The sequence below is a fragment of the Cardiocondyla obscurior genome, linkage group LG28, assembly GCF_019399895.1.
Source record: "Cardiocondyla obscurior isolate alpha-2009 linkage group LG28, Cobs3.1, whole genome shotgun sequence".
NCBI lineage: Eukaryota > Metazoa > Arthropoda > Insecta > Hymenoptera > Formicidae > Cardiocondyla > Cardiocondyla obscurior.
Genome location: NC_091891.1, coordinates 1 through 72089, shown reverse-complemented (window position 1 = coordinate 72089; position 72089 = coordinate 1). Strand labels below are relative to the sequence as shown.

Sequence of the window (72089 nt, the reverse complement as noted above, 5' to 3'; positions counted from 1 at the left end):
TGCCACATTTCGTGCTGAAAATTAAGGTTACCACTCTCGTTAATCTTTGATCTGTTTTGTGATGTTATTAGAGTAGTATATGATCGATACCCGTTTCATTTGATGACGAATTAACAGTTGCTTGTTAAAAAGTGTTCTATGTATATTATCTGGCACTGTAAACTTTAACTGGTTCCAAATGTTATTTCATGTTTATGTCAGCACCTGCGTGATTTTGTTATGTGCTCTTAATATATTTAATTCTAAAATCAAAAATTTCTGCGGAATACTTATTTCTTTGCTACCAGTTTTTTGTCGGTAGCAAGTTCATCGTCTAGCCGCTGCTTGTTCGAGGGCGTGCTCGCGGCTACTAACTGAAACGCGTACATCGTCGCGTAGTCATATTTAGTACGAAATCGGGATTGCCACATAAAAGTACGTCATGCATACATCGCAATTGAGAAGTAGAAATTTCCTATACAAATGGACGACACATCAGTCAGAGTAAGGTAGGAAAGAATCTTAAAACAATCGATGTAATAAATCGCATATATTTCGCAGTAAGTAGTAAGTCAAAATTTCTAGGTTATACATCGGTAGGCTACCTTCTTTCGAGAAAGGTTTTTCTACATATGCTGAAATATCACGATGCTAACAATTACTCGAGAGACTTTGCGTTGACGGTGACTGTCCCGGTGTGTTAAAAAGTTAACGTATATTAAAGACTATTTCAATGAAGCTCGTCTCAGATAATTTATGTCTTGAAAAAAAATTATATACGATTCAATTCGGAATAATGTGATAAATATTACTGAGAGTAATTGCAAAATGACGACAAAGAAAGTTCAAAGCGTAGAGTTAATAGTGAAAAGTATTAAATTTACATTAATGTAACCTGAGCATTGTAAGTTAATATTCAAGCCACAAAAGTTTGGCTGTAGATTAAAACTTCTATGAAAAGTTTTTTTTTTGTATGAAGTTGCTAATCTACACTTAAAATTGCAGAGCAGATTTGCACAGCAACATCGTTGATAACAACAATGTTAAAATCCATTTTATTAAGCAATAAACCCACATCGGCAACAGAAAACACAGATTTAAAATAAAAAATAAAGTTGCCTGAATTAAAAAAAAAAAAATTATTAATTTGACACTTAGATAACATAAATCATTTCAATATATATTTAAAAGTAGATAAAGAAATAGTGAAGAACGGGTCGATTAACGCAAAATTTAAATTGAAAAAAAATACATCTTACTGTAAAATCTGAGATTTAGCAACTGGCTGTACATTAAAAATAGACAAAAATCTTTCTGCAAATACTTTTATGATTTAAAAGATGCTAATACATCCTCCAAATTGATTTACAAAATTGTAATCATGTAACGAAATTAATGTCGAAGTTAAATCAAAATAACTAACAATTTAAATCACATCGGCACAAGTAAACTTTAATTTATCATGAAACATAAGGTAGCCAAAATTGAAAAGTACAATTATTAATTTGATACTAATATAATAAAATCTTGTAGAATTGCTTAAAAGAGGAAGAAGATGTAGTGAGTGAACGGGTCAAATAACGCTAAATTGAAATTTGGAAAAAGTACATCGTACAGTAAAATCTGAGATTAACATATATCTGAAAACTGAAACTAAGATGAAAATGTTAATGCAAATTATTTTTTAGTTTAAAAATTGCTAATTCACTCTCCGAATTGTTTTACAAAATTGAGGACAGGTAACGTAACTAACATCCAAGCTAAAATAAATTTCACAAATAATTTGAGTCACATTGACACCAAAAAACTTTGATACAACATAAAATATAAAATTGCTTCAAGTTAAAAAAAAAAAAATTATTTATCTGAAACTTGTATGTAGAAAATTTTGTAGATTTATATGTAAAAACTAAAGAAATACTGATAGAACTGGTCGAATAACGCAAAACTGAAATTTTGAAAATCCACATCTTAATGTAAAATCTCAGATTTAGCAAATATCAGTATATCGTGAATTGATGAAAAGTTTGCTGCAAAATTCTTTTAAAGTTAAAAAGTTGCTAAGTCACCCTCCAAATTGTTTTACAAAATTGTGGGCACAGGTAACGTAACTTATATCCAAGCTAAAATCATTTTCACAAATAATTTAAGTCACATTGACACCAGGAAACTTTGATGCAGCATGAAATATAAAATTGCTCCAAATTGAAAAAAAAAAAAAACAATTATTAATCTGATACTTGTATGTAAAATATATTGTAGATATATATGTAAAAAAGTTAAGAAATAGTGATAGAACGGGTCAAATAACGCAATACTAAAATTAGAAATAAGTACATCTTACTGTAACATTTGAGATGTACCAAATATTTCAATACATCGAAACCCGATGGAAATCTTATTGCAAATTTTTTTCAAGTTTGAAAGAGTCAAATTTACCCTCTAAATTGATGTACAAAATTGTAGACGGGTTACGTTATTAATATCAAAGCTAGCGTCAATTTTGCAAATATTTCAAGCCGTATTTGTAACAAAATGCCACATTTCGTGCTGAAAATTAAGGTTACCACTCTCGTTAATCTTTGATCTGTTTTGTGATGTTATTAGAGTAGTATATGATCGATACCCGTTTCATTTGATGACGAATTAACAGTTGCTTGTTAAAAAGTGTTCTATGTATATTATTTGGCACTGTAAACTTTAACTGGTTCCAAATGTTATTTCATGTTTATGTCAGCACCTGCGTGATTTTGTTATGTGCTCTTAATATATTTAATTCTAAAATCAAAAATTTCTGCGGAATACTTATTTCTTTGCTACCAGTTTTTTGTCGGTAGCAAGTTCATCGTCTAGCCGCTGCTTGTTCGAGGGCGTGCTCGCGGCTACTAACTGAAACGCGTACATCGTCGCGTAGTCATATTTAGTACGAAATCGGGATTGCCACATAAAAGTACGTCATGCATACATCGCAATTGAGAAGTAGAAATTTCCTATACAAATGGACGACACATCAGTCAGAGTAAGGAAGGAAAGAATCTTAAAACAATCGATGTAATAAATCGCATATATTTCGCAGTAAGTAGTAAGTCAAAATTTCTAGGTTATACATCGGTAGGCTACCTTCTTTCGAGAAAGGTTTTTCTACATATGCTGAAATATCACGATGCTAACAATTACTCGAGAGACTTTGCGTTGACGGTGACTGTCCCGGTGTGTTAAAAAGTTAACGTATATTAAAGACTATTTCAATGAAGCTCGTCTCAGATAATTTATGTCTTGAAAAAAAATTATATACGATTCAATTCGGAATAATGTGATAAATATTACTGAGAGTAATTGCAAAATGACGACAAAGAAAGTTCAAAGCACAGAGTTAATAGTGAAAAGTATTAAATTTACATTAATGTAACCTGAGCATTGTAAGTTAATATTCAAGCCACAAAAGTTTGGCTGTAGATTAAAACTTCTATGAAAAGTTTTTTTTTTGTATGAAGTTGCTAATCTACACTTAAAATTGCAGAGCAGATTTGCACAGCAACATCGTTGATAACAACAATGTTAAAATCAATTTTATTAAGCAATAAACCCACATCGGCAACAGAAAACACAGATTTAAAATAAAAAATAAAGTTGCCTGAATTAAAAAAAAAAAATTATTAATTTGACACTTAGATAACATAAATCATTTCAATATATATTTAAAAGTAGATAAAGAAATAGTGAAGAACGGGTCGATTAACGCAAAATTTAAATTGAAAAAAAATACATCTTACTGTAAAATCTGAGATTTAGCAACTGGCTGTACATTAAAAATAGACAAAAATCTTCCTGCAAATACTTTTATGATTTAAAAGATGCTAATACATCCTCCAAATTGATTTACAAAATTGTAATCATGTAACGAAATTAATGTCGAAGTTAAATCAAAATAACTAACAATTTAAATCACATCGGCACAAGTAAACTTTAATTTATCATGAAACATAAGGTAGCCAAAATTGAAAAGTACAATTATTAATTTGATACTGATATAATAAAATCTTGTAGAATTGCTTAAAAGAAGAAGAAGATGTAGTGAGTGAACGGGTCAAATAACGCTAAATTGAAATTTGGAAAAAGTACATCGTACAGTAAAATCTGAGATTAACATATATCTGAAAACTGAAACTAAGATGAAAATGTTAATGCAAATTATTTTTTAGTTTAAAAATTGCTAATTCACTCTCCGAATTGTTTTACAAAATTGAGGACAGGTAACGTAACTAACATCCAAGCTAAAATAAATTTCACAAATAATTTGAGTCACATTGACACCAAAAACTTTGATACAACATAAAATATAAAATTGCTTCAAGTTAAAAAAAAAATTATTTATCTGAAACTTGTATGTAGAAAATTTTGTAGATTTATATGTAAAAACTAAAGAAATACTGATAGAACTGGTCGAATAACGCAAAACTGAAATTTTGAAAATCCACATCTTAATGTAAAATCTCAGATTTAGCAAATATCAGTATATCGTGAATTGATGAAAAGTTTGCTGCAAAATTCTTTTAAAGTTAAAAAGTTGCTAAGTCACCCTCCAAATTGTTTTACAAAATTGTGGGCACAGGTAACGTAACTTATATCCAAGCTAAAATCATTTTCACAAATAATTTAAGTCACATTGACACCAGGAAACTTTGATGCAGCATGGAATATAAAATTGCTCCAAGTTGAAAAAAAAAAAAACAATTATTAATCTGATACTTGTATGTAAAATATATTGTAGATATATATGTAAAAAAGTTAAGAAATAGTGATAGAACGGGTCAAATAACGCAATACTAAAATTAGAAAAAAGTACATCTTACTGTAACATTTGAGATGTACCAAATATTTCAATACATCGAAACCCGATGGAAATCTTATTGCAAATTTTTTTCAAGTTTGAAAGAGTCTAATTTACCCTCTAAATTGATGTACAAAATTGTAGACGGGTTACGTTATTAATATCAAAGCTAGCGTCAATTTTGCAAATATTTCAAGCCGTATTTGTAACAAAATGCCACATTTCGTGCTGAAAATTAAGGTTACCACTCTCGTTAATCTTTGATCTGTTTTGTGATGTTATTAGAGTAGTATATGATCGATACCCGTTTCATTTGATGACGAATTAACAGTTGCTTGTTAAAAAGTGTTCTATGTATATTATTTGGCACTGTAAACTTTAACTGGTTCCAAATGTTATTTCATGTTTATGTCAGCACCTGCGTGAGTTTGTTATGCGCTCTTAATATATTTAATTCTAAAATCAAAAATTTCTGCGGAATACTTATTTCTTTGCTACCAGTTTTTTGTCGGTAGCAAGTTCATCGTCTAGCCGCTGCTTGTTCGAGGGCGTGCTCGCGGCTACTAACTGAAACGCGTACATCGTCGCGTAGTCATATTTAGTACGAAATCGGGATTGCCACATAAAAGTACGTCATGCATACATCGCAATTGAGAAGTAGAAATTTCCTATACAAATGGACGACACATCAGTCAGAGTAAGGAAGGAAAGAATCTTAAAACAATCGATGTAATAAATCGCATATATTTCGCAGTAAGTAGTAAGTCAAAATTTCTAGGTTATACATCGGTAGGCTACCTTCTTTCGAGAAAGGTTTTTCTACATATGCTGAAATATCACGATGCTAACAATTACTCGAGAGACTTTGCGTTGACGGTGACTGTCTCGGTGTGTTAAAAAGTTAACGTATATTAAAGACTATTTCAATGAAGCTCGTCTCAGATAATTTATGTCTTGAAAAAAAATTATATACGATTCAATTCGGAATAATGTGATAAATATTACTGAGAGTAATTGCAAAATGACGACAAAGAAAGTTCAAAGCACAGAGTTAATAGTGAAAAGTATTAAATTTACATTAATGTAACCTGAGCATTGTAAGTTAATATTCAAGCCACAAAAGTTTGGCTGTAGATTAAAACTTCTATGAAAAGTTTTTTTTTGTATGAAGTTGCTAATCTACACTTAAAATTGCAGAGCAGATTTGCACAGCAACATCGTTGATAACAACAATGTTAAAATCAATTTTATTAAGCAATAAACCCACATCGGCAACAGAAAACACAGATTTAAAATAAAAAATAAAGTTGCCTGAATTAAAAAAAAAAAATTATTAATTTGACACTTAGATAACATAAATCATTTCAATATATATTTAAAAGTAGATAAAGAAATAGTGAAGAACGGGTCGATTAACGCAAAATTTAAATTGAAAAAAAATACATCTTACTGTAAAATCTGAGATTTAGCAACTGGCTGTACATTAAAAATAGACAAAAATCTTCCTGCAAATACTTTTATGATTTAAAAGATGCTAATACATTCTCCAAATTGATTTACAAAATTGTAATCATGTAACGAAATTAATGTCGAAGTTAAATCAAAATAACTAACAATTTAAATCACATCGGCACAAGTAAACTTTAATTTATCATGAAACATAAGGTAGCCAAAATTGAAAAGTACAATTATTAATTTGATACTGATATAATAAAATCTTGTAGAATTGCTTAAAAGAAGAAGAAGATGTAGTGAGTGAACGGGTCAAATAACGCTAAATTGAAATTTGGAAAAAGTACATCGTACAGTAAAATCTGAGATTAACATATATCTGAAAACTGAAACTAAGATGAAAATGTTAATGCAAATTATTTTTTAGTTTAAAAATTGCTAATTCACTCTCCGAATTGTTTTACAAAATTGAGGACAGGTAACGTAACTAACATCCAAGCTAAAATAAATTTCACAAATAATTTGAGTCACATTGACACCAAAAAACTTTGATACAACATAAAATATAAAATTGCTTCAAGTTAAAAAAAAAAAAATTATTTATCTGAAACTTGTATGTAGAAAATTTTGTAGATTTATATGTAAAAACTAAAGAAATACTGATAGAACTGGTCGAATAACGCAAAACTGAAATTTTGAAAATCCACATCTTAATGTAAAATCTCAGATTTAGCAAATATCAGTATATCGTGAATTGATGAAAAGTTTGCTGCAAAATTCTTTTAAAGTTAAAAAGTTGCTAAGTCACCCTCCAAATTGTTTTACAAAATTGTGGGCACAGGTAACGTAACTTATATCCAAGCTAAACTCATTTTCACAAATAATTTAAGTCACATTGACACCAGGAAACTTTGATGCAGCATGGAATATAAAATTGCTCCAAGTTGAAAAAAAAAAAAACAATTATTAATCTGATACTTGTATGTAAAATATATTGTAGATATATATGTAAAAAAGTTAAGAAATAGTGATAGAACGGGTCAAATAACGCAATACTAAAATTAGAAAAAAGTACATCTTACTGTAACATTTGAGATGTACCAAATATTTCAATACATCGAAACCCGATGGAAATCTTATTGCAAATTTTTTTCAAGTTTGAAAGAGTCTAATTTACCCTCTAAATTGATGTACAAAATTGTAGACGGGTTACGTTATTAATATCAAAGCTAGCGTCAATTTTGCAAATATTTCAAGCCGTATTTGTAACAAAATGCCACATTTCGTGCTGAAAATTAAGGTTACCACTCTCGTTAATCTTTGATCTGTTTTGTGATGTTATTAGAGTAGTATATGATCGATACCCGTTTCATTTGATGACGAATTAACAGTTGCTTGTTAAAAAGTGTTCTATGTATATTATTTGGCACTGTAAACTTTAACTGGTTCCAAATGTTATTTCATGTTTATGTCAGCACCTGCGTGAGTTTGTTATGTGCTCTTAATATATTTAATTCTAAAATCAAAAATTTCTGCGGAATACTTATTTCTTTGCTACCAGTTTTTTGTCGGTAGCAAGTTCATCGTCTAGCCGCTGCTTGTTCGAGGGCGTGCTCGCGGCTACTAACTGAAACGCGTACATCGTCGCGTAGTCATATTTAGTACGAAATCGGGATTGCCACATAAAACTACGTCATGCATACTTCGCAATTGAGAAGTAGAAATTTCCTATACAAATGGACGACACATCAGTCAGAGTAAGGAAGGAAAGAATCTTAAAACAATCGATGTAATAAATCGCATATATTTCGCAGTAAGTAGTAAGTCAAAATTTCTAGGTTATACATCGGTAGGCTACCTTCTTTCGAGAAAGGTTTTTCTACATATGCTGAAATATCACGATGCTAACAATTACTCGAGAGACTTTGCGTTGACGGTGACTGTCTCGGTGTGTTAAAAAGTTAACGTATATTAAAGACTATTTCAATGAAGCTCGTCTCAGATAATTTATGTCTTGAAAAAAAATTATATACGATTCAATTCGGAATAATGTGATAAATATTACTGAGAGTAATTGCAAAATGACGACAAAGAAGGTTCAAAGCACAGAGTTAATAGTGAAAAGTATTAACTTTACATTAATGTAACCTGAGCATTATAAGTTAATATTCAAGCCACAAAAGTTTGGCTGTAGATTAAAACTTCTATGAAAAGTTTTTTTTTGTATGAAGTTGCTAATCTACACTTAAAATTGCAGAGCAGATTTGCACAGCAACATCGTTGATAACAACAATGTTAAAATCAATTTTATTAAGCAATAAACCCACATCGGCAACAGAAAACACAGATTTAAAATAAAAAATAAAGTTGCCTGAATTAAAAAAAAATAATTATTAATTTAACACTTAGATAACATAAATCATTTCAATATACATTTAAAAGTAGATAAAGAAATAGTGAAGAACGGGTCGATTAACGCAAAATTTAAATTAAAAAAAAAATACATCTTACTGTAAAATCTGAGATTTAGCAACTGGCTGTACATTAAAAATAGACAAAAATCTTCCTGCAAATACTTTTATGATTTAAAAGATGCTAATACATTCTCCAAATTGATTTACAAAATTGTAATCATGTAACGAAATTAATGTCGAAGTTAAATCAAAATAACTAACAATTTAAATCACATCGGCACAAGTAAACTTTAATTTATCATGAAACATAAGGTAGCCAAAATTGAAAAGTACAATTATTAATTTGATACTGATATAATAAAATCTTGTAGAATTGCTTAAAAGAAGAAGAAGATGTAGTGAGTGAACGGGTCAAATAACGCTAAATTGAAATTTGGAAAAAGTACATCGTACAGTAAAATCTGAGATTAACATATATCTGAAAACTGAAACTAAGATGAAAATGTTAATGCAAATTATTTTTTAGTTTAAAAATTGCTAATTCACTCTCCGAATTGTTTTACAAAATTGAGGACAGGTAACGTAACTAACATCCAAGCTAAAATAAATTTCACAAATAATTTGAGTCACATTGACACCAAAAGACTTTGATACAACATAAAATATAAAACTGCTTCAAGTTAAAAAAAAAAAAATTATTTATCTGAAACTTGTATGTAGAAAATTTTGTAGATTTATATGTAAAAACTAAAGAAATACTGATAGAACTGGTCGAATAACGCAAAACTGAAATTTTGAAAATCCACATCTTAATGTAAAATCTCAGATTTAGCAAATATCAGTATATCGTGAATTGATGAAAAGTTTGCTGCAAAATTCTTTTAAAGTTAAAAAGTTGCTAAGTCACCCTCCAAATTGTTTTACAAAATTGTGGGCACAGGTAACGTAACTTATATCCAAGCTAAACTCATTTTCACAAATAATTTAAGTCACATTGACACCAGGAAACTTTGATGCAGCATGGAATATAAAATTGCTCCAAGTTGAAAAAAAAAAAAACAATTATTAATCTGATACTTGTATGTAAAATATATTGTAGATATATATGTAAAAAAGTTAAGAAATAGTGATAGAACGGGTCAAATAACGCAATACTAAAATTAGAAAAAAGTACATCTTACTGTAACATTTGAGATGTACCAAATATTTCAATACATCGAAACCCGATGGAAATCTTATTGCAAATTTTTTTCAAGTTTGAAAGAGTCTAATTTACCCTCTAAATTGATGTACAAAATTGTAGACGGGTTACGTTATTAATATCAAAGCTAGCGTCAATTTTGCAAATATTTCAAGCCGTATTTGTAACAAAATGCCACATTTCGTGCTGAAAATTAAGGTTACCACTCTCGTTAATCTTTGATCTGTTTTGTGATGTTATTAGAGTAGTATATGATCGATACCCGTTTCATTTGATGACGAATTAACAGTTGCTTGTTAAAAAGTGTTCTATGTATATTATTTGGCACTGTAAACTTTAACTGGTTCCAAATGTTATTTCATGTTTATGTCAGCACCTGCGTGAGTTTGTTATGCGCTCTTAATATATTTAATTCTAAAATCAAAAATTTCTGCGGAATACTTATTTCTTTGCTACCAGTTTTTTGTCGGTAGCAAGTTCATCGTCTAGCCGCTGCTTGTTCGAGGGCGTGCTCGCGGCTACTAACTGAAACGCGTACATCGTCGCGTAGTCATATTTAGTACGAAATCGGGATTGCCACATAAAACTACGTCATGCATACTTCGCAATTGAGAAGTAGAAATTTCCTATACAAATGGACGACACATCAGTCAGAGTAAGGAAGGAAAGAATCTTAAAACAATCGATGTAATAAATCGCATATATTTCGCAGTAAGTAGTAAGTCAAAATTTCTAGGTTATACATCGGTAGGCTACCTTCTTTCGAGAAAGGTTTTTCTACATATGCTGAAATATCACGATGCTAACAATTACTCGAGAGACTTTGCGTTGACGGTGACTGTCTCGGTGTGTTAAAAAGTTAACGTATATTAAAGACTATTTCAATGAAGCTCGTCTCAGATAATTTATGTCTTGAAAAAAAATTATATACGATTCAATTCGGAATAATGTGATAAATATTACTGAGAGTAATTGCAAAATGACGACAAAGAAGGTTCAAAGCACAGAGTTAATAGTGAAAAGTATTAACTTTACATTAATGTAACCTGAGCATTATAAGTTAATATTCAAGCCACAAAAGTTTGGCTGTAGATTAAAACTTCTATGAAAAGTTTTTTTTTGTATGAAGTTGCTAATCTACACTTAAAATTGCAGAGCAGATTTGCACAGCAACATCGTTGATAACAACAATGTTAAAATCAATTTTATTAAGCAATAAACCCACATCGGCAACAGAAAACACAGATTTAAAATAAAAAATAAAGTTGCCTGAATTAAAAAAAAATAATTATTAATTTAACACTTAGATAACATAAATCATTTCAATATACATTTAAAAGTAGATAAAGAAATAGTGAAGAACGGGTCGATTAACGCAAAATTTAAATTAAAAAAAAATACATCTTACTGTAAAATCTGAGATTTAGCAACTGGCTGTACATTAAAAATAGACAAAAATCTTCCTGCAAATACTTTTATGATTTAAAAGATGCTAATACATTCTCCAAATTGATTTACAAAATTGTAATCATGTAACGAAATTAATGTCGAAGTTAAATCAAAATAACTAACAATTTAAATCACATCGGCACAAGTAAACTTTAATTTATCATGAAACATAAGGTAGCCAAAATTGAAAAGTACAATTATTAATTTGATACTGATATAATAAAATCTTGTAGAATTGCTTAAAAGAAGAAGAAGATGTAGTGAGTGAACGGGTCAAATAACGCTAAATTGAAATTTGGAAAAAGTACATCGTACAGTAAAATCTGAGATTAACATATATCTGAAAACTGAAACTAAGATGAAAATGTTAATGCAAATTATTTTTTAGTTTAAAAATTGCTAATTCACTCTCCGAATTGTTTTACAAAATTGAGGACAGGTAACGTAACTAACATCCAAGCTAAAATAAATTTCACAAATAATTTGAGTCACATTGACACCAAAAGACTTTGATACAACATAAAATATAAAACTGCTTCAAGTTAAAAAAAAAAAAAATTATTTTTCTGAAACTTGTATGTAGAAAATTTTGTAGATTTATATGTAAAAACTAAAGAAATACTGATAGAACTGGTCGAATAACGCAAAACTGAAATTTTGAAAATCCACATCTTAATGTAAAATCTCAGATTTAGCAAATATCAGTATATCGTGAATTGATGAAAAGTTTGCTGCAAAATTCTTTTAAAGTTAAAAAGTTGCTAAGTCACCCTCCAAATTGTTTTACAAAATTGTGGGCACAGGTAACGTAACTTATATCCAAGCTAAACTCATTTTCACAAATAATTTAAGTCACATTGACACCAGGAAACTTTGATGCAGCATGGAATATAAAATTGCTCCAAGTTGAAAAAAAAAAAAAACAATTATTAATCTGATACTTGTATGTAAAATATATTGTAGATATATATGTAAAAAAGTTAAGAAATAGTGATAGAACGGGTCAAATAACGCAATACTAAAATTAGAAAAAAGTACATCTTACTGTAACATTTGAGATGTACCAAATATTTCAATACATCGAAACCCGATGGAAATCTTATTGCAAATTTTTTTCAAGTTTGAAAGAGTCTAATTTACCCTCTAAATTGATGTACAAAATTGTAGACGGGTTACGTTATTAATATCAAAGCTAGCGTCAATTTTGCAAATATTTCAAGCCGTATTTGTAACAAAATGCCACATTTCGTGCTGAAAATTAAGGTTACCACTCTCGTTAATCTTTGATCTGTTTTGTGATGTTATTAGAGTAGTATATGATCGATACCCGTTTCATTTGATGACGAATTAACAGTTGCTTGTTAAAAAGTGTTCTATGTATATTATTTGGCACTGTAAACTTTAACTGGTTCCAAATGTTATTTCATGTTTATGTCAGCACCTGCGTGAGTTTGTTATGCGCTCTTAATATATTTAATTCTAAAATCAAAAATTTCTGCGGAATACTTATTTCTTTGCTACCAGTTTTTTGTCGGTAGCAAGTTCATCGTCTAGCCGCTGCTTGTTCGAGGGCGTGCTCGCGGCTACTAACTGAAACGCGTACATCGTCGCGTAGTCATATTTAGTACGAAATCGGGATTGCCACATAAAACTACGTCATGCATACTTCGCAATTGAGAAGTAGAAATTTCCTATACAAATGGACGACACATCAGTCAGAGTAAGGAAGGAAAGAATCTTAAAACAATCGATGTAATAAATCGCATATATTTCGCAGTAAGTAGTAAGTCAAAATTTCTAGGTTATACATCGGTAGGCTACCTTCTTTCGAGAAAGGTTTTTCTACATATGCTGAAATATCACGATGCTAACAATTACTCGAGAGACTTTGCGTTGACGGTGACTGTCTCGGTGTGTTAAAAAGTTAACGTATATTAAAGACTATTTCAATGAAGCTCGTCTCAGATAATTTATGTCTTGAAAAAAAATTATATACGATTCAATTCGGAATAATGTGATAAATATTACTGAGAGTAATTGCAAAATGACGACAAAGAAGGTTCAAAGCACAGAGTTAATAGTGAAAAGTATTAACTTTACATTAATGTAACCTGAGCATTATAAGTTAATATTCAAGCCACAAAAGTTTGGCTGTAGATTAAAACTTCTATGAAAAGTTTTTTTTTGTATGAAGTTGCTAATCTACACTTAAAATTGCAGAGCAGATTTGCACAGCAACATCGTTGATAACAACAATGTTAAAATCAATTTTATTAAGCAATAAACCCACATCGGCAACAGAAAACACAGATTTAAAATAAAAAATAAAGTTGCCTGAATTAAAAAAAAATAATTATTAATTTAACACTTAGATAACATAAATCATTTCAATATACATTTAAAAGTAGATAAAGAAATAGTGAAGAACGGGTCGATTAACGCAAAATTTAAATTAAAAAAAAATACATCTTACTGTAAAATCTGAGATTTAGCAACTGGCTGTACATTAAAAATAGACAAAAATCTTCCTGCAAATACTTTTATGATTTAAAAGATGCTAATACATTCTCCAAATTGATTTACAAAATTGTAATCATGTAACGAAATTAATGTCGAAGTTAAATCAAAATAACTAACAATTTAAATCACATCGGCACAAGTAAACTTTAATTTATCATGAAACATAAGGTAGCCAAAATTGAAAAGTACAATTATTAATTTGATACTGATATAATAAAATCTTGTAGAATTGCTTAAAAGAAGAAGAAGATGTAGTGAGTGAACGGGTCAAATAACGCTAAATTGAAATTTGGAAAAAGTACATCGTACAGTAAAATCTGAGATTAACATATATCTGAAAACTGAAACTAAGATGAAAATGTTAATGCAAATTATTTTTTAGTTTAAAAATTGCTAATTCACTCTCCGAATTGTTTTACAAAATTGAGGACAGGTAACGTAACTAACATCCAAGCTAAAATAAATTTCACAAATAATTTGAGTCACATTGACACCAAAAGACTTTGATACAACATAAAATATAAAACTGCTTCAAGTTAAAAAAAAAAAAAATATTTTTCTGAAACTTGTATGTAGAAAATTTTGTAGATTTATATGTAAAAACTAAAGAAATACTGATAGAACTGGTCGAATAACGCAAAACTGAAATTTTGAAAATCCACATCTTAATGTAAAATCTCAGATTTAGCAAATATCAGTATATCGTGAATTGATGAAAAGTTTGCTGCAAAATTCTTTTAAAGTTAAAAAGTTGCTAAGTCACCCTCCAAATTGTTTTACAAAATTGTGGGCACAGGTAACGTAACTTATATCCAAGCTAAACTCATTTTCACAAATAATTTAAGTCACATTGACACCAGGAAACTTTGATGCAGCATGGAATATAAAATTGCTCCAAGTTGAAAAAAAAAAAAACAATTATTAATCTGATACTTGTATGTAAAATATATTGTAGATATATATGTAAAAAAGTTAAGAAATAGTGATAGAACGGGTCAAATAACGCAATACTAAAATTAGAAAAAAGTACATCTTACTGTAACATTTGAGATGTACCAAATATTTCAATACATCGAAACCCGATGGAAATCTTATTGCAAATTTTTTTCAAGTTTGAAAGAGTCTAATTTACCCTCTAAATTGATGTACAAAATTGTAGACGGGTTACGTTATTAATATCAAAGCTAGCGTCAATTTTGCAAATATTTCAAGCCGTATTTGTAACAAAATGCCACATTTCGTGCTGAAAATTAAGGTTACCACTCTCGTTAATCTTTGATCTGTTTTGTGATGTTATTAGAGTAGTATATGATCGATACCCGTTTCATTTGATGACGAATTAACAGTTGCTTGTTAAAAAGTGTTCTATGTATATTATTTGGCACTGTAAACTTTAACTGGTTCCAAATGTTATTTCATGTTTATGTCAGCACCTGCGTGAGTTTGTTATGCGCTCTTAATATATTTAATTCTAAAATCAAAAATTTCTGCGGAATACTTATTTCTTTGCTACCAGTTTTTTGTCGGTAGCAAGTTCATCGTCTAGCCGCTGCTTGTTCGAGGGCGTGCTCGCGGCTACTAACTGAAACGCGTACATCGTCGCGTAGTCATATTTAGTACGAAATCGGGATTGCCACATAAAACTACGTCATGCATACTTCGCAATTGAGAAGTAGAAATTTCCTATACAAATGGACGACACATCAGTCAGAGTAAGGAAGGAAAGAATCTTAAAACAATCGATGTAATAAATCGCATATATTTCGCAGTAAGTAGTAAGTCAAAATTTCTAGGTTATACATCGGTAGGCTACCTTCTTTCGAGAAAGGTTTTTCTACATATGCTGAAATATCACGATGCTAACAATTACTCGAGAGACTTTGCGTTGACGGTGACTGTCTCGGTGTGTTAAAAAGTTAACGTATATTAAAGACTATTTCAATGAAGCTCGTCTCAGATAATTTATGTCTTGAAAAAAAATTATATACGATTCAATTCGGAATAATGTGATAAATATTACTGAGAGTAATTGCAAAATGACGACAAAGAAGGTTCAAAGCACAGAGTTAATAGTGAAAAGTATTAACTTTACATTAATGTAACCTGAGCATTATAAGTTAATATTCAAGCCACAAAAGTTTGGCTGTAGATTAAAACTTCTATGAAAAGTTTTTTTTTGTATGAAGTTGCTAATCTACACTTAAAATTGCAGAGCAGATTTGCACAGCAACATCGTTGATAACAACAATGTTAAAATCAATTTTATTAAGCAATAAACCCACATCGGCAACAGAAAACACAGATTTAAAATAAAAAATAAAGTTGCCTGAATTAAAAAAAAATAATTATTAATTTAACACTTAGATAACATAAATCATTTCAATATACATTTAAAAGTAGATAAAGAAATAGTGAAGAACGGGTCGATTAACGCAAAATTTAAATTTAAAAAAAAATACATCTTACTGTAAAATCTGAGATTTAGCAACTGGCTGTACATTAAAAATAGACAAAAATCTTCCTGCAAATACTTTTATGATTTAAAAGATGCTAATACATTCTCCAAATTGATTTACAAAATTGTAATCATGTAACGAAATTAATGTCGAAGTTAAATCAAAATAACTAACAATTTAAATCACATCGGCACAAGTAAACTTTAATTTATCATGAAACATAAGGTAGCCAAAATTGAAAAGTACAATTATTAATTTGATACTGATATAATAAAATCTTGTAGAATTGCTTAAAAGAAGAAGAAGATGTAGTGAGTGAACGGGTCAAATAACGCTAAATTGAAATTTGGAAAAAGTACATCGTACAGTAAAATCTGAGATTAACATATATCTGAAAACTGAAACTAAGATGAAAATGTTAATGCAAATTATTTTTTAGTTTAAAAATTGCTAATTCACTCTCCGAATTGTTTTACAAAATTGAGGACAGGTAACGTAACTAACATCCAAGCTAAAATAAATTTCACAAATAATTTGAGTCACATTGACACCAAAAGACTTTGATACAACATAAAATATAAAACTGCTTCAAGTTAAAAAAAAAAAAATTATTTTCTGAAACTTGTATGTAGAAAATTTTGTAGATTTATATGTAAAAACTAAAGAAATACTGATAGAACTGGTCGAATAACGCAAAACTGAAATTTTGAAAATCCACATCTTAATGTAAAATCTCAGATTTAGCAAATATCAGTATATCGTGAATTGATGAAAAGTTTGCTGCAAAATTCTTTTAAAGTTAAAAAGTTGCTAAGTCACCCTCCAAATTGTTTTACAAAATTGTGGGCACAGGTAACGTAACTTATATCCAAGCTAAACTCATTTTCACAAATAATTTAAGTCACATTGACACCAGGAAACTTTGATGCAGCATGGAATATAAAATTGCTCCAAGTTGAAAAAAAAAAAAAACAATTATTAATCTGATACTTGTATGTAAAATATATTGTAGATATATATGTAAAAAAGTTAAGAAATAGTGATAGAACGGGTCAAATAACGCAATACTAAAATTAGAAAAAAGTACATCTTACTGTAACATTTGAGATGTACCAAATATTTCAATACATCGAAACCCGATGGAAATCTTATTGCAAATTTTTTTCAAGTTTGAAAGAGTCTAATTTACCCTCTAAATTGATGTACAAAATTGTAGACGGGTTACGTTATTAATATCAAAGCTAGCGTCAATTTTGCAAATATTTCAAGCCGTATTTGTAACAAAATGCCACATTTCGTGCTGAAAATTAAGGTTACCACTCTCGTTAATCTTTGATCTGTTTTGTGATGTTATTAGAGTAGTATATGATCGATACCCGTTTCATTTGATGACGAATTAACAGTTGCTTGTTAAAAAGTGTTCTATGTATATTATTTGGCACTGTAAACTTTAACTGGTTCCAAATGTTATTTCATGTTTATGTCAGCACCTGCGTGAGTTTGTTATGCGCTCTTAATATATTTAATTCTAAAATCAAAAATTTCTGCGGAATACTTATTTCTTTGCTACCAGTTTTTTGTCGGTAGCAAGTTCATCGTCTAGCCGCTGCTTGTTCGAGGGCGTGCTCGCGGCTACTAACTGAAACGCGTACATCGTCGCGTAGTCATATTTAGTACGAAATCGGGATTGCCACATAAAACTACGTCATGCATACTTCGCAATTGAGAAGTAGAAATTTCCTATACAAATGGACGACACATCAGTCAGAGTAAGGAAGGAAAGAATCTTAAAACAATCGATGTAATAAATCGCATATATTTCGCAGTAAGTAGTAAGTCAAAATTTCTAGGTTATACATCGGTAGGCTACCTTCTTTCGAGAAAGGTTTTTCTACATATGCTGAAATATCACGATGCTAACAATTACTCGAGAGACTTTGCGTTGACGGTGACTGTCTCGGTGTGTTAAAAAGTTAACGTATATTAAAGACTATTTCAATGAAGCTCGTCTCAGATAATTTATGTCTTGAAAAAAAATTATATACGATTCAATTCGGAATAATGTGATAAATATTACTGAGAGTAATTGCAAAATGACGACAAAGAAGGTTCAAAGCACAGAGTTAATAGTGAAAAGTATTAACTTTACATTAATGTAACCTGAGCATTATAAGTTAATATTCAAGCCACAAAAGTTTGGCTGTAGATTAAAACTTCTATGAAAAGTTTTTTTTTGTATGAAGTTGCTAATCTACACTTAAAATTGCAGAGCAGATTTGCACAGCAACATCGTTGATAACAACAATGTTAAAATCAATTTTATTAAGCAATAAACCCACATCGGCAACAGAAAACACAGATTTAAAATAAAAATAAAGTTGCCTGAATTAAAAAAAAAAATTATTAATTTGACACTTAGATAACATAAATCATTTCAATATACATTTAAAAGTAGATAAAGAAATAGTGAAGAACGGGTCGATTAACGCAAAATTTAAATTTAAAAAAAAATACATCTTACTGTAAAATCTGAGATTTAGCAACTGGCTGTACATTAAAAATAGACAAAAATCTTCCTGCAAATACTTTTATGATTTAAAAGATGCTAATACATTCTCCAAATTGATTTACAAAATTGTAATCATGTAACGAAATTAATGTCGAAGTTAAATCAAAATAACTAACAATTTAAATCACATCGGCACAAGTAAACTTTAATTTATCATGAAACATAAGGTAGCCAAAATTGAAAAGTACAATTATTAATTTGATACTGATATAATAAAATCTTGTAGAATTGCTTAAAAGAAGAAGAAGATGTAGTGAGTGAACGGGTCAAATAACGCTAAATTGAAATTTGGAAAAAGTACATCGTACAGTAAAATCTGAGATTAACATATATCTGAAAACTGAAACTAAGATGAAAATGTTAATGCAAATTATTTTTTAGTTTAAAAATTGCTAATTCACTCTCCGAATTGTTTTACAAAATTGAGGACAGGTAACGTAACTAACATCCAAGCTAAAATAAATTTCACAAATAATTTGAGTCACATTGACACCAAAAGACTTTGATACAACATAAAATATAAAACTGCTTCAAGTTAAAAAAAAAAAAATTATTTATCTGAAACTTGTATGTAGAAAATTTTGTAGATTTATATGTAAAAACTAAAGAAATACTGATAGAACTGGTCGAATAACGCAAAACTGAAATTTTGAAAATCCACATCTTAATGTAAAATCTCAGATTTAGCAAATATCAGTATATCGTGAATTGATGAAAAGTTTGCTGCAAAATTCTTTTAAAGTTAAAAAGTTGCTAAGTCACCCTCCAAATTGTTTTACAAAATTGTGGGCACAGGTAACGTAACTTATATCCAAGCTAAACTCATTTTCACAAATAATTTAAGTCACATTGACACCAGGAAACTTTGATGCAGCATGGAATATAAAATTGCTCCAAGTTGAAAAAAAAAAAAACAATTATTAATCTGATACTTGTATGTAAAATATATTGTAGATATATATGTAAAAAAGTTAAGAAATAGTGATAGAACGGGTCAAATAACGCAATACTAAAATTAAAAAAAAGTACATCTTACTGTAACATTTGAGATGTACCAAATATTTCAATACATCGAAACCCGATGGAAATCTTATTGCAAATTTTTTTCAAGTTTGAAAGAGTCTAATTTACCCTCTAAATTGATGTACAAAATTGTAGACGGGTTACGTTATTAATATCAAAGCTAGCGTCAATTTTGCAAATATTTCAAGCCGTATTTGTAACAAAATGCCACATTTCGTGCTGAAAATTAAGGTTACCACTCTCGTTAATCTTTGATCTGTTTTGTGATGTTATTAGAGTAGTATATGATCGATACCCGTTTCATTTGATGACGAATTAACAGTTGCTTGTTAAAAAGTGTTCTATGTATATTATTTGGCACTGTAAACTTTAACTGGTTCCAAATGTTATTTCATGTTTATGTCAGCACCTGCGTGATTTTGTTATGTGCTCTTAATATATTTAATTCTAAAATCAAAAATTTCTGCGGAATACTTATTTCTTTGCTACCAGTTTTTTGTCGGTAGCAAGTTCATCGTCTAGCCGCTGCTTGTTCGAGGGCGTGCTCGCGGCTACTAACTGAAACGCGTACATCGTCGCGTAGTCATATTTAGTACGAAATCGGGATTGCCACATAAAACTACGTCATGCATACTTCGCAATTGAGAAGTAGAAATTTCCTATACAAATGGACGACACATCAGTCAGAGTAAGGAAGGAAAGAATCTTAAAACAATCGATGTAATAAATCGCATATATTTCGCAGTAAGTAGTAAGTCAAAATTTCTAGGTTATACATCGGTAGGCTACCTTCTTTCGAGAAAGGTTTTTCTACATATGCTGAAATATCACGATGCTAACAATTACTCGAGAGACTTTGCGTTGACGGTGACTGTCTCGGTGTGTTAAAAAGTTAACGTATATTAAAGACTATTTCAATGAAGCTCGTCTCAGATAATTTATGTCTTGAAAAAAAATTATATACGATTCAATTCGGAATAATGTGATAAATATTACTGAGAGTAATTGCAAAATGACGACAAAGAAGGTTCAAAGCACAGAGTTAATAGTGAAAAGTATTAACTTTACATTAATGTAACCTGAGCATTATAAGTTAATATTCAAGCCACAAAAGTTTGGCTGTAGATTAAAACTTCTATGAAAAGTTTTTTTTTGTATGAAGTTGCTAATCTACACTTAAAATTGCAGAGCAGATTTGCACAGCAACATCGTTGATAACAACAATGTTAAAATCAATTTTATTAAGCAATAAACCCACATCGGCAACAGAAAACACAGATTTAAAATAAAAATAAAGTTGCCTGAATTAAAAAAAAATTATTAATTTGACACTTAGATAACATAAATCATTTCAATATACATTTAAAAGTAGATAAAGAAATAGTGAAGAACGGGTCGATTAACGCAAAATTTAAATTAAAAAAAAAATACATCTTACTGTAAAATCTGAGATTTAGCAACTGGCTGTACATTAAAAATAGACAAAAATCTTCCTGCAAATACTTTTATGATTTAAAAGATGCTAATACATTCTCCAAATTGATTTACAAAATTGTAATCATGTAACGAAATTAATGTCGAAGTTAAATCAAAATAACTAACAATTTAAATCACATCGGCACAAGTAAACTTTAATTTATCATGAAACATAAGGTAGCCAAAATTGAAAAGTACAATTATTAATTTGATACTGATATAATAAAATCTTGTAGAATTGCTTAAAAGAGGAAGAAGATGTAGTGAGTGAACGGGTCAAATAACGCTAAATTGAAATTTGGAAAAAGTACATCGTACAGTAAAATCTGAGATTAACATATATCTGAAAACTGAAACTAAGATGAAAATGTTAATGCAAATTATTTTTTAGTTTAAAAATTGCTAATTCACTCTCCGAATTGTTTTACAAAATTGAGGACAGGTAACGTAACTAACATCCAAGCTAAAATAAATTTCACAAATAATTTGAGTCACATTGACACCAAAAGACTTTGATACAACATAAAATATAAAACTGCTTCAAGTTAAAAAAAAAAAAATATTTTTCTGAAACTTGTATGTAGAAAATTTTGTAGATTTATATGTAAAAACTAAAGAAATACTGATAGAACTGGTCGAATAACGCAAAACTGAAATTTTGAAAATCCACATCTTAATGTAAAATCTCAGATTTAGCAAATATCAGTATATCGTGAATTGATGAAAAGTTTGCTGCAAAATTCTTTTAAAGTTAAAAAGTTGCTAAGTCACCCTCCAAATTGTTTTACAAAATTGTGGGCACAGGTAACGTAACTTATATCCAAGCTAAACTCATTTTCACAAATAATTTAAGTCACATTGACACCAGGAAACTTTGATGCAGCATGGAATATAAAATTGCTCCAAGTTGAAAAAAAAAAAAAACAATTATTAATCTGATACTTGTATGTAAAATATATTGTAGATATATATGTAAAAAAGTTAAGAAATAGTGATAGAACGGGTCAAATAACGCAATACTAAAATTAGAAAAAAGTACATCTTACTGTAACATTTGAGATGTACCAAATATTTCAATACATCGAAACCCGATGGAAATCTTATTGCAAATTTTTTTCAAGTTTGAAAGAGTCTAATTTACCCTCTAAATTGATGTACAAAATTGTAGACGGGTTACGTTATTAATATCAAAGCTAGCGTCAATTTTGCAAATATTTCAAGCCGTATTTGTAACAAAATGCCACATTTCGTGCTGAAAATTAAGGTTACCACTCTCGTTAATCTTTGATCTGTTTTGTGATGTTATTAGAGTAGTATATGATCGATACCCGTTTCATTTGATGACGAATTAACAGTTGCTTGTTAAAAAGTGTTCTATGTATATTATTTGGCACTGTAAACTTTAACTGGTTCCAAATGTTATTTCATGTTTATGTCAGCACCTGCGTGAGTTTGTTATGCGCTCTTAATATATTTAATTCTAAAATCAAAAATTTCTGCGGAATACTTATTTCTTTGCTACCAGTTTTTTGTCGGTAGCAAGTTCATCGTCTAGCCGCTGCTTGTTCGAGGGCGTGCTCGCGGCTACTAACTGAAACGCGTACATCGTCGCGTAGTCATATTTAGTACGAAATCGGGATTGCCACATAAAACTACGTCATGCATACTTCGCAATTGAGAAGTAGAAATTTCCTATACAAATGGACGACACATCAGTCAGAGTAAGGAAGGAAAGAATCTTAAAACAATCGATGTAATAAATCGCATATATTTCGCAGTAAGTAGTAAGTCAAAATTTCTAGGTTATACATCGGTAGGCTACCTTCTTTCGAGAAGGTTTTTCACATATGCTGACACGATGCTAACAATTACTCGAGAGACTTTGCGTTGACGGTGACTGTCCCGGTGTGTTAAAAAGTTAACGTATATTAAAGACTATTTCAATGAAGCTCGTCTCAGATAATTTATGTCTTGAAAAAAAATTATATACGATTCAATTCGGAATAATGTGATAAATATTACTGAGAGTAATTGCAAAATGACGACAAAGAAAGTTCAAAGCGTAGAGTTAATAGTGAAAAGTATTAAATTTACATTAATGTAACCTGAGCATTGTAAGTTAATATTCAAGCCACAAAAGTTTGGCTGTAGATTAAAACTTCTATGAAAAGTTTTTTTTTTGTATGAAGTTGCTAATCTACACTTAAAATTGCAGAGCAGATTTGCACAGCAACATCGTTGATAACAACAATGTTAAAATCAATTTTATTAAGCAATAAACCCACATCGGCAACAGAAAACACAGATTTAAAATAAAAAATAAAGTTGCCTGAATTAAAAAAAAAAAATTATTAATTTGACACTTAGATAACATAAATCATTTCAATATATATTTAAAAGTAGATAAAGAAATAGTGAAGAACGGGTCGATTAACGCAAAATTTAAATTGAAAAAAAATACATCTTACTGTAAAATCTGAGATTTAGCAACTGGCTGTACATTAAAAATAGACAAAAATCTTCCTGCAAATACTTTTATGATTTAAAAGATGCTAATACATCCTCCAAATTGATTTACAAAATTGTAATCATGTAACGAAATTAATGTCGAAGTTAAATCAAAATAACTAACAATTTAAATCACATCGGCACAAGTAAACTTTAATTTATCATGAAACATAAGGTAGCCAAAATTGAAAAGTACAATTATTAATTTGATACTAATATAATAAAATCTTGTAGAATTGCTTAAAAGAGGAAGAAGATGTAGTGAGTGAACGGGTCAAATAACGCTAAATTGAAATTTGGAAAAAAATTACATCGTACAGTAAAAAGATTAACATATATCTGAAAACTGAAACTAAGATGAAAATGTTAATGCAAATTATTTTTTAGTTTAAAAATTGCTAATTCACTCTCCGAATTGTTTTACAAAATTGAGGACAGGTAACGTAACTAACATCCAAGCTAAAATAATTTCACAAATAATTTGAGTCACATTGACACCAAAAACTTTGATACAACATAAAATATAAAATTGCTTCAAAGTTAAAAAAATTATTATCTCAAACTTGTATGTAGAAAATTTTGTAGATTTATATGTAAAAACTAAAGAAATACTGATAGAACTGGTCGAATAACGCAAAACTGAAATTTTGAAAATCCACATCTTAATGTAAAATCTCAGATTTAGCAAATATCAGTATATCGTGAATTGATGAAAAGTTTGCTGCAAAATTCTTTTAAAGTTAAAAAGTTGCTAAGTCACCCTCCAAATTGTTTTACAAAATTGTGGGCACAGGTAACGTAACTTATATCCAAGCTAAAATCATTTTCACAAATAATTTAAGTCACATTGACACCAGGAAACTTTGATGCAGCATGAAATATAAAATTGCTCCAAATTGAAAAAAAAAAAAAAAAAACAATTATTAATCTCATACTTGTATGTAAAATATATTGTAGATATATATGTAAAAAAGTTAAGAAATAGTGATAGAACGGGTCAAATAACGCAATACTAAAATTAGAAATAAGTACATCTTACTGTAACATTTGAGATGTACCAAATATTTCAATACATCGAAACCCGATGGAAATCTTATTGCAAATTTTTTTCAAGTTTGAAAGGGTCAAATTTACCCTCTAAATTGATGTACAAAATTGTAGACGGGTTACGTTATTAATATCAAAGCTAGCGTCAATTTTGCAAATATTTCAAGCCGTATTTGTAACAAAATGCCACATTTCGTGCTGAAAATTAAGGTTACCACTCTCGTTAATCTTTGATCTGTTTTGTGATGTTATTAGAGTAGTATATGATCGATACCCGTTTCATTTGATGACGAATTAACAGTTGCTTGTTAAAATGTTCTATGTATATTATTTGACCGTTGATGTTAGAGATGAAGGAGAAAGGATATGAGGCAGGTCTGGGTAACTTGACCTTATAATCTCGAGATACACAACCGAAAGCTGCGATAAGAGTCAATGTTTAGAGAGACAATATGACATCTTATTTAAGCTGCGTGACCGGTGGCCGCTTATTTTGATAAGGTGATAGAAAAATCATCTGTTATCAGGGATGGGGCCGGTGCGACTTAAGGTAAAAATAATTAGAAAAGTCAGATTTATAAAAAAAACAAAAACAAGTATATTTCCGTAAGATTACAATAGAAAAATGTATAAGTGAAATTAATAACAAATTTGACTAATAGTATAATATTATAATTATAATCCACAGATGCTAAGAAACTGGAGGAAGATAGAAATTTCACAGTTGTGATTCCGGAAGAATGAAAGAAATAGAATGATCAGGATGATAAACGTAAATGACAGGATCGTTATCGGATAATTCAGATTTGACGGTTGGAAGAGGGAAGGATTGAGGTTCCTGAGGTTCTTGAGGCGGGTGAGGATATTTGGTTGCTACTTGATCAAGGAAATGTCGGTATCGATGATTAGGCAAAGGAGAGAAAAGAGAAGAGAAAGAATGTGAAAAATTTGGGAGAGGAACCGGTGGGGGAGTAAGAGAGGCAAACGAAGCAAGGCGGTGTGGTGATGCGATCGGAGTTGGAGAATACGATGGGCCTTGGGCCTCGCAATAATCCGCGTAAAGTCGGTGTTCGGGGTAGCACACTTTACAATCGTAACTTCCGCCGCATGGCATAGGAAGTTTTCTTTTAAGTTCAACAAGTAAGTAATCGTAGTCAGACGTATGGTTATTAGACTCAGCGGAAGAGCGTGGTTGCGTTCAGCTCACTATAAATGAGCGATTTTCAATTTAGAAATAGAAGACTGTATTTCGAAAAATGAGAGTTCGACTTACTACTAAAGCGGTTTTAACAAAGGCTGATCGAGCGTTGAAATTGGCTTTGGCTCTAATCGTCCTTCTGGCGGATCAGCAAATTCGTGAGACTACGTTGGATTAGTGCGTCCGGAGGATCGGCGGATTTGAGCGGCTAGCGGATCGGTTGGTTTGAGCGGCTAGCGGATCGGCTGGTTCGTCCTTCGGTTCGGAACACTCGGGTAGTCACACGAATCGCGGGTAAAATAATGCCAGGTGCCAAGAGACTTTTTAAAAAAATAATTATTAATTTAACACTTAGATAACATAAATCATTTCAATATACATTTAAAAGTAGATAAAGAAATAGTGAAGAACGGGTCGATTAACGCAAAATTTAAATTTAAAAAAAAATACATCTTACTGTAAAATCTGAGATTTAGCAACTGGCTGTACATTAAAAATAGACAAAAATCTTCCTGCAAATACTTTTATGATTTAAAAGATGCTAATACATTCTCCAAATTGATTTACAAAATTGTAATCATGTAACGAAATTAATGTCGAAGTTAAATCAAAATAACTAACAATTTAAATCACATCGGCACAAGTAAACTTTAATTTATCATGAAACATAAGGTAGCCAAAATTGAAAAGTACAATTATTAATTTGATACTGATATAATAAAATCTTGTAGAATTGCTTAAAAGAAGAAGAAGATGTAGTGAGTGAACGGGTCAAATAACGCTAAATTGAAATTTGGAAAAAGTACATCGTACAGTAAAATCTGAGATTAACATATATCTGAAAACTGAAACTAAGATGAAAATGTTAATGCAAATTATTTTTTAGTTTAAAAATTGCTAATTCACTCTCCGAATTGTTTTACAAAATTGAGGACAGGTAACGTAACTAACATCCAAGCTAAAATAAATTTCACAAATAATTTGAGTCACATTGACACCAAAAGACTTTGATACAACATAAAATATAAAACTGCTTCAAGTTAAAAAAAAAAAAAATTATTTTTCTGAAACTTGTATGTAGAAAATTTTGTAGATTTATATGTAAAAACTAAAGAAATACTGATAGAACTGGTCGAATAACGCAAAACTGAAATTTTGAAAATCCACATCTTAATGTAAAATCTCAGATTTAGCAAATATCAGTATATCGTGAATTGATGAAAAGTTTGCTGCAAAATTCTTTTAAAGTTAAAAAGTTGCTAAGTCACCCTCCAAATTGTTTTACAAAATTGTGGGCACAGGTAACGTAACTTATATCCAAGCTAAACTCATTTTCACAAATAATTTAAGTCACATTGACACCAGGAAACTTTGATGCAGCATGGAATATAAAATTGCTCCAAGTTGAAAAAAAAAAAAAACAATTATTAATCTGATACTTGTATGTAAAATATATTGTAGATATATATGTAAAAAAGTTAAGAAATAGTGATAGAACGGGTCAAATAACGCAATACTAAAATTAGAAAAAAGTACATCTTACTGTAACATTTGAGATGTACCAAATATTTCAATACATCGAAACCCGATGGAAATCTTATTGCAAATTTTTTTCAAGTTTGAAAGAGTCTAATTTACCCTCTAAATTGATGTACAAAATTGTAGACGGGTTACGTTATTAATATCAAAGCTAGCGTCAATTTTGCAAATATTTCAAGCCGTATTTGTAACAAAATGCCACATTTCGTGCTGAAAATTAAGGTTACCACTCTCGTTAATCTTTGATCTGTTTTGTGATGTTATTAGAGTAGTATATGATCGATACCCGTTTCATTTGATGACGAATTAACAGTTGCTTGTTAAAAAGTGTTCTATGTATATTATTTGGCACTGTAAACTTTAACTGGTTCCAAATGTTATTTCATGTTTATGTCAGCACCTGCGTGAGTTTGTTATGCGCTCTTAATATATTTAATTCTAAAATCAAAAATTTCTGCGGAATACTTATTTCTTTGCTACCAGTTTTTTGTCGGTAGCAAGTTCATCGTCTAGCCGCTGCTTGTTCGAGGGCGTGCTCGCGGCTACTAACTGAAACGCGTACATCGTCGCGTAGTCATATTTAGTACGAAATCGGGATTGCCACATAAAACTACGTCATGCATACTTCGCAATTGAGAAGTAGAAATTTCCTATACAAATGGACGACACATCAGTCAGAGTAAGGAAGGAAAGAATCTTAAAACAATCGATGTAATAAATCGCATATATTTCGCAGTAAGTAGTAAGTCAAAATTTCTAGGTTATACATCGGTAGGCTACCTTCTTTCGAGAAAGGTTTTTCTACATATGCTGAAATATCACGATGCTAACAATTACTCGAGAGACTTTGCGTTGACGGTGACTGTCTCGGTGTGTTAAAAAGTTAACGTATATTAAAGACTATTTCAATGAAGCTCGTCTCAGATAATTTATGTCTTGAAAAAAAATTATATACGATTCAATTCGGAATAATGTGATAAATATTACTGAGAGTAATTGCAAAATGACGACAAAGAAGGTTCAAAGCACAGAGTTAATAGTGAAAAGTATTAACTTTACATTAATGTAACCTGAGCATTATAAGTTAATATTCAAGCCACAAAAGTTTGGCTGTAGATTAAAACTTCTATGAAAAGTTTTTTTTTGTATGAAGTTGCTAATCTACACTTAAAATACAGAGCAGATTTGCACAGCAACATCGTTGATAACAACAATGTTAAAATCAATTTTATTAAGCAATAAACCCACATCGGCAACAGAAAACACAGATTTAAAATAAAAAATAAAGTTGCCTGAATTAAAAAAAAATAATTATTAATTTAACACTTAGATAACATAAATCATTTCAATATACATTTAAAAGTAGATAAAGAAATAGTGAAGAACGGGTCGATTAACGCAAAATTTAAATTTAAAAAAAAATACATCTTACTGTAAAATCTGAGATTTAGCAACTGGCTGTACATTAAAAATAGACAAAAATCTTCCTGCAAATACTTTTATGATTTAAAAGATGCTAATACATTCTCCAAATTGATTTACAAAATTGTAATCATGTAACGAAATTAATGTCGAAGTTAAATCAAAATAACTAACAATTTAAATCACATCGGCACAAGTAAACTTTAATTTATCATGAAACATAAGGTAGCCAAAATTGAAAAGTACAATTATTAATTTGATACTGATATAATAAAATCTTGTAGAATTGCTTAAAAGAAGAAGAAGATGTAGTGAGTGAACGGGTCAAATAACGCTAAATTGAAATTTGGAAAAAGTACATCGTACAGTAAAATCTGAGATTAACATATATCTGAAAACTGAAACTAAGATGAAAATGTTAATGCAAATTATTTTTTAGTTTAAAAATTGCTAATTCACTCTCCGAATTGTTTTACAAAATTGAGGACAGGTAACGTAACTAACATCCAAGCTAAAATAAATTTCACAAATAATTTGAGTCACATTGACACCAAAAGACTTTGATACAACATAAAATATAAAACTGCTTCAAGTTAAAAAAAAAAAAATATTTTTCTGAAACTTGTATGTAGAAAATTTTGTAGATTTATATGTAAAAACTAAAGAAATACTGATAGAACTGGTCGAATAACGCAAAACTGAAATTTTGAAAATCCACATCTTAATGTAAAATCTCAGATTTAGCAAATATCAGTATATCGTGAATTGATGAAAAGTTTGCTGCAAAATTCTTTTAAAGTTAAAAAGTTGCTAAGTCACCCTCCAAATTGTTTTACAAAATTGTGGGCACAGGTAACGTAACTTATATCCAAGCTAAACTCATTTTCACAAATAATTTAAGTCACATTGACACCAGGAAACTTTGATGCAGCATGGAATATAAAATTGCTCCAAGTTGAAAAAAAAAAAAACAATTATTAATCTGATACTTGTATGTAAAATATATTGTAGATATATATGTAAAAAAGTTAAGAAATAGTGATAGAACGGGTCAAATAACGCAATACTAAAATTAGAAAAAAGTACATCTTACTGTAACATTTGAGATGTACCAAATATTTCAATACATCGAAACCCGATGGAAATCTTATTGCAAATTTTTTTCAAGTTTGAAAGAGTCTAATTTACCCTCTAAATTGATGTACAAAATTGTAGACGGGTTACGTTATTAATATCAAAGCTAGCGTCAATTTTGCAAATATTTCAAGCCGTATTTGTAACAAAATGCCACATTTCGTGCTGAAAATTAAGGTTACCACTCTCGTTAATCTTTGATCTGTTTTGTGATGTTATTAGAGTAGTATATGATCGATACCCGTTTCATTTGATGACGAATTAACAGTTGCTTGTTAAAAAGTGTTCTATGTATATTATTTGGCACTGTAAACTTTAACTGGTTCCAAATGTTATTTCATGTTTATGTCAGCACCTGCGTGAGTTTGTTATGTGCTCTTAATATATTTAATTCTAAAATCAAAAATTTCTGCGGAATACTTATTTCTTTGCTACCAGTTTTTTGTCGGTAGCAAGTTCATCGTCTAGCCGCTGCTTGTTCGAGGGCGTGCTCGCGGCTACTAACTGAAACGCGTACATCGTCGCGTAGTCATATTTAGTACGAAATCGGGATTGCCACATAAAACTACGTCATGCATACTTCGCAATTGAGAAGTAGAAATTTCCTATACAAATGGACGACACATCAGTCAGAGTAAGGAAGGAAAGAATCTTAAAACAATCGATGTAATAAATCGCATATATTTCGCAGTAAGTAGTAAGTCAAAATTTCTAGGTTATACATCGGTAGGCTACCTTCTTTCGAGAAAGGTTTTTCTACATATGCTGAAATATCACGATGCTAACAATTACTCGAGAGACTTTGCGTTGACGGTGACTGTCTCGGTGTGTTAAAAAGTTAACGTATATTAAAGACTATTTCAATGAAGCTCGTCTCAGATAATTTATGTCTTGAAAAAAAATTATATACGATTCAATTCGGAATAATGTGATAAATATTACTGAGAGTAATTGCAAAATGACGACAAAGAAGGTTCAAAGCACAGAGTTAATAGTGAAAAGTATTAACTTTACATTAATGTAACCTGAGCATTATAAGTTAATATTCAAGCCACAAAAGTTTGGCTGTAGATTAAAACTTCTATGAAAAGTTTTTTCTTTGTATGAAGTTGCTAATCTACACTTAAAATTGCAGAGCAGATTTGCACAGCAACATCGTTGATAACAACAATGTTAAAATCAATTTTATTAAGCAATAAACCCACATCGGCAACAGAAAACACAGATTTAAAATAAAAAATAAAGTTGCCTGAATTAAAAAAAAATAATTATTAATTTAACACTTAGATAACATAAATCATTTCAATGTACATTTAAAAGTAGATAAAGAAATAGTGAAGAACGGGTCGATTAACGCAAAATTTAAATTTAAAAAAAAATACATCTTACTGTAAAATCTGAGATTTAGCAACTGGCTGTACATTAAAAATAGACAAAAATCTTCCTGCAAATACTTTTATGATTTAAAAGATGCTAATACATTCTCCAAATTGATTTACAAAATTGTAATCATGTAACGAAATTAATGTCGAAGTTAAATCAAAATAACTAACAATTTAAATCACATCGGCACAAGTAAACTTTAATTTATCATGAAACATAAGGTAGCCAAAATTGAAAAGTACAATTATTAATTTGATACTGATATAATAAAATCTTGTAGAATTGCTTAAAAAGAAGATGTAGTGAGTGAACGGGTCAAATAACGCTAAATTGAAAGGAAAAAAGTACATCGTAAGTAAAATCTGAGATTAACATATATCTGAAAACTGAAACTAAGATGAAAATGTTAATGCAAATTATTTTTGGTTTAAAAATTGCTAATTCACTCTCCGAATTGTTTTACAAAATTGAGGACAGGTAACGTAACTAACATCCAAGCTAAAATAAATTTCACAAATAATTTGAGTCACATTGACACCAAAAGACTTTGATACAACATAAAATATAAAACTGCTTCAAGTTAAAAAAAAAAAAATATTTTTCTGAAACTTGTATGTAGAAAATTTTGTAGATTTATATGTAAAAACTAAAGAAATACTGATAGAACTGGTCGAATAACGCAAAACTGAAATTTTGAAAATCCACATCTTAATGTAAAATCTCAGATTTAGCAAATATCAGTATATCGTGAATTGATGAAAAGTTTGCTGCAAAATTCTTTTAAAGTTAAAAAGTTGCTAAGTCACCCTCCAAATTGTTTTACAAAATTGTGGGCACAGGTAACGTAACATATCAAGCTAACTCATTTTCACAAATAATTTAAGTCACATTGACACCAGGAAACTTTGATGCAGCATGGAATATAAAATTGCTCCAAGTTGAAAAAAAAAAAAACAATTATTAATCTGATACTTGTATGTAAAATATATTGTAGATATATATGTAAAAAAGTTAAGAAATAGTGATAGAACGGGTCAAATAACGCAATACTAAAATTAGAAAAAAGTACATCTTACTGTAACATTTGAGATGTACCAAATATTTCAATACATCGAAACCCGATGGAAATCTTATTGCAAATTTTTTTCAAGTTTGAAAGAGTCTAATTTACCCTCTAAATTGATGTACAAAATTGTAGACGGGTTACGTTATTAATATCAAAGCTAGCGTCAATTTTGCAAATATTTCAAGCCGTATTTGTAACAAAATGCCACATTTCGTGCTGAAAATTAAGGTTACCACTCTCGTTAATCTTTGATCTGTTTTGTGATGTTATTAGAGTAGTATATGATCGATACCCGTTTCATTTGATGACGAATTAACAGTTGCTTGTTAAAAAGTGTTCTATGTATATTATTTGGCACTGTAAACTTTAACTGGTTCCAAATGTTATTTCATGTTTATGTCAGCACCTGCGTGAGTTTGTTATGCGCTCTTAATATATTTAATTCTAAAATCAAAAATTTCTGCGGAATACTTATTTCTTTGCTACCAGTTTTTTGTCGGTAGCAAGTTCATCGTCTAGCCGCTGCTTGTTCGAGGGCGTGCTCGCGGCTACTAACTGAAACGCGTACATCGTCGCGTAGTCATATTTAGTACGAAATCGGGATTGCCACATAAAACTACGTCATGCATACTTCGCAATTGAGAAGTAGAAATTTCCTATACAAATGGACGACACATCAGTCAGAGTAAGGAAGGAAAGAATCTTAAAACAATCGATGTAATAAATCGCATATATTTCGCAGTAAGTAGTAAGTCAAAATTTCTAGGTTATACATCGGTAGGCTACCTTCTTTCGAGAAAGGTTTTTCTACATATGCTGAAATATCACGATGCTAACAATTACTCGAGACTTTTTGCGTTGACGGTGACTGTCTCGGTGTGTTAAAAAGTTAACGTATATTAAAGACTATTTCAATGAAGCTCGTCTCAGATAATTTATGTCTTGAAAAAAAATTATATACGATTCAATTCGGAATAATGTGATAAATATTACTGAGAGTAATTGCAAAATGACGACAAAGAAGGTTCAAAGCACAGAGTTAATAGTGAAAAGTATTAACTTTACATTAATGTAACCTGAGCATTATAAGTTAATATTCAAGCACAAAAGTTTGGCTGTAGATTAAAACTTCTATGAAAAGTTTTTCTTTGTGAAGTTGCTAATCTACACTTAAAATTGCAGAGCAGATTTGCACAGCAACATCGTTGATAACAACAATGTTAAAATCAATTTTATTAAGCAATAAACCCACATCGGCAACAGAAAACACAGATTTAAAATAAAAAATAAAGTTGCCTGAATTAAAAAAAAATAATTATTAATTTAACACTTAGATAACATAAATCATTTCAATATACATTTAAAAGTAGATAAAGAAATAGTGAAGAACGGGTCGATTAACGCAAAATTTAAATTTAAAAAAAAATACATCTTACTGTAAAATCTGAGATTTAGCAACTGGCTGTACATTAAAAATAGACAAAAATCTTCCTGCAAATACTTTTATGATTTAAAAGATGCTAATACATTCTCCAAATTGATTTACAAAATTGTAATCATGTAACGAAATTAATGTCGAAGTTAAATCAAAATAACTAACAATTTAAATCACATCGGCACAAGTAAACTTTAATTTATCATGAAACATAAGGTAGCCAAAATTGAAAAGTACAATTATTAATTTGATACTGATATAATAAAATCTTGTAGAATTGCTTAAAAGAAGAAGAAGATGTAGTGAGTGAACGGGTCAAATAACGCTAAATTGAAATTTGGAAAAAGTACATCGTACAGTAAAATCTGAGATTAACATATATCTGAAAACTGAAACTAAGATGAAAATGTTAATGCAAATTATTTTTTAGTTTAAAAATTGCTAATTCACTCTCCGGTGTTTTACAAAATTGAGGACAGGTAACGTAACTAACATCCAAGCTAAAATAAATTTCACAAATAATTTGAGTCACATTGACACCAAAAGACTTTGATACAACATAAAATATAAAACTGCTTCAAGTTAAAAAAAAAAAAAAAATATTTTTCTGAAACTTGTATGTAGAAAATTTTGTAGATTTATATGTAAAAACTAAAGAAATACTGATAGAACTGGTCGAATAACGCAAAACTGAAATTTTGAAAATCCACATCTTAATGTAAAATCTCAGATTTAGCAAATATCAGTATATCGTGAATTGATGAAAAGTTTGCTGCAAAATTCTTTTAAAGTTAAAAAGTTGCTAAGTCACCCTCCAAATTGTTTTACAAAATTGTGGGCACAGGTAACGTAACTTATATCCAAGCTAAACTCATTTTCACAAATAATTTAAGTCACATTGACACCAGGAAACTTTGATGCAGCATGGAATATAAAATTGCTCCAAGTTGAAAAAAAAAAAAACAATTATTAATCTGATACTTGTATGTAAAATATATTGTAGATATATATGTAAAAAAGTTAAGAAATAGTGATAGAACGGGTCAAATAACGCAATACTAAAATTAGAAAAAAGTACATCTTACTGTAACATTTGAGATGTACCAAATATTTCAATACATCGAAACCCGATGGAAATCTTATTGCAAATTTTTTTCAAGTTTGAAAGAGTCTAATTTACCCTCTAAATTGATGTACAAAATTGTAGACGGGTTACGTTATTAATATCAAAGCTAGCGTCAATTTTGCAAATATTTCAAGCCGTATTTGTAACAAAATGCCACATTTCGTGCTGAAAATTAAGGTTACCACTCTCGTTAATCTTTGATCTGTTTTGTGATGTTATTAGAGTAGTATATGATCGATACCCGTTTCATTTGATGACGAATTAACAGTTGCTTGTTAAAAAGTGTTCTATGTATATTATTTGGCACTGTAAACTTTAACTGGTTCCAAATGTTATTTCATGTTTATGTCAGCACCTGCGTGAGTTTGTTATGTGCTCTTAATATATTTAATTCTAAAATCAAAAATTTCTGCGGAATACTTATTTCTTTGCTACCAGTTTTTTGTCGGTAGCAAGTTCATCGTCTAGCCGCTGCTTGTTCGAGGGCGTGCTCGCGGCTACTAACTGAAACGCGTACATCGTCGCGTAGTCATATTTAGTACGAAATCGGGATTGCCACATAAAACTACGTCATGCATACTTCGCAATTGAATAGAAATTTCCTATACAAATGGACGACACATCAGTCAGAGTAAGGAAGGAAAGAATCTTAAAACAATCGATGTAATAAATCGCATATATTTCGCAGTAAGTAGTAAGTCAAAATTTCTAGGTTATACATCGGTAGGCTACCTTCTTTCGAGAAAGGTTTTTATACATATGCTGAAATATCACGATGCTAACAATTACTCGAGAGACTTTGCGTTGACGGTGACTGTCTCGGTGTGTTAAAAAGTTAACGTATATTAAAGACTATTTCAATGAAGCTCGTCTCAGATAATTTATGTCTTGAAAAAAAATTATATACGATTCAATTCGGAATAATGTGATAAATATTACTGAGAGTAATTGCAAAATGACGACAAAGAAGGTTCAAAGCACAGAGTTAATAGTGAAAAGTATTAACTTTACATTAATGTAACCTGAGCATTATAAGTTAATATTCAAGCCACAAAAGTTTGGCTGTAGATTAAAACTTCTATGAAAGTTTTTTTGTATGAAGTTGCTAATCTACACTTAAAATTGCAGAGCAGATTTGCACAGCAACATCGTTGATAACAACAATGTTAAAATCAATTTTATTAAGCAATAAACCCACATCGGCAACAGAAAACACAGATTTAAATAAAAATAAAGTTGCCTGAATTAAAAAAAAATAATTATTAATTTAACACTTAGATAACATAAATCATTTCAATATACATTTAAAAGTAGATAAAGAAATAGTGAAGAACGGGTCGATTAACGCAAAATTTAAATTTAAAAAAAAATACATCTTACTGTAAAATCTGAGATTTAGCAACTGGCTGTACATTAAAAATAGACAAAAATCTTTCTGCAAATACTTTTATGATTTAAAAGATGCTAATACATTCTCCAAATTGATTTACAAAATTGTAATCATGTAACGAAATTAATGTCAGGATTAAATCAAAATAACTAACAATTTAAATCACATCGGCACAAGTAAACTTTAATTTATCATGAAACATAAGGTAGCCAAAATTGAAAAGTACAATTATTAATTTGATACTGATATAATAAAATCTTGTAGAATTGCTTAAAAGAAGAAGAAGATGTAGTGAGTGAACGGGTCAAATAACGCTAAATTGAAATTTGGAAAAAGTACATCGTACAGTAAAATCTGAGATTAACATATATCTGAAAACTGAAACTAAGATGAAAATGTTAATGCAAATTATTTTTTAGTTTAAAAATTGCTAATTCACTCTCCGAATTGTTTTACAAAATTGAGGACAGGTAACGTAACTAACATCCAAGCTAAAATAAATTTCAAAATAATTTGAGTCACATTGACACCAAAAGACTTTGATACAACTGTTACGTCAAAAAAATTAATTTGTTTGATTGTAGTAATTGGAAGGAATTCCTCGGGAATGGACTTTGTGGGTAGGGTAGGAAGGTGACGTACCACCGAATTTATGTGTGATTCGAAATTCGAATCTACACATTTACGCGCAGATTATTATTCAAATTTCAATTGAGCGCGTAAGTGGTTCTTTTTAGAGAAAGGAAATGAATCATTATTCTCTGGGATAGAACCGGACGTGATTGATCGCTTAGACAGGATAGTTTAGGGCAATTATAAAATAATTAAGTCACGATTTTAATAACACTAAATTAACAATTTAATTAAAAATCACAAGAAAAAAATACAGCAAGTTCTCTTTAATATTAGACTTTATTACAAACCGGATTTTTTAAAAGAGGCAAAAAAAAAGGACGCGCGGGCTCTTGAGATATAACGCGGATAAACGGGGCGGATGCGGAAAATTGATTCCTGCATTCTTGATTCCACGGCGCCCTCATCACTCTTATCCGGATGCAGTGTCAGCTGCAGCGGCGTGACGAAATATTTTCCGACTTTGTCGGCGAGGGAGTATCGAAAATCGCGATAACCATTGAATACATCCCATATACGTGTGTACTCGGTCGTAGGGTTATATTTAGATAGTCGTGCGACCGGTGGAACAAGCGCATACAACACGCGCGTACGCCGTGCATGCATATATCACGACGTATGCCGCGTCGTGTGTTTACATATGTGTATACGTCGCGTCGCGTCGCGTCGCGTCCCGCCGGCTGCCTGTGTACGTGTGCATGTATCAACGTTCCCAGAAACACGTTACACTGACCCAAGGGACTCGTATCTTTGATACTGGGTCATCCCATGACAAATTGATCGGTGACGTTGCGCTGTTGAGCTTCGGCATGAGTCTTCCACGCTCGAACGAGGAAGATCCCTTCCGAGGGACGTGCACGGCGCGGTGGATTACACCACCGCTAGGTGCGAGATCTGCTGGTGCCACGTCTAGCCTGCGCCGGGTAAATTTGAGAGACGTAGCGCCGATACCATTACATGTAATACGATAAGTCTAGTCTGTAGAGGTGCGGGTATTTAAGATAAATATTTGCCGGTTAAATACGAGTGAGCGAGCGCCGTTTAAGAGCGCGCTGCCGATTTTGCTTTCGATAAGGCGAGTTCATTAGTTTTCATGTATCGACCGTGACTATAAAAAAAAAAAGAGAGAGAGAGAGAGAGAAAAAAGATATTTGTAGAAGTTTATTTTACGTACCGCCAAATTATGCAAATTATCGAATTAATTTAACGAGTATAATTCCGAATAGCATCAGAAATCGTTAAATACATGTTACACTTGTATGAACGTCAAATAACGGACTGCGAATGAGTAGCGGGATCCCTATTGATTCACGCGTTTTATCTGTTATATTCTTTATTATTAGCGTGTTACTGTAACGTTTATTTTCATGCAAAACTTTTGTAAGCGCTCATGCAAATACGGGGATTGCTGTAATTGGGAAAAAAATTGAATATCGCAAAACAGGGTATCGAATAATGTGCAACGTAGCAGCGTGAAAAATTGATTTCAAAGGTCAAATCGAGGTGCCGATCGATTCGGCGCGACACGCCGTGCCGACCGAAATGTATTTACAGAGAAACAAAAAGAGAGAAAGAAAAAGAGCGAGAGGAAGTCGAGAGAGGAAGTGTTCTCGAGGGCGCTAAAATTTCAAGCCGACGAACGCAGCGCGACAGGCAAACCGATTCGATCCTCTGTCTCGATTAGCGACTTTATTTAAATTTAAACACCGGCGTTCGTTCGCCCACACGCCGGTGATTATCGCAACGTTCGTTAGTAATTACCGGGGCGACATCGCGATTGATTGTTTTACGCTTCTATCAGCGTGTTCTATTTTATCACGGCCGGCCGGGCATAATCTACGAATACGCCTACACGCGTGTACGCCGCCTCGCGCGACGCGATTCGGAATTTCCGATACCCTCTCGCGAATGATAAAAAGCAAATGGGCGTGATAGAAGCCGTTGGACGTAGCGCGCGCGATATTTTCGTGATATACGTTTACATGTAAAATCACTGGTAGTAAAATCGCCTGGGACGTATCCCATCCAATTCCGACGTGACCCAATTCCGTTTCGTAAGCCGGTGGCGTGCCTTGTCATAGACGTCACGGAATATGATAAATGTTTTCCAAGTAAATGAGTAAATTGCATTCGATGCGAAATTTATTTTTACTCCCGTGCAAATTATCGCACGGAGGAGGAAAGAAATCCATTCGAGACGAGATAATCTGGCGATACGCGATGACAAAAAACAAAAAATAAAAAAAACAATGAAACAAAGAAACCAAAAAATGTCGATCTCGTCGCGAGCCGAGCCGATCGCGCGGGTGTCTTCAGACACGCGATGACTCGAAAGCAAGTAATGTATCACGCGGTGTCGTGCGCGCTCAAGGGCGGAAGAATGGCTTAACCGGGGTCAAAAGAAGCGCGCTTTGTGGGACCGTACGAGAGAAATTGTTCGAAGCCTTGCAACGCGCCGCATGATTACGGCACGCCGTCGTCGAAAAGAGGGGGACGCGCGAGGGCGCCCCAAATACGAGGCACAAGCGCAATTATTATTACGCTCGTTACTCGCGTATTCCATTCAAAGCATTCGGGCGGACATGCGGCGCGGCAACGACTGCCGCGGGGGTTATTATCCTATTGAGCTCGTAAGAAGCAGCCCGCGCACGGTGTCGTATGAGCCCGTCGTCTTACGACATCCTCTATCTGCTAACTAACGGAACACGATGTAACAAGAAACGCTTAGCTCGCAGAGAACCCCAGTAACTTCGCCTCTCCGAGGCGCGCCGCGAGAGGAAGAGAAATATCTCTCTCTCTCTCTCTCTCTCTCACATATGAAAGAGAGAGAGGGGGGGAGAGGGAGCGGGATGCAACTTCAGAATAACGAACGGCTTCGACGATAACACAGGGCGACGCCGAGGCGCCACGTCTGTGCGAAGACCGCGCGAGTCCCGACAAGACATACGAGAACGATACATCGTTCTCAAGAATCTCTCCTCGAGCGATTTTCAGTTCTATCGATCATTTCACCGACGACGAATAAGAGCGGTGCGCCAGAGGAAACGTAGATAGATGACGGCAAAGCGCGGCTCACGCGCACGGATGCGAGATTACGGAGCGAAGGGGGAAAGCGGAGACCGAGTACCATCTTGTTCCCGTTATTAGATGACGGCTGATAGCCGATACGAGTATAAATGACTCGACGAAAATTAATTAGCGGTGAACGAGGCGATTGAGATATCCGGCCGAGCGACCGCCGCATGATTTCCGTTTGTTTTGCCGAATAATAATAATGGCTAATAGCTCTACTAATGAACGCCTAGCTTTCAAGCGTTCAAAATCAACAATCGAATGTTGAATCTGCTCGAAGCACTCGTCTTTGAGATTCCTCGCGATGCAGTTTCTAATTCGCGTCAATATTAACTCGCAAAATTATTTCAGTAGACCCGGATTTAGCGCGAGTTAAAAAAAACCGATCGAAATTCATATCTGTGTCTCGCGTAAGCATTGAATTAAGAAATACCGTTGGGGTCCAGGCATCGGTGTGCGGGTAAGACGGTTAGTAAACGGTGATCAGCATTCTTGATCTTTTTATGTTGTCGCCGAATAAAAGAGGATCGGAACGAGAGGAATTTGTGTTCGAAAGCGACGAACGATCGATCCCGAGAAATGTCCCTAATGGAAAGAAGTGATTTGACAGCGCTCGCTTGTAAGCTATCTCTGAATTATTTAGTTCCGAATGGAGATCGCCGATACTATTTTTTTTTTTTTTTCTTTTTTGGTCCCTCCTCCGAATACGATATCCCGTTTTAATACTCCGTAAAACATTCTGCGCGATAATTGTTAAGACGTAGTATATTTTCACGACAAAACTATATTACCGTCGTAAAAAAGCTTCCCTCATAATGGCGATTCCATATGTGCTCTCAGTCACGTACGTATGTATACACGTGTATAAGTGGAACGCCCCTGCTTCCAATACTAAATTGCCGGTACCCGGCAATACTTTTATCGCCTCTTTTACGGCATCGGTGCTCCCTTGAGCTCGAACTACGTTTTTTAATCCGATGGGGCCATAAAAATAAATTAGATAAGACGACCAAGTATTTAAATGAGTAAGGAACGACTGGCCGCGCGCTCATTAAATGACGTAAGGGAAAAAGAAAGATGTTAGAAATTCACGGAAAGAATTTTTATGCGATCTCAGTTCGGAGATCGAATATTCCGAAAACATATTTTATGTATATGATAGAGATGAAATATTTTATTGGCGTTTTCATAGATGGAAGCCGCACGCTTATGTTTTTATATCAATTAACGGGTACCATTAATGGTAATTAAATCCGCATAGCATGTAATTACGTCCAATTCTTACGAGAGTGCAAGCAACGATCTAATAAATTCTTTTTTTTCTTGTTTGCGCAGGAACGAGAGCAGGGGAGTCGGACGAAGGACGCTATCGTTAATAATTTGCCTCTCACTGCTGGTGACAATGGAGGCCAAGACAGTGGCAGCTACAAACGTGACAAACGTGTCGTCCATGGCGGCGTCGACGCTGAAGCCGTTTACAACGACGGAAGTAGTTTATCAGCGATTCGCCATCGAGCCGATGGATCAAACCGCCGTGATTGGCAGCCGGGTGACGCTTCCGTGTCGAGTTCTCGATCAGAAGGGTCCTATTCAGTGGACCAAGGACGACTTCGGCCTGGGAGCGGTCAGAAATCTCACCGGATACGAGCGATACGCGATGATCGGCAGCGACGAAGAAGGTAAGTGCGACTGTTAAGATAATTCCGGAAATTCTATTTTCACGCTCAAATGGATTCCTTTGCCTGCTGGCGCACATTGTAATTATGCAAAATACAGCGCGATTTACGATCGGCAATGCGAGGCTTCCTTTTAACAGGGTATTTTTAATTTTTTTTTTTTTGCACCGAGAAGGTAAAAATGAAGAAATTAATTCATTGAGTAATTAATTCTGATTCCGTTTCAGTAATGAAATTCTTAAAATAACGTTTCAAACGCCGATCACGTTAATGTTTTTCGATATAATGATCTTCCGAGCGCGAACTTATAACCGCGTTTGAATTCGTTAGTGATAAAATTACTTTTTATCAAGACAGGATTATTTAAAAATCTACAGAGTGTATCAACGTGGTCTATAATACGCCGCTGGCCTGTTTACTCGTCCAAATTCAATTTCCGGCCGCAAGGTATTGATTTTCCGCCGTGTCGAAAAAGTGTGTACGCACATTCGCCCGGTTGCCCGTAGGACTTGCGCGTCATGAAAAAATATTTCTCGTCGCATCGAGATTTATATTCGCGGACATGGCAACACTCGCGCATAATGCACCGAGGGAAACTTAAGTGTAGCAAACACACTAAAGTAATGCCCAGTAAATAGTACGACGTGCATATACGCACACACGTACATCTCAGATGGAAATCGTAACGCGACAAAAAGGTCAACAGTGCACAGATATATTATATTTTTATATCTGTGACTGCATTTCCGAGAAATTCCGTTTCGTTGAATAGAATATTTTTCCAAAGCAAATCTCTTCGTAAAAGATTGTCAAATATCAGTATCACTAAACTTTTATTTAACGATTTAAAGTTTCGTGCTTGTAAAAATTGTATACGTATTACAGACGGCAAATGTAAAAAAACAGACTCTATATGTATATATATTTTATTTATATTTTGACAACCGCTACCGGGTTTGGAAAAAAATTTATATTGCACTTCCAACTTCTTTTTGCGCGAGAAGTGACCTCCTTTTCAGTTGCGCCATCATTTCCGCTTCACTCTGTATAGCACTTCCGGAAGAGGTACCCTTTTGTTAGCACGCTTTAAAACAAAGATGGACCTTCGCGCTACTCTTGTGTCGACTACGTCGCATAAAGCCGATGCAGTTCGCATTAAAAGCTACTGCGAAGTTAAATTAGTTTCCTAACGAGTTACTAAAAAATGCCGCCCAACACCAGTAACACTTGCTTCGGTATAGGAGTATTTTACACATGTAAACGTTTCTATAGTACACAAAATAGTCGCCGAGATGCAACCTGGCGCTGGGGACGTTCTTTATTACAGAATTTTTAATATATAACGGCGTGCGAATTAATTCAAAATTGTACCGGCAAAGGCAACGAGGGCACAGAGAATTTCGTCCAATCAGTAAATTGTGTCGACAAATGAAAGGGCGATGTTCAAATAAAGACCTTTACGGTTCACGTCTCTGAACCCGCCAGCGAGAACGCTGATGATGTTAGCGTTGCTGGCGAATAAACTCGGGAGACACAAACGCAAATAACAAAGCACGCCCGAATGAAATATTCTTACCGCGGACAACGAATCATGGATAATAACAATGAGATAGACGGCGAAAAAAAAATTAACAGCAGACTCACCGCGGTCAATTTTTCAGTACGACAGAAAATAATTTACGCGCCCGATTTCGTAATAAGCACGAAATTCAAATCCTACGCCGGGCGGGGAGAAAAAGAATTTTTTGTTTCAAGATTTATGTCCGGCAAACGAGGTAAAATCGAGAACCGTTATCGCGTTTGATTCAGAAGCGACAAAAACAAGTAGATCAAGTGAGCAACTGAATAAAAGGAAAAAACGTAAAAAAAAAAAAAAAGAAAAAGAAAAAAAAAGCGAGTCTAAAAAATAGGAAAAATGGAACTGACGAGAGCCCATAAAATTGCTCCAATTCCGCCGGCGTTATAACGGAATGATCTAATGTACGATCTAATCGCGCATACCGTGATAAAAACCGGGCTTTTTCGCGTAATAGCGCGCGAGGCGGAGCGGTAAACGGGTTTATTTCATCCGTTGTATCTCTTCCAACGTATACATAGATTGTCTTTCGACTGGCGCGTATATCTTTCCGCATTCGTTGCATTCGTCATTTAATTCCACAAAAATCAGCGCGCCGAAAGCGAAACGATCCAACGTTTATTCAATCAAAATTTGTAACGTGTTTCGCGAAGCTGTCCTGCTCGTACGCGCCCCGGCATATTGGAACGTGAAAGGGTATACGCGGGCGCGGCGTTTATTTTTTTATTTCTATTCGTTTTTCGGTTACGGTATTTGCCGGGTGCGGGATTAGTCGCCGGGCTTGCCGAAGATAGAGTGATCCCACGATATCGTATCGTTCTATGCCGATATTCCATTTCCTGCATTCACAATATGTTAAAAAATATTACATTGCCCGGCAATATTCCTATCCCGGGGAAAAAAAAAAAAAGAGAGGTATTGCATTACGTTTATTTGGCTAATAGAATTGTCAGTGATAATCTGCTCTATTCCAACGTTTTTAATATTATATTCCCCCTGGAAATGAACTGTCGCAATCAAATCTATCATCTATCTTTAAAGTTTCTTTTTCCTCCCCCCTTCTTTCATTTCACACGAACTGATTTTGAATAAAATGTAAAGCTGATCGGTTACAATTAATTAATTAAATTATTTTTAAAATCTAATTTTCCACCTGCGAACGGTTAAACACGATTTCCGTTTCTTTGAGCAATTATTAGGTATCCAAGAGTAATCGAGCGTAATTTTATCAAGCACCTAATTATCGAGTGGCGAGCGAAGATTCTTTTGCGTGGCTCTCTCGCGAGACTTGACGACGGTGCGTCAGTCAAAAGTAGGATTAGGTACAGGTGGTGCTGTATCTTTAAGCCGAAAGTCGTGTGTGCCTCACCGGGTGCGTATATACGCGGACTTGGCCAACAATCACAGTGTGTTGGGACGATAACGCTCGCTCGCGTTTGAAATCCAGTTTAAGCCGAGAAACCATAATATACTTGTAACTATATGCCGTCGCACGATGCCTTGGTCCTCGTTCATTCTTCTCCGTATAAGCGCGTCCCGTCGTCCATACGGCACGTACCGCGGTAGCGCAACGCTCGATTTCCATAAAATTATTGCCGGTTTAGTTACGCCGGACTCTACATCAGCTTATACCATAATATTGTTATATTTCGGCCGCCACCTTTCCTAGCCTTAGGCTTCGTAACGAAGAACCGATGCGCAATCAAAATAAAAGCAGATTAATAACCCGGCGCCCTTTTTATTTTCATAAATTTTATTTTCAAAAATACATCATGCTGCTAAGGGGGTAGATTAAGGTCGGTATGAAAATTATCCTCGAGCAGGAAAAAGAAAAAAAAAAAAAAATTAATCGAAAGTGCAGGAGAAAAAAAATTAGATGTATGCATCCGAAAGTTAATTAGCACGGACCATGGTGTGCGTTCGTTGCCAGTGGCGTGGTTATGATTAACTATCGGAAAACCCGTTTAATTAACGTTTTCATCATTTAATTCGAGTGCAAAAGGGATCAAGAAAACTCGACATTTTCAAGCTTCAACTCGTACGACCGCGATACAAACTCATCGAGATCAATCTTACTAAACAATATGTCAGCTTCTATATCATTCATTTAGCGCGATGTTAAAAATCTTCTTTTTTTTTTTTTTTTTTTTTTTTTGCCTCGCAAAAATTGACGTACTAAATACAAATAAAAAGGATACCAAATAACGCGAGTACTGAAACTACTGCGATGAAGGATGAGCTTCCATGAAACTTTCGATTAGGAAAGCAAAAAGAACTCCAAAATTCAGAAACAATCCATAATCAATCTCCTGTAGCAATTTTTATATTCTCTATTCTATTAAAATACAAGATCGCGGTACATTAATATCAATTTGTAAAATTTAATTGATCGCAGCCGGCGGAATGTCTTTAAGATCAACAGAGAGGGAGTTGCGGAAGATAAGCAGGCGCGCCTTGAAATATATCAATTTCCGAGCAAACAGCCGACGGGGGGTAGACGCCGCCGCAAACAGAATCACAACATGTCGCGATCGTTTTAATCGGCGGGGGGGCTCGCACATATCAATATACACACGATAGCGTAGCGATGGGGCGAAGTCTTTAATTCGACGTCGTGTATGCCGCGGGCGGAGAAGCGGCTAAGTTTAAATTAGTTCCGAAACATTCGGTGCACGCTCTGATGGTTAATGGTTCTGCCATAGATCAATAAGATCGGTAGCGACGGCCGCGGCGGCGGTGGCTGCAGCTGCAGCTGCGGCAGCGGCAGCGGCGACGCGACGAGAGAGCAGTTGCAGAGCGAATCGCAGCGCATCACGCTGCACCGCGCTGGAGCCGCGCCGCCGTTGCGTTGTCGCGTTTCGCCGCGGGGCACCCAGCTGCGAAACGCGCCGCAGCCGCTGACCGGATACCCCCGCCGCGGTCTCGCGTCTGTTACATGCTCGATATACCTGTTTCGCGAGCTCACGGGCGCACGGCAAGGAAAAACGTACACGAAGTCGTAATTTCCACCTTCGATAAGCCGCGCCTGCGTGGCAACGGACGCGCTCGACCTTGTTACGACAGCCCGCCCCGCGTGTAACGCGATACGTCTTTAAGGGATCTCGGGATACACGCGATTAAAGGGTCCGGGGTGGCGCGAGATAGTTGGCATTAGAAACAGCTTATCGCCCGGACGAATTTATCGCGATAACAGGTGACTCGCGGGAGGATGCGCCGCCGGAATGGAGGCAATCGGCGGAGGCTCTCCGCACTTGCTCCGCGGATATTATCGATTTCATATCTTTCCACCCCGGGCGGACGTTACTCACGTAAGCATACGCTTAAATAGATTTTAATCGATGAACCGATCACGCCTAAAGCCAAACTTGCCCGGCTATAACGAGGTAATAACATCGAGTATTTGGATCGAAAATACGACGCGTCTTATTTTTTTTTTTCTCTTTTACGACGAAACCGTCAGTGTGCTGTAATGGCCCTGACAGTTTAATGAAAATCTGCATATTTTAAACTCCGCCAGGTCAATAATACTCTTAACAATTAGCCCGTTATCGTAAAAGTAATGGTCATAGCTCGATACCGTTTTATCGCGATGGATAGCTTTCAAGAGAGCCTTAAGAAAATTTTATAAAGCTGAATTATGTACAACCACGAAACTTTGGTCTTTAAAGTATTTTCGACCCGACGGCGAGCGCTTTACGCAAAACAACTCGACGAACTATAAATTCGCGAATCTTGAATATTATGTGAAATATTGTTATCTTTACCTGCCCATCCGTGGCAAAAATTTTCCGAGAATATAGCAAAGTCACCGCGGGATAACTTGCTCGACCAGATCTTCGTCCGTTGTCTAGCCAATTAATCAGCCGATAAAGGGAGTTGATATAAATATCGATCCATTTGCTGTTTACTTCTAAATTATGAAAGACAGTTTTGCCATCTCATTTGATTATTCGCGTTATAAATAGCAAATTTTTGTTAATAATGCAAATACCATCAACGAGAAAACACGTCCGCAGATTCAAAGCAATTGCTTTTCTTTTTTTAATTTACTTCTCTGGTGCAAATCAATATTCAGATTTCTATTTCTTATCGATTTCAAGTATACACCTGTATTTCGTTTTTTTTTTTTGCTCGTCCCTTTATTTTAATCGCGTCATTCACGAAATGACTACACGACGTAGTGCAAGTTTTTTAACATCTGCCCATCCGAAATCTATCGAAAAATCTAGCTGACTCGCGTAGATGTACTCTTGGATCCGAGGTCGTTCCACGTTGATAATTAGCGCCGGATATCGCCACCGCGCAGGCTACCTGATATTAATTGACGCGTTTATAACCACACAACGTAATTCCGGCGAATATTCGTTCTCCGTATGTACGAGAGCGTACTTTTAAGATCGCTTGCAGAAGCAGCGGCGGCAGCAATGGCAGTAATATCGGGGGCACCCAACCTGCTCGACCGGATCCCGGAGTCGCTCCTGCAACTGCGGCCGATTAATCGACCTTACCGGTTCCCGCGGTATATTTTTCTCACTAACACCACGCTCGCGGGCCAGATATTATATTCTGCCGGATACACACTTCGCCCGACGTAATTTAAATCGCAAACCTCCGCCCATGCTTTCTATTTCTAGCGGGGATATCGCGAATTCTTATTCAGCAGATGTCGCGTCTAACGCTGAGATAATGAAAATGGACTCAATAAAAAAAAAAAAGAGAGAGAGAAGTAAGGGAAAAACGAAAACGTCATCTCTAATGAAATTATATACATAGACCAGACTTGAAAGATCAGCAAGTCGACCGCGCATAACTATTTTCCGTGTAAGTAAGCGGTTTATCGACATTTCATTTAATCTTCCGTGAGAAATCGTAACTCCCGCGCCGGGCTTAGGGTCGCTCCCGTAAACGCTGGTGAAAATTAACTGAGCTTTAATTCATTCCCCGTTTCTCTTCAGAGACAAAACTAGAAAGAGATGGCGAATTGATTAAATCTCGGTTAAGTCTAAGTAATTTTTATAGAGTACGACCTTTAGACGCGAAAGATAGTTGAGATATAAATTTAGGACGGGACACTCAGACCTACTGCATGTTTTTTTTTTAGCTAATAGGCCACTCGATAAATTTTCGTTATAAAAAGAAATTTAATTATACAGCTGCAGCTGAAATATTAATTTCGAATCAACACAATTATTCTTGTTATTTGTTACTTATGATAATAAAAAAAAGACAAAGCAAAAAATTCTTCTCAGGTGTGCTTGCTCGTTAATCAAATTGCGAAAACGCTAGAATCCAACTAATCCTTTTTACCTATTACGATATCTATTAGTTCATGGCGCAATTTAATTATCGTGCGAAAACAATGCGAAAATGCAAATGAATTAAAAATTCTGCTTAAACAAAATAATTGATTCATAGAGCAGGTCTGACGTAAAGAAGACGAAATAATAGAACTTTCATAAATAACGCAACGATATTATAACTATATATGCGCGCATAATTTGTTAGAACGTCGAATATACATTACTCCGTTACAAATCAATAACATCATCGGCGCCAAAATAATAGCGCGAACGAGCATATGATACTGAAATTTTAGCGAATTCCAAACCGCAACGAGAAACCGCGATACGCCGGTTGGTTTACGAAATCAATACGATCGTCAGTGTGGCCAATAGGGTCGATTGAACCTCGTTGTGCAGTAAAAGCTGAGTATAATTTCGAGACCTGTCGCTCTGCACTATCATTGTGGTGATCATCGCATATCGTCCATCTTCCTTCTATTTGCCAACTATCGGGCGCGATATCGTTGCGATAATTGCCATGAATAATAGCGTTACATCATTGCAAATATTAGACGCGGCGTTTTAAAGCTTTTATCGCGTGTAAGCGGAACACCTTTTGAGCGCGGGGAAAAAAAAAAATTAGCGTAACGCCCCAAAGATATTAACTGCGTATTTGCTCGTAATTATATGTACGTCCCTCCGCTGTCACATTTTTCCCGACAGACTCGATTAACATCCGATTGGAATTTTTCAAACGGTCACGCTTATTTTACGAGAGTTATTGATTAATGTAAAAATATTTTAAAACGAAGATTTCTCTCTGTTTAAATATATGGCAAATCGTATGCAGTCAGCATGTTCTACCGCGGCATGAAAAATTCAACCGCATTTCGGAGCCGAGCTTTAAAGCACTTTTACCGAAATCTTGCCTTATCCATATGGTAATGCTCGCTCTACGACGGGGTAGCAAATTCGGAGTTCCATCTCCCACCTGCACATGCGCGAGTGCAGGTCCACGTTAGCACCAATCAGATATCCAGATGCGCTTAATTGGCAATTGCTGCAACCTTAGGATGTACGGTTGGTTTGTCGATTAAAGGATAACTATCTGTAACGATGCATTAACCCGTACCAGGTGGCCGACACGTTGAGGAAAACGCGACAAATATTCGGCCGCTGGCAGTAGATCATAATCGCGGCCCGAAAGGCACCAGAAATGAATTCGAAACAAGGTCAAATTGGAAATAGGAACGTTTTATATTTTAGAAATTTTGATATGCGAATACATGTTATATATAACGTTAAACAGATCTCAATTAGCTTTAAAATGGAAGACACGTGTGAAAAAAAGTGACGTAGAAAAATCTGACATGAAAATTTCGAAATAGACCATTGTCCTCGCTTCTCGCTTGAAACTGATTTACGGGTCTAAATGAATCGAATGGTCCGCATGAGCATAATCCCTTGACCCTCTTTGTGGATCGACCCGCGGAGGAGAATTACGTCGTCGCGGCCGAGAATAATCAGAATCAACAGCGGCCGGTGTCGGCGGCAGGCGTCGTTTCACGAGTATCGATTTTCTTCGATGATCGAATCCGCTTGGCCGGACGAACGGGCTAATGCCGTTTGTTCGCATCGCGCCACGTCCGCCCCGTTCGTCCCCCCTCGCCGTGGCGAAGCTCACCGACGAGCTTCCAAGTGCGCAGCTATGCCCCGACCGTGCTTTCGTGAAATTTACAGACGCGATTAATGTCACGACTGGCTCGTCCGGCAGGCGTTCGCTTGCCTAGCGGCCGTTTGTAGGCCTAACCGTTACTAATTTCGAAGGGAATTATGGCCTCGCTATTACATACCCGACCTAGCGCATGTCCCGTGCGTGTGCCCGTTCGTCCGTGTGGCGCGTGTTAACGTGCACGGCACCCCGACGTCTTACGCGAAGGGGTTCTGCCGTATTATTGACGGAGCGCTGATTTATCGCCGCGATAAAGACCCGCGCCCGCGGTTACAGCCCCGGTTGCGCCCTGACGTCCGCAGGACGTTATATCGTTTGCCCGTTTGCGGCCCTCGACTCTCGGACAGCCGAATCCACTAGCAGAGGCCGTCCGAATGCCGATATGCTAGAGTAGATAAAGCCGCGCCCGCTGATTACGCGATTACTTCGTGCCGGGAGACCGAATCCGCGCGCAACCTCGTCGACAGTAAACACACAAGCTTTTACGAGGTTCGTTCACGGCCGTCGTTCTCACGAACGTATATCAGAGAGCTTTCGGGAAACCCCGTTGGATTACGTTTTCGATATTTTCGCAGCTTTCGCGCGCAACGCTCGAGTTATCGAGCGTTCTCTTTTTTTTTTCTCTCCCTCCCGTGGTTTGCCTTTTCTCGCACCTGGTTTTCGCGGCGCGAAGCCGAACCGAACGACCGGACACCGCCGGGCGAAGAACGAAATTTGCAGCGTAATCGCATCGCGTGTAAAGACAATCCGCTGTTAGTTAGGCCGTGTGTGATTTACTACGTATTGCAATAAAGGCCGGTAACCGCGCGCGATGTTATCATCGCGCCGTTTGTCTAGTTACAGAGCTAACTCAGGGGGAGGAGAAGAGAGAGAGAAAGAGAGAGAGAGAGCGGAGACAGGGAGAGTTTACCGAAACAACTAGCGCCCCGTTCCTGGTTAGAGGATTAATGGCCTTATGTTAAGGCTATCTTGATTATGACGCGATGTCCACGATCTAATTAACTCGAATTTGACGCGCAGATATCGCGAAATTCACGCCGGAGGACGAGTCGTCGCTGGATGATCCCGCGCGATCGGAAAAACATTTGTTTGCTCTCTGATCTCGCGTCGTGGTAAATTCATATTTACCGCGGATGCACCGCATCGAATCCTTCGAAAGCGTTTTCGGTATCCGGACGTGTTTCTTTCGCGACGTTCCTCGGGGAAAATCTGTTTGGCGTGTTCCGCGATGTTATTCCCCGGTATAAGTTTCTCTGTCGCAATATACTGCTTTTTTAGTATTCAAGTTACAAATATTGCCGCATAACCTTCTTGCGAGGTATGTACCCTGTGTCTCGTTCGCGATTTTTCCTCAAAACGACAATCTCAACTTCGACGCACGAAACTGCGGACGACGGAGCGCGATGGGAATTTTTTAAACCGTCGCCATTTTTATGCCCTTTGAAGCATAAAATGTCCAAGTCTGGCGACGGAGAAAGCCGAGTACCCGCATAAATTATGCATCCGGAAGGGTGAAATTCTCCGTAGCGCAAACTTCGGCCTTGCTACGTTCTCGGCCGCGAAGGATCGTATTTGTAAAATTCAACTGATATTAATGAGCGAGGCCGACCCCGGTGCTTAAGAAAAATGTTCTTACGTCGCGTTATTTCGCGACCTAGGAATCAAATGATACGCTACAATTGTCCGCGGTCGTCACGCAATCACGATCAAATTTAATATTTAATAGCACAATATTAACATTATTATAGACACAAACTATTTATCTCGTCGATAAACAAATTTACGCCTAGCAAATACATTAAGCACATACTATCTCGAAAAGCATCGATTTCCATTTTATTTCGACGATTCGGTCTTTTTCTTATTCGTTCATCGTGCATTATTATCAAGAACGGAATATTGATTTTTGCGATTTTTGATCCGGCAGGAAACGCGCCATAGCATTATACTCTGTTAGCTATAACGAATTGTAATTAATCGCAACGGTTTATGATACAATGTTCGTTTCTTGACTCGTGTAATTAAAATTAATTATGGCTGTTTGTAGCGGGGCGGACAACGCAAGAGTTAATTAATTGCTCGCGATGTATTGTTCCACCGCATCGAGTAAGTCTTCACGGCTGCTCTCTCGTACCTTTGCTGCCAAAAGATCCTTTCTCCTTTGTCCGGCTTTTACGTCAGACCCTTACATCGGAAACGTTCTCAAATTGTGGTACGAAGACGAGAATTCTAACGCTATATCAAGACAATTGCCGCAATAAAGCACGAAATAGGTAAGATACTTGTCGGGAAACTAATGCCGGATAATTGCAATCCGTTACAATTGCTAATTGCGACATTCTATAATTACCAAAGTTCCGCGAACTTCCGTCATTATTTCTTTTTTTTTTCCTTCTTCCTTTTTAATCGAACGCCCGTGACGATTCATTATTCAAAAAATTCGGCGGGGAGTTTTAATATAATCAGGGGTTCACTTCGCTTCTGTCTGCCGTCAAAGTTTTCTGGCATTATAATTTTTCACGCTTAATGCAACAAACTTTACTCGACGCGCAGGTGTAGCATTCGAGGATCTCTTCCGTAAAACTTCCTAACCCGGTAACACGGACGTGCGTTAACATTTTGTAAATAAGAAGTTGTCGCCATCATTCATCCGGTCGACTATTCGAAACCCTCCATCTTCCAAATAATATTATCACCGAAAAGTAATAAGGAAAATGAAGCATACATTTACGAAAGGCCAGTTACGTGCATGTAAGAAAATATGAAAGCAAAAAAAGTACAAGTACAAAAAGTTCTGTGGCATTTTTCAGACGTATACTTCTCAACTTTTTTTTTTCCCCCTTTTTTCTTGTTTCTTTTATGGCTAATCTACGTGTATTTTATTGCTACGTGATCACTCTGTTATAAAACCTTGCAATAATCTCGAGAGGACTCGAACCGACCCAAAACGGAAACGTCGAAAACGTCGATTAATCGAGCACGCGACAGAGCCTGATTGAAAAACAGTGTTCGGCAATATTGTATTTGCACAACCGATGCAGTATCCTGGCGGGCTCTGCCAGTTTAAACATAAAATGCTTATCGTTATAGAGCGTTTTGAAACAACTCCGAGTAAACTTAACATAAAAGAAAATTGCAAAACGTAGATCTTTTAGGAGGGAAAGTTATTTTGCAAAGTCGCGCGATACCAGCTGCGCAAACAATAGCATGCCGAAAGTTCGCGGCACGAAAATTACTAAGTTACGTTCGCCGAAGTAAATTCAACTGATTATGAGGGCATTATAGATGATCGTCCTAACTGACGTCGCGATGTATAACGCTGACTATATCTGGCGAAAGTAATTATCGTAGTATTACAGAAGTCTACGAACGACGTGCTGTATGTCAAAGTTTCTAAAGTTTATTCACGGGGATCCCTGGGAGAAGCGTTAATTGTAGTTAGTAAGAAAATGTACGTTTCAATTGGCTTTTAACTTCCAATGGGTGTAGGTAAACGCGCTTTATCGTACAGTTTCCGCTATTCGGCTTACGTTAATTGGACGGTATCATAGGAAAATAAATTAAACCGTGAAATTTAAAGAAAGGAGGAAAAAAAAAAAGAAAGAAAGAAAAAAAGAAAATTCGCCGTGGATAGATCGGCAAAATAAAACTACGCATTTCACGGGGATAATTAACGTAGAATTCAATGTTGCACGGTAATCGGGAAAAAATGGCTTGAAATATTTCTTCGAAATTTCAAACCTAGGATTCGCCTGAAACCGCCGGTTGATGGAATAAATTAATTTTACATAATAAAGGAGCGCGTTCGATATAAAGCCGTACGATTCAAAAGGATAAATCGATCAATGGCACATTGGTGGATATAGCGAATGAATATGCCGCTACAGTCAAAATAAATAAAATATAAAAAGGGTACTAAAAAACGCTTTATCATTTAATGCAGGAGCGCCCGTCAATTTTATTCGCGCGACCATCACGGACGAGTAACTCTGCGAAGCTTTTCGCGTCAGCCCACCGCGCACCACACAAAATTTCCCATGGAAATTATTTTCGATAACGCCCTGACGTTTAACGGCTGAAACGCGCGGTATTACGAGCGGCTCATACACGTTTCATCGGGCATAAGCCACCGTAGCTTTAACAGAAGCGCAACAATCAAGGGACATACTGTCCCGTGACAGAGAATAAATAAAAAGATCATTTATAGAAACTCCATAATGATCTCGAATGCGGACGCTAACTAGAATGTCAAATTAAATAGTGACTTTTATCGCGTTGAAGTTACAGCAAGAAGAGAGAAAGAAAAAAAAAAAGAGAGAGAGAGAGAAGGACTGACATAATAATTTAATTAAAAACTGCGCTATTATTGGGTTTAATTTTGCACTTTAACTTTGTAAAATTGTTTTCATAATTTTAACATTTAATATGATAATTCATTTAATTAAGGTTCAAATTATTATAATCATAATAAATTTAATTTCAATACTTTTGATAATTATAAAAACCCCGAGAGAGAGTAATAGTTTTAGACACGCATATTCTCCTTTTCTTTGCGGCTACGTACTACTCGCGTCTTGAAAACAATATTAACAACTTCATGGAAATGAATTTATCGTCTCGTGGATACATTTATCTACTCGCTTCATATTTTCTGCGGAATTTTATATTTCACATATAAGGGCAGTAAATTAGGGCTGACGTCTAAGCGGAAACCGGCCTTAACGCGTCCCCGGGTCGTCGGCGCCCGCCGTTGTCAACCGGCTTTATCGCGAAGGTGCAATTTATTGTGGAAATTATTCCGCGTCGCACGCACGCACGGAGACTGACAATTACATTTTTCCGCCGTCCGGCCATGAGCCATCCCTTCGACCGCCTGTGCTCGTATTCGCGGAATGTGTCCTTCGTCATGTTCACTTTGTTCCGCTCGCGGATCCCAGACGCGTAACGCTACGGGTATTCGAGATGCATGCGTGACATCGATCCGCAAAGAGGACCGAGGGAACGGTCGAACGGGTCGGCGAGGGAGGGAAAGAAGGGGAGAGTGCCGATGCGAAAGAAGAAAACGGCGCATACACGCAGAAAGAGGGATAAATTGGTACGGGCGACGCGGATTTATTCCAGCGCGATACGTTACCGTGATACGTGATGCGACTCGGCGTGAATCGACGAGCTCGCGATACTTTTGAACGACGCCACTTTCGCTCGACAGACAATGCGTATTCTCGCGATTTGACGGGGGAGGGAGGGAGAATCGTCGGTGGCGGCGGTTGAAAATCACCGAGAGGAGAAAAGAAAGAGACGAAAGAGGCAAGGGGAGAGAGAGAAAGAGAGAGACAGAGAGAGAAAGAGAAAGAAACTCTTTCTCACAGTACGATGAGCTCGCTCTAATTCGTCGATGGTAGTTATCAAGCTGGCTGGCTCCTGACAGTTTACGTGAATACGCGACGAATTTAAAATAAAACCGCGCCACGATAAATTCCATATCTGCGTTTCGACGCGATGCCGTGAGCGACTGACATATTCCGCTGCAGTTGATATCGTTTTTTCGATCTCCTCCATTGTCTACAATTCAGAGAGTATCTATATAATATAGAGATTATTTCCACTTCGCATTGTATTTCAGTGATAGATTCTTTAGCCAATTTCGAATAGATTTTCTTCGAGAGAAAGAAAGTGCATATCCAACGGGATTTTATCGTCTAGCGCAACTTCGCCGATCTGTTTTACTTTTGTACCCTTTGACAGAAATTCATATTAAACTATCGTTACCAAAAAATATACCCTGTCGATATTTAACATCACATGGAACGTTCAATATTTATCGATTGCATTTTTTTTTTCCTCTTTCTGTTTTCAGGCGATTTTTCGCTGCACATACATCCGGTGGAACTCGAGGACGATGGAACGTATCAATGTCAGGTTTCGCCGACAAACGACGGACAGCCGGCTTTACGATCGAGATTTGCCAAGCTGAGCGTGCTGGTGCCACCGCAGAAGCCGAAGATCCTGCAGGGTGACTTCCTCGTCACCACGGAAGATCGCGAGCTGGTGATCGAATGCATAAGCAGCGCCGGAAAACCGCCAGCGGAGGCAAGTACCATTTCCTCTTTTCGTATCTCTCGGCATCTTTGTCAACGCATGTACAACATATAATATTGTATATATGTATAATATATTATATCGATAGAATTTCTCGAGATTCGACCGGATTAATAACCATGAAAGCAACCTCCGGCGATTGCATCTAGAAACTTTACGGATATCCCTTGGCAATGGACAGAAACCGATGCTTCGGAAGATTACGTTCGATTGATTTTATGGTCAGAGGTATCTTCCATCGTTCCCGAAAAACGTTTCTTTATTGTTGATATTAGAAATTGATATGAAAAGCGTACACTGCTAGTTCGCGATGTAATATATTTAGAACTATACGTATCTATAAGACTGCACGTAATGTCTTAACGTGGCCCTATACATTATACATATATACGATATAAATTGAATTATGGTCACGGATTCTTCATAAAACAGGATTAACGCATCCGTATATCAAAAACCCTCCTTATTCGTGGCTGTAAAAGAAATGTCGAGCGCAAACTATTTTTCTCACGATTGACCCTCTCAGCTTTGGTCAAATCGGAGCGTGATTCAAAGCCGTTTCGCCGCGCGAAACTAGACGGATCGTTGAACGGACAGTATTGTCAGCGGTGTCGAATTAGAGCCATTGGAAGGCATTCGTGCCGTACAGATTTTAACTGCCGAAATCGATAGCGGGGAGACACAAAGACCGTGTTATTGTTCTTAATCGATTGGTCAAACTGAAACGCGGTGAGTCCCGGCGCGGCACGTTCGGTAAATAGTGTTCCGAAATCTGCCCCGAAAATCTGACCGTGGGCTTACAAGGCAGCGTTTCTTGCGCGCGAGGTCCACTCAGCAGAACGCGTGGTCCCGGCCAAAACAAAAACAACTTCGAATCACGCTCGGTGAGCCTGAGATTTATGTGGGCTACCTGCGTCCCTATACATCTAGCACGTCAGTTAATACTGATTACTCTTGCAATTGCGGCCCTCCGGAACTTATAAGCGCGCAAAGTACACGCGTAACACATAATGCGCGAAGAATCGATATATTATATAAATAAATTAGAGCTTAAAGTAGAGCTTCGAGAAATTCAATTAATACGGGAGAGAAAAAAAAAAAAAAAAAAAGAATAACGATATGTTTAATATGTGGATTTTGCGTTCCATTGTAACAAGCTACGTATCATACTACGATATGAATTACTGTCATTAACAGTTATTATTTTTACACTCGATACCACGCAATAGCGGGCTCAATAATGTACGTGCATTTTTCATACGAAAGCAAATATTTTAACCGTAATAATTGCGATAACGTAATACGGTATGCTATGATACAATTATCCCTGCATAAAATATCATTAAAGAGGATGAACAAATGCTTTGAAATATTACACTCAGTCCAAAGTGACTGCTTCGCGAGACACACGTAATACCGAGAAAAAGTTCTCGTTAGCTTCGCGAGCTTGCAAGATGTGTTTCCATAATATTCGTGACAAAAGGAAGTTTATCCGTATATAAAAGAGCTTAAACTTAATGACTGCTCCGGAGATAAGGGTTTTCCATTACGCTAATGTACCGCCTACGGATTTCATACGGCGCGCTTTATTTTCATTCATTACACGGCAGAAGTTCGGCTATGCGAGTCCTAACAACATCGGAAGTTATCACGGCTGCATAACTTTCCATTACAATTGCACGCCAAGAAGTTTTTCGTAAGACAATACGTACAGGGTGCTCCAAATCTAATCCTTCGCCGTTCGCATAGAGATTTACCGGTGAATATATCTATATCGGTTGAAATACTCGATTACGAACAGGCGCAAATATTTGAAATAATTTTAAAAGATAATTACAAGTCGCCGAAAAACCGGGCTAATGAATATCTAATTAAAATTCCATCTCTTATGTAAATTTCGTAGTCGTATCTTTTACATGCTAGATGTACGAAGTAAACAAGATAATTTGCTACCACGACCGAAGTATTCATTAGAGGAGTTACGAAACGCATATCCAATACATTTCGTAAATATTGGCATGTGCCAAGAACGCGGATCCGTCTGGCACGAATTTCACCCTCAGATAAATATATGATCCCGCCGATGTCGCAGCCGTTAATATTAAACCCGGCCTAGCAGGAGCAAATAGTTAATCGGCAACTAACGAAGAATTTAATGAAATTTGTTTCTCGATCGCTCGCAAACGCGTGCTTTTTAATTAAAATTATGCAAATCCGACGATTAATGGCACGATCGGAGAATCGATGCGCGAGTAATGATCACGGAATATTTAAACACACAAAAAAAAAAAAAGCAAAATTTATTTTGAATATGTCCCCGCGACATACAAAAAGAATACATTAAATCATAGAGCAACTAAAATGGTCGGGTGCAATCTGATGGAATATTTGAATGCCATAATCCTAGAAGTTCTATAATTTTCATGAAATATTGATCAAAATATAAATGGTGTCGCTGGCAGAGGGATAATTTAATGTGACTTTTATTGGCCGCATCGTGCAAGTTGGTCATGGACGGCGTGTATTTTTTTTCCTTAAAAAATCGTCTCGCAATTTGCGATAGGTAGGTTAAACCGTAATCGTGCAAATCCGTGAAAAGTATCGTATTTTATGAGAGCTTAATTTTCGCATTATTCATTACCGCGAAACCACGTTTTGCGTAACCCATTAATTAAATCGATATTCTCCAACGTTACAAATATTATTGCGGAAATAGGCAGCACGCAATGTCCGAGTTTCAACCATTTAAATGTGTCCTATTATACACAAAATTCTCATTTAACTATTAATTTCAATCATTTTATGAAAGATTCATAAGATGAATCGCATCTATAGTTGAAAATGCATAAAAGAGCATCGTCACAAAAGATGAAATAGAAATAAGTAAATAACGAAAAATAAACCCAAAGCTATTCTTTGGCTCTTTATAAAATATCAATCGTTTTGATATTGATTAGCATCCAATATAGTAATACACGTTTGATACAGATATACGTATACATAATACGCTTTTTATACGTTATATAAAAATCGTTACATAAAATAACGTTACATAAAATTCATAACCTGTAAATGTCGATCGTGTTTGCTCTGAAAAATTCATTTCTTGCCGATACTTTTCACGAATATTCGTTAATTGTATCATTATTACGCCCGGATCTGCTCAGTCAAACAATAAACAACCTTCATAATCGATCATTGACGTGATTCAACGTTATCCGGTTGTGGGGCAAAAAAATGGAGCGAAAGTTACTCGCGAAATTTCGATGCATTGTTGGATCAGTGAAAGCGTTAGTGCAAAAGGGAAAGAGTGGAGCGCTAATCACGCGATATCGTGCGTAAAGTTCGTGTGGTTTCATTGTTACCGCTTTCCTCCCACGTGCAGCATTATCAAAATATGAAAAGTAAAATGAACAAGGTATCGTAAAAAAAAAAAGATAAAAATTAGCGATAGATAACGTTCGACATAATCAATAATAAATGTTTTGCAGAACTTGGCTTTGCACTTCGTTTATTCCGCTTCGCGTATGTATCGAAAAAGTTTCGAGGGATAAATAAAACCGGATTTTCCGAAATAATTTTCGCAAAGTCGGATAAACGCCGAGTTTACTTCGTCTCGTATAATCCCCGGATTAATATTAAACAGCGTTTAATAACTGTTCCCAAACACGTAACGTCTACATGCCGCGATTCTTACACAATTGTTAAAACCGTTGCACTCCGTGCACTTTCACTCCTCGATATCTTTCACCTCCTATCTCGACTTGTTCGTCTCCTCGAGAACGCCAAAGTTTTAAGACTTCCTATCGTATTGCCGCCAAAACTCGCGAGATACCGCAAGTCTCCTTAGGGTGGGATTATAATATCACTCTTACGCCGTGTATTATTGCCTTTTATTTAAATCGCACGTACGACATATAGCGGCGCTTCAAACTACCTGGCGAACAACAACAATTTGCCGTAATTACGACGATTAATTTAACTCGAGAAATCTCGGGGAATCTCCGAGCGCGATAAAATCGAAGGAAACATTTAATAAATGCAGATCTCTCGATTTTACGACTTAATGTACAAGCCGTCTCGTTCCCACTGAGACGCCCGGTCGGACGACGGCTCTAAGCCGCCGATATTGCTGAATCTATCGCGGCCTTATCGGGCTTCATTAGGCGAATCGCACGGAAGAGAAAAGAGGTAGAAAAAGCGAACGAGAAGGAGAGGGACGGTGCAATTCCGCTAGAAATTCAGAGTCACCACAGTCGAATGCTTCGCAGCGCTCTCACCATAATCCGATTTCGCTTCTCTCTTCTTTCCTCGATCCGGAGGTCGCGCGCAGCGCGCACCCTCTCTCGCGCGCGACAACCCTCCGTTTGCCTTTCAACTGATAACTAGTAATTAAACAGCTCCAACAACGGAATAGGGCATTTACTCGCGCAATTCCCGTCCCCGCCTCCGCCTTTCTTCAACACCTCTCTCTCCGTCTTTTTGTCTCGCTCTTTCTCTCTCCGCTATTACTACCACCATCGCCCCTTGTAACTACCACCAGCGCCTTCTCTTCACCTGGCCACACCGCTTATTCTACATCCCGTAACTCCACTTTCAGAGCTATTGTCCATCGTGCGAATGGTCCGCGCGGGGATCAGCGGGGACGAGGGAGGAAGCGCGTGGAGGCCCACGGGAAATTATTAGTTGTGAATCTATTCATCTTACCAGAGAAAACCACTACGGGATATCCTGATACGATTCTCAATATACTTCGTAATAAAGCCGGACGCGCGCGCTTCGAAATCTCTGACCAGCCAGCTGCGGCATGTATTTCTGCCATTCTTGGCCAGAAAATGCGAAATGCGCCCATTAATACCGTGAAAACGTAAAAACTGAATATCGGATGATTAAGCGAGTGGAAAGGGAAAAGTGGGATAAACGCTCGTACGGAGATTAGGTGCGGAGCCATGTTTATTGAAATATAAAATAAAGATTTCGAATAAAAACGGGATTACGGCGTAATCATAATTTTGCGATAAACGATACGTTTTAGCAGGGCTCTCGTATGCACTATATATATTATTTCCATTAACGTAGCTTTTTACCGATAGTATTTTGGTCCATTTCAATTTGAAAGCCTTTAAATGTCTCAGTTTATTTCGGAAATCACGGATTCCGCCTTTAAAAGTAGCGCATTGCGCGAAAGTTAATTGTATTTATGAGTTTTATGGGGCCTGTATATTTTACGAACAAATCCTTCGAGAGAACGAATAAAAATGCCTCGATCTTTTTCTCTGCACCTATAGGCGGATGCACATTCACGGTAATTTCATTCGCGCTTGTGACACAATAGTAAATGGCACTGCACCGCGGGACCGCAGAACTCCTAATTAGAGCGGACGAGATCGATTTCCTGCGGAGGCCGTAGTTAGAAAAGCGACTGAACGAACCGGCCTGGCGAGAAAGTGTCAACGAGAAGCATATTCGACGCGCCGATTGCACGGAAGAAGGGGATGAACTCGCGTAAATCGGAGCTGTCGATTTCCGATATTTCTCCCGCGCTTAAAATATCTCGACACATGTTTACAAAATCGCGCGGTATTCACGCGCTAAATCGGATATATTTTAAACTATTGCACGGCAAACCAACAATGGTGCTGCATCCGTGAATTTAAGAGTAAAAAAAAAAAGGAAAAAAAAACACGATTGTTGACTTTTTTTATTTCGCGTTGCGAAATGCGTCTGAAAGTACGAGTATAATATTTATTGCTGAAACTCGATATGTTTTTTTCCGAGAAGTTTGATGGTTAAATATTTGACAATTTACTTCGAATAATCTCATTAAAAGTCGCAATATTTCTTTTCATTTTTCACAGAAAAATAACGCGAGGTCAGACGAATGTTAAAGCATTCCATGTTTGAAAGAAAGTTGTAAAAATTGTATTTCGCTCGGTCGTTGCCGCTTTTCCGAGATACCGATTGATTCTCTTCGTTTAGCTGACTTTGCGCCGCGAGAGTAAATATTAGCTTAACTTTTATTACTTTCGACGTACCTACGTTCATAGTTCGTTACCGAAAATTATAAAATTTAACAAAGTTTCCTTTGGAAGGTGCAAAGACAAATGACGCGCGGCTCTGTAACAGCTAGTCACGTAAAAAGTTCATTAAAAAGTACGAGTATGACCGATCGCGCGTTATCGATTAATCCGAAAAACAAAATTATCAGAGCGCGATCACCACGGAACGCCTCGAAAAGCGGAGTGTATCCGACGGATAATCTGTCCCAACGGGGTTGAAACTGCGATAATGCATCGCAAAAATCGTGCGAAGAGTACATAAATCATGATACGGGGCCGCGCTGTAAATTCTAATGGCGACACTGTGTGGGAATACGATTATTCTAGTGATCCCTAACGGGGTGAACGCGGAAGGACGCTGCGGCACTTGCAGCCCGGAGATCTCATATCGATAACAAACAGCAGGAACTCTCGCATGAGGTGTCTAATTAGAGCCGATAAGCTTGATTTCCGCGACACGCACGCACATACGCGCGCAATTGTGTTTGAACAGGCCCGGCAGAACAATCATGTTACGGCATTATGCACGGAAATTCGTTCGCAACTTCATTATTAATTGATCGCCGCGAATCCCGTGCCTCCAAACTCCGGGACTATTGGTTTTTCTCCGTAAACAATACCGTGAAAATTTTAAACACAATTGCGCAAGTCGCGGGCAGTTGTTGCGAAATTTTGCGAAATTTCGAGCGAAGCGGCGAAGAAGATACATTGTTTCAAAATAGCTGGCCCTTTTTTATTTTATTTTATTTTTTTCTCTTTTTATTCTGTTTTTTATTGTACATCGCGCAGAACTGCCTTCAACGTAACGTTAAAACGGGCCGGCAATTTTTGCTGAAAATGTTTTGTTAGAGAATTTTGTTAGAGAATGTTTCCCTAAAAGAGATCTCCAGCCTTTAAGAAAAAAAAAAGCCTTAAGTTTTTAGGTCCCACGGGCAACATTATGGTAATAAAAGCATAAGAATTCCGGTCACGGGTCAATTCCCTGACGCGGGTGTTTTCTCGAGCGACGCTATTTTTAACTGTAACGTTTCTTGCAGATCACGTGGATCGATGGACTAGGCAACGTGCTACACCATGGCATCAAAACCACGAAGGAGCCGTACGATAACGGCCCACTGACTACTGTTAAGTCCGTCCTGAGAGTGATGCCGCGGAAGGATCACGACAACACGACTTTCACGTGCCAAAGTCAAAATATGGCGGACCGTTCGCCGCAAAGCGCCAAACTTCGCGTTGAGGTATGTAAATTGGAGCTGGCCGCACACACGAGTGTGTCCGGCAACAAGCCCGGTCCTTACAAGCCGCCGTTACGTGCCGACAATGTACGAGGTAATATTCCGAAATGAATCTGTGAAGCGTGTCGGCGGGGCGCGCTGCGCGAGATATCAAAGGAAAATAAAAGAAAACGGGCGAGCAGGAGGGAAAGATAGAAATCTCGCTTAAAGGGAAATAAAATCACTGGCCTTTTGCGCGCGCGCGGGCGCTCTTTTTACTCGCTGACCGGAGGAAGAAATTAACGCGAGTCGCGCGAAAGCGGGGCCGAGGACGGGAAAAGAGAGAGGGTGGGCCGAGGGGGCAAGTAACGAGGGTAACGAGGCGACGTATAATAATTAACGTCGTGTCTTGAGGAGCGGTTAGCGCGCGGTAATCGCCATCCGCCAGCGCAACTTTCGTGCCGCGAGCGCGCGAGTACTTTGGCGCGTTCTCCGGGCACCACTTCCGCCCTCTTTTCTTCAGAGACGTAGACTCCATTATCCGAAGTGGCAAAGGGAACAAATAGTTTCATGGAAAAGGGCAACGGAGCGAGCTCGCCGAGATTTTTGCCCGTGCAGAACGTTCGAATTTGCGACGACAACGACAAGACGATATTACGGACGCGTCGCGCCGACCCGCAGGGAAAATTCGCGCGAGTTATTATTTAACTCTTTTACTCTACTCCGGATATATAACTTGCGCGCTTTTCACGACTCCTATATAAGTTCGACCGCCCTAATTGGAGGCAATTTTTACGCAAGCGAGAGCTTGAACTTCTATTTCCAGGGTGAGCTTTTTTTTTTTTTTTCTTTTATTGCGCACACACGTGTCGGCAGTATAAATCGATCCTCGATATACTAGAACTAGAGAAAGCATCGCGGTTTTTATTACATTTTAATGGCAAACTTTTCTTTTCGATAATTTAAATCAATTTCTGCAAAAATGTTGGTTATTAATATATAGGTATAATATACTTTTTTTTTTTAGATCATGCAACATAATTAATAAAAAGTTCTACTCGTTTATTTATTCCAATAATTTTTAATATAACAGCGAAATATTTATAATAAATCTCTAGATATTAAAATTTTATTTTAATAAATTCAACGTTTATCGATAACAATTTTAAAATTAAACTTTCAAAAAAAAAAAAAATAGAACTAAAACTCTCAGTTTTAATCACTTATAAGAATACGATGTTTTAACGTTATTGATGCAAGAAAACTCGGTATACTGTTAAATGTGAAAAAAGTCCAAATCGATAGAAGGAAATACGATAAACGTAAGAAACACGCGACGCAACATCGGCATTAAATTTAAAAATCACGCGACAGCCTCGAAGAGGGACAGGATTTTAAATAACACGATAAACACGCGTTCATAAAAGGTCTCGGACAATCCCTGAAAATTGAACGGGCAAAATTTCATTCAATTCTGAAAGAGTGTATCGAGTTTGAGTGATATACTACGGGATGTATCTCCCTATTTCCCTCGTGAAATATGTAACGAACGTTCCGAAAATTTCAAATACGCCGTAATGGATATGCGTCATTATTATTCCGGGCAATACGCACATAGCGCACCCCGGGACGGGAGAGCGCGACGATAATATCGAATGAACCGCGGCTCGATTTCCGCACAGCGGCAAGCTGAGAAAGCGGCGCGATACGATTTACGCGCGTTTTGTTTTCAGGTACGTTACGCGCCGAAAGTGTCCCTCTCGAAGATAGATCACATCGTCGAGGGTTCCGAGCTTAGGTTCAAATGCTGCGCCGAGGCGAATCCACCTGACGTGGAATACAGGTGAGTGATAATGAGATAATGAGATTTTTATTAACGCCGAAAGATTTAAATATCTAATCTTTTATCAAAGTTAAAATATCGTAAAATAATTAATGCCGCATTAGCTGCGAAAAGTCATGAAAATTGTATCCCGTTGGAAAAAAAAGTTATAGATACAAGAACTTGATGAGATTATTAAGTTAGATATTATTTATCCTAGATTAGAGTGCAAGCGGATGGAAACGCGAAAAAGAGAAATACCTATGCTTTCATTAATAAATATTAAAAGATTAAATTCCGATATTACCTAAAATCGAAGCGAAGTAAATTATGTTAGTTCAGCTTCGGTTGATCAAGAGACGGCATCTCGTTGGAGGGAATGTTCGAAACCGATAAAATTGTCAAACTAATTATGAAAAATTGAGTAAGATTCCTTCAATGGATTTACGATAATCCGAACTTTACTCGAAATCGGGTCGCTCAGGGTTGTTCAATAAAGTCAATATACCTAAACGCGAGTTTCACAATGGTTACTTAATAGTTACTCTCTGTGTACCTATAATTAACATACGCCCAGAGAAACGTTGGCGGCAAGACAAGACTAACACCGGAAGTCGCAAACAACGCGCGATTAAAATTTCCGGGTTACTCTACCCCGGAAGTCGTCTTAATCGATCGTAAAATGTTGAACGTTTCGTTTTAATTCGCGTCTGAATTATTTTCCCGAAGTTTCGGCTGTTTGCTAAGAAAATATTTGAAAGCGGTGACGATCCAGCCCGAAACTTCCCTTCTCGTGTGCACAAATAAAATATGAAGCACACGGGCGATCCGACTCGTGTCAGCTTCACTCTCCTTAAAGCGATCGGCTTTCCCGTGAGCCTTAAACTGCTTAAAGTTTCCGAAATATCGATAGTTTCTCACGATATCGTGTCGCTACAGGTGAGCGACGCCGTCGGGCGCAGCGCGCGAGCACGCGAGGGGCGCGTAAGCAAAACGTGAGCGGCGTTGTTCGTACATTGGCTGCGAGCGACAAAGAGAAGGCGGATGATCGATATCCGTCTCTCCACAAAGAGGACAATGTCAAATTCAGGACGGCGTTGCGCGCGCACGTGTTAACGTGGGGCGCGTTTGTGGGTTTCGCCTAGCAGGCCCGCTTTGATTGCTTTTAAATTATTCGTTACGCAACATCCCGTCGGGAGTGAAAAAAAAAAAAGAAATAAAAAAAAAAAGAGAGAGAACCACCCGCCTCCCGGATGACGCGCTGTATTAATTTACGAGATTATCGGACGGTCGCTCGAATTAAATCGGCTCGTCGAAAATATCATTCCCCCCTCTCCCCAAAAAAGCGCAGATGCGCGTATCTAAAAAAAAAAAGAGCATTACCGCAATTTGCAAAACCCAGTTTCTTTTTTCGAACGGGGGCTTCGTTTATCGCCACGTGACGCGGTCCTCTCGCGTCGCATATATTTTACCGTGCGAGTTTTGTAAATCAGCATCACATGATCGAAAGCAGGAGCAAAAAGGATCTCGATTCACAATTTTTTGCGACGTAAATTGCGACTCTTTTCTCACACGTGAACCGTACGGGAAGCTTTTGCACGGATACAAAAGTTCAAAATCGTTTTCTTTCTCGCCTTTTTTTCAAACGCGATAGACCTTCTCCAGGCGTGGGTGATGTGTGCGCGAAAGCACCGTGGAAAAAAAAAAAAAAAAAGAGAAAAAAAGAAACTTGATCCGCTTATGGGACTTCACAGGTAGCGAGATAGACGGAGAAACGAGTAAAGAGCAGCCGGAGAGGACCACATTGTATTGACGATAACGAACGTTAGTTACCAGTCGCTTTAACAGCTTTTATAGCTCCCGCGGCTTTTTATAGCTTTTACAACGGCCGTCGGCGTGCTACCGTCCGTAAAAAAGGTCTGAATACTAGTGAAAGCCGAGGAAGAGACAAGGGACGCGATTTTCGATGCTCCAGCGCGGCGTTAAACAACGGGATGACAAAAGTAACAAAATCCGCCGTCGTATCAGTTTTTGCGCGATCTCATTACAGCGGCACGGAGAAAGGATTACACAGCATCCAAGGAAACGCGGGGAAGCCAGATGCGAGATAAGTTAGCTCGCGGTGGGGCTAATTAATTTCGGATTAATTTCGGACTAATTAATCCCGCTAGTATTTCCGCGATCTAAATCGCTCGTGATAAATTCGCGCGAGTCAGGGAACGGGTTGACTCGCTATCGCAGGGAGAAAATTATCTTCTTTACGCAGTTATCGCATCTGCGAACGGGAGAAGCGATCGACGCGTTCGCCGCGCGTGTTAGAAAACAAATCTAAAAGTCGGGGGGTGGTGCCCGCCTATGGAGAAGGTGTTGAAACTGAACGAGGTTTGTTTCCCCGGGACACACACCGCTCGCGCTCGGGAACGGAAGGCAGTCCCCTCCGGTGACAAAATACATATAACGTATTACAACTCGAAATGGGAAGGTATTGCCGGATTCATAAAACTTCTTTCAATCTCGCTGCGAGTAAAATATCTACCTAAAGTTAGATCGCGTCTCTCCCGAGCACTCCATAGACGCGCGGCGCGGAAGAGTTGAACTTTGCCGGAAGATACGGGATGACCTACAGACACTTCGATGTTTATCGAGTCGTTATGGCACAGTATTCGCGCGAATGTACGTTGCACGGCGCTTTCGCCGGCATCTTTGCGAGGTAAATTGTCTGTCGGACGGCTCTACGGCTCCGATAAAATCGATTGCGATGCGAGGGGGTGAAGGGCGCGCGAAACGAGGGTGAGACGGGGTGGCGAAGGATGGCGCAACTACGGTCTCTCTTGCTTAGAGACACACGAGCTCGGTAAGTCGTCGTTCCAGTTCGATTCGGTTCCCTTTCTCTCTCCTACTTTCGCTCTTTCTTTTTCTCTCGTCTCCCTTTTCGCTGATTGTACGCGAAGGCCGTTTCGTCGCTGTGAAAAGCGCAGCCTGCCCTCTCCCGTTTATTACCATTCGAAACGACGACGCCGAGGCTCTTTTCCTCGATTGTGCGGCCAAACGATGCTCGAGATAAATCGTTCGGATCCTTCGTGAGGACGCCTCGGCTGGCAAAAGTCGAGTGGCGGAGCACTTCGCGGTAAGGAAACGTCATAAAGCACGTGTACAAAACGTCGCGGAGTTTACAAGTGTCCTCCCGTGATCAATTTAAAATCGACTTTCCTCGCCGCCGGGACTTGCGGCGGCGATTAATTATTTTCTGCCCAAGAGCGATCGAAAGTGAAAACTAAATTTAATTTGAGGATTATCGGCGTTAAGGTTCTTTTTTTTTTTAATCAACTATAAAAATTTCGGCTCGAGATTATAAATCGAGGTACACATCAAACGTTAAAATGCGAGAAAGATACTTAGTTAATTTAAAAAAGAAAAAAAAAAGAGATTTTAATTCAATTAAAAACTAATCCATTTGCTAATTGCATATTAATTTAGAGATACCCCCATATTAGAACGTGAAATATAGTTCGACACCGATAAGAGAGAAAAAAAAGGAAAAAAAAAAGAAAAAAAAAGGAAGCGATTTCCATCGAGTGACAAAGTAATCGTTTAGATGCACCGCGTTATTAAAAAGCCGTATTGATCCGGCGCGGGAGACGGCGACGCGAGAAAGTTGCAGAACAGTGGAAGGAGAAAACGCGAGTTGTGAAAAATGCCTGGTAATCCACGAGTTTTTGAGCCACGTCGGCTTATTGCGCCCGTCAATGGCCGAATTATTACGTGGCAACGGGCACAGTTGCTTCGTAGCTTCCCTTTTAAATTACGTTTAATCCAAATCTTTTTTTTTTTTTTTTTAGGTGGTTTATTAACAAGAAAAAGGTGATCGGCGACTACACCACGGAGATGATCATTCACAACGCCACCCGCGAGCTGCACGACGCGACTGTCAAGTGCGAGGTATCGAACGAGGTCGGAAAAAGCGAGGAGAGCCAGACATTGGACATAAGATGTAAGCAAAAAGCTTAATTCACGCTTTATAATAACCAAACGAAGATCAGCAATTTTTTCCTCGCACCTATTACGCGCGGCTTGAGATTTTTCATCTCTAAAATAAAAAAAAAATTAAACGAAATAAAATTTCGGGAAATCTCGCGATCACGTAAGTCCCGGGGTTCGTTCCGCGTGAAAAAAAAATGATACCGTTTCAACGGCCTGAAAATACAATCCGCACAGAGGTATAAAATGGAGCGGCGCGCGTTCCGCACGCGCGCCGCCCGGGACCTCGTCGTGCTAAGAGAGAATTTCGTTTTGCCGTAAAGCCGGTACCTTACAGCCGTGTTAAAGGAGCAATCGCGGTAACGATATAAAATATAGAGCGCCGCCGTTCTCGAAGCGCGGCCGACGAAATAAGCCTTCAAGTAGACGCGCGGTAAAGAAGTAAGGTTCTTTTTTTTTTTTCTCTCCCCCTTTTGCCCTCTCGCCCTGCGAGTTCATTTTCACGCTCTGACCCGGAGGGGGGGTTAAAATTGAATTTCTACAGACGGCCCGCAGTTTCGGCACCCGCCGCTCTCCGTGGAAACGCATTTCGGCGCGAAAGAGATCCTGCAGTGCGACGTGGACGGGAATCCGGCTCCAGAGATTGTGTGGTACCACGAGGATTCGGATCAAATACTCGCCACCAGCTCGAACATAAGCGTCCTTGTGAACCCCAACACCGTCGGACGTTACTACTGCAAGGCCCGAGTGGCCGGCTTTCCGGAATTAACCGGCCATGCCAACATCTACATTCGCGCCCCGCCGAGCATAGTGTCGCAAAGGATCCAGTACGTGCCCGACGAGGGAGTGGTCAAGGTGCGTAAACACACATCCCCGTACAACGTTCTTTGACCCGCGATCGGCTAAAGGTATATCGCGTGCCGAAGCGAGACGCGAGATCGTCTTCTCCGTTGGATGCAAAGAAACGCCGCGAGCCGCGCGTAATTTTCTTGAGTGCCGTCGCGCCGGCGTGTATACCATGAATTATTATTGCACGGGAGCACCCCGCGAGCGGGAAGATCTTTTGAGCCGTCCCCGCCAGTTATCAGGAAGCACTCAGTATAATTTACTCTGGATAATTCAGTTTCGTTCGCGATGTAAAAATGCCCCGGAATCTGAACGGTCAACGTACGGAATATTGACGTGCCCCCGAACCGCGTCGACAAACGATTTTTATTTTTTTTTTTTTCGAAACGAGCGGAAAAAATTAAGTCTCTTTCGGGGACGGCCGGATTTTTGCAAGTTTTCGCTGACGCGCAAATTCAGAAATATCTATTAGACATTCCGAAAGCCTTTTCCTCTTTGGTCTACGACAGTTCTTTCATCTGAGGACTTTTTATTGAATTACGTACTTCCACACTTTTTATAGATGCCCTTTTTGAAGATTTATGGCTATCACATTTTACAAAAAAAAAAAAAAAAGTCAAAAATCAATATTTCCACATATGTCTATTAAAAAGAGAGCAAAAAAATGAAGAAAAGGGCTTTCCCGAATATCTAATAAAATTTTTCACGACAATAAATTGACAGAATAATTAATATAAAATCATATTTATTTAAAATTCGCTGATATCGCGTTTGAAATTTCCGATTTCGAATCTTCAAAGGGGCGCAAACGCCGATGCGAATTTTCGTCTTTCAAATACGAACGAGCTCGCACCCGAATGCTTGTTCGACCGTTTCGCTAACGTTTTATATACACATGCGTTCTTCCGCTGACACGGGAGCTCGCGACGATCGCCATTTCCACATTTTTCTCTCCGCTCGAAACACTTTCAGAAGAGACAGAAAGAGCCGCGGCTCGACCGAGTTGACGAGGGTGAAAGACCATGACAAGGGGAGCGATGGGGTGGGAGGGAAGGGAACGACTCGCGCTTAACCGCAATTTTTTTATTCCACCGGGGCGTTTTTCCCCCGATTTGCTTCCCAGGTTAAGTGCACCGCGATATCCGTGCCAAAAGCGGAATCGGTGGTGTGGAGCTTCGCCGGCCGCGAGCTCAATTTCACGTCGAACAATACGCCGTTCTACGTTCAGGAGGAATACGCGGCCGAGAGGGTAGTCAGCACTATCACCCTGCTGGATCCCATATCGACGTACTTCGGGGATTACAACTGCACGGTTACGAACAGCTACGGCACGGATTCCGTCATCATCAAACTGACGGCGCACAGTAAGTGTTTGACATCCCAACGTTAGATTACTCTCTCGCGTTCGCGCGCCTCATCTCCGGATAAGCCACGCCGGGAGATCTTTGCGAATTCGAAGCGTACATACTGTCGGATAATGGG

At 36.4% G+C, this 72089-nt stretch overlaps 1 protein-coding gene and 1 long non-coding RNA gene across 2 annotated transcripts in view; both read left to right on the top strand.

Annotated features, from left to right (window-relative positions):
- LOC139112386 (uncharacterized) overlaps positions 1 to 919 on the top strand; it is a 1334-nt gene extending 415 nt beyond the window's left edge. Inside the window, exons 1-2 of the long non-coding RNA XR_011547373.1 lie at positions 1 to 488; positions 565 to 919. The exon at positions 1 to 488 is cut by the window's left edge and continues 415 nt beyond it. This is a non-coding gene — a long non-coding RNA (uncharacterized lncRNA). The remainder of the gene's footprint in view (positions 489 to 564) is intronic.
- Positions 920 to 40101: 39182 nt separating this feature from the next.
- LOC139112289 (irregular chiasm C-roughest protein) lies at positions 40102 to 72083 on the top strand. The gene is made up of 7 exons (XM_070673230.1): positions 40102 to 42002; positions 56447 to 56679; positions 63785 to 63985; positions 65695 to 65804; positions 69623 to 69774; positions 70306 to 70616; positions 71731 to 72083. Exons 1-7 carry the CDS (start codon positions 41726 to 41728, stop codon positions 71995 to 71997), a joined length of 1551 nt encoding a protein of 516 aa, XP_070529331.1. The 5' UTR covers positions 40102 to 41725; the 3' UTR covers positions 71998 to 72083.
- Positions 72084 to 72089: the final 6 nt, after the last annotated feature.

Bases quoted from the DNA above. Each gene is read 5' to 3' on its own strand.
- LOC139112289 (XM_070673230.1), top strand. From the start codon at position 41,726: ATGGAGGCCAAGACAGTGGCAGCTACAAACGTGACAAACGTGTCGTCC. The intron at 69,775-70,305 runs GTAAGCAAAAAG...GAATTTCTACAG, and splicing joins CCAGACATTGGACATAAGAT to ACGGCCCGCAGTTTCGGCAC. The intron at 70,617-71,730 runs GTGCGTAAACAC...TTTGCTTCCCAG, and splicing joins CCGACGAGGGAGTGGTCAAG to GTTAAGTGCACCGCGATATC.